Raw genomic sequence first — 72089 nt, 5'->3', positions numbered from 1 at the left:
GCCAAGAGTGAGCCTCATACATTGTGCATCCGAGCTGGGGGAATTAATGTCTCCACGGAGGAGGAGAATCGGGGAGGTGAATCTGAGGTTTCCTCTCCCGCGGGAAGAAGAGGACCGCTTCCGAAGACTTGGAAACGGGGGCGCCTAAACAAGGGAAGAAAACTTCACCAAAGGGCCCTGCCCCGAAGGGCATTCTTACCGCATAGTGCCCGCTAATGGGCCAGCCCTCCACCGAGTTGTAAGTTTAATAAACAAGAAGCTTATTGCTTTTTTCCTCTGAGAGTAATAACCGGGACTATCGTGGAATTAACATGGCAGATGTCCTTAGTGTCAGGACTTAGTCGCGAGGCCAACGCATCTATGTGGTAGCTTGAGAGGGGTTGATTGGGACGAGAGACGCAACACAAGACAAGGGTTTAGACAGCTTCGGTCCCCGGGAAACATCATCCGGTAATAACCCTACATGCTGTTTGAGGCTAGATCTCATTATGCTCATGAGGGAGTCGCCGTAAACCGGCTCTCCTCTAGTTGTGTCTAGCCCTAGAGATTGTTTTCTGTTGCCTTCTCCCCCTTTGGGGAGCCCTGCCCCTCCTTATATGAGTTAGAGGGGCGGGTTACATGTGGAGTCCTATTAGGATTAGGACTAGTCTACCTTCTAATACAAACCGGATACAAGTCCGGGTCTTAACTCCTTGTAGGATAATATTCCTTGTGCTTTCCTCATAAACCGGCCTGCCATTAGCATAAACCAGCCTTCTGGGCCTTGGGCCTTGTCATCCGTCTATCCCGCCCACCGGGTTACCAGTGAGTCATAATGTTCAGGTAGGTTGCTTCTAAACCGTCTGGCCATGGCGGGTCACCAATGAATCGCTGAGTGTAAACCGTCTCAAGTAAACCGCCAACTCCGGCCGGGTCATATCTCCGGCCGGTTCATACCGCGGGGTATATCCCCGACATTAGCCCCCAGTTTAATTTGGATTCATCCATGTTAAACTGATCATGTAAAACAAACACAAGAACAAACTTGGCGGCTTGTGCTCCGAGTTAAAGGTTCTTATAAACCGGCGCTTCATCATCCTTAAATCCTTGTCATTTCTTCCTTTTAGAAAATCTAGGTCAGTAGACCAGCTTCATAATCAATTTGCTTGTAGAAGAAACATTGTAAATAAAGAATCCATTTGACTCGGCCTTCAATACTCTGACTTGTACAAAAATATTGGTCTTGGAATATTCAACTGATACTCAGTCGGTTTGAAGATGTAGAACTTGCTGATCTATGATTTCCAAAATCGCCAGGTTACAAAAACCGATAATTCCGAGTTATGATTGTTTCCAACGCCGGTTCATGATTGTTGCCAACGCCGGGTCATAATGATTGGTGATACCGGGTCAACCAAGTTTGCTCAAAACTTGGTATTCGGAAGATATTTCTCCCTTATATCCATATTACATGTAGCCCCCAAGTCTTGAACAGAACAAAGTGATGATTTGAGACTTGTTTCCATATAATTACTGCCACTTTGAAGAAATCCATGTTGTTCATCTCAGTCACTAGCAAAAACTGAATACTTCATATATGTAGCCCCCAAGTGCCAGGTTGTCATGCTTGCAGCAACCTGGGACTTGAAATTGCCTTATGCTCATAAAAAACTTCAACCAGTGTAGCCCCCAAGGGCCAGGTCATTATGCAATAATGAGCAGGGACTTTTGTAAATATAATCATGTAAACTTTGAGCAGCAACGGTGTAGCCCCCAAGGGCCGGCTCAGTAAGATAATATTGAGTTGGGACTTGATATATACTTCAATGAAAATAGCATCATATGATGTAACCTCCATCATGGGGCTTGAATCCACGTCCACAAGGTTAAGAGCCTTGTGCTTTACTAACTGAGCAGTGGACCCTTCAATATAATGGATAAAAAACTTTGTACCTTGAATTGTTGACAGGAGCAATTGGTAGCCCCCAAGGGCCGGCTCATTATAATGTGATGAGTCGGGTCTTCAATAAGATGAGCAAAAAAATGACTTTGCATTAGCCCCCAAGTGCCATGGTGCATGCTGGCAGTAACATGGGACTTGCATATTTGTTGTAATCTCAATTTGAACAATGTAGCCCCCAAGTGTCGGGTCGTAAGCCTGCAGCGACTCGGGACTATTCCCTCCATTGTAGAATAAATCATATCCATTGATGAAATAATAGCCATTGCGCTAAAAGCGACTTTGAAAACATGAATCATAATATTGGTTATTGATAACCATAATAAAATCCAGCCATGTTGGCTATTTGAATAATATACCCAATGATTTATAAGCGCATATTTCCAATGGCGCAATCCAAATATATACTGGCGACTTATAGTCCAAAGCCAGGCCGGGTCAATAAACACCAGATTATAAGTGATTATGTACTGATAACGTGTAGTTGAAAGTCGAGCCGGGTTAATGAACACCGGGTTAATTTGATGACTGATAGTCATGCCGGGTCAATAGACGCCGGTTCAACATAAAATTCATCAAAAGAGAAAAAATCTTGACAAAGGCAAATAAAATCGTGTAGTCGAGGCTTTTCAAGGGCCGCCAGGCCCAAATTCGAGGCTTTTCATGGGCTGCCGGGCCGCTGAGTTAAACCATTTGACAAAGCCTTTGAAGATGGACCTCCAACTAACCAATCGTCGTTTTAACTTTGACAAGTTCAGGGTCTGTATAAGATTGACTTGTCAAACGTTCGGCGGGTCATGCCAGGATTACCTGGATAGGAGTGGCTTACTTAATGAAGGCAGGTTAACCCGGGGTTTAAGGTGAATACACCAGGCTTCCAAGTCGTGCTTGATAGCATATTACAAGGGTCCTTTCAAACTCTTTGTTGTAGTGCACAAAGAGCCCCCAAGTAACTTTGTGAGCTGTGCTCAATGGGTGCCTATGTTTGAGCTGTGCGTAGCAACAAAACTCTCTTTGGCCCCTTGGGTGTGAAGCTCCCAAGCTTTGTTGTGGCGTGATAGCCGCATCAAGAGGGAGTAATCCTATGTTCTCTTTGGTGAATACGCCTATGTTTGAACAGGAAACCCCCAAGTGATTATATGAAGGTGAGCCCATAAGGCAGGATACCCATGTTTGAACCGCGCGTCAGGGCAGCAGGTCCTCTTTGGCAACCTTTAACTTTTTGCAAGAGATAAATCCTTCTTGAACCGGGATTTTAAACAAGATATTGAGAGCGTCAGAGCTTTATGCGAGACATCTTTCCCTTGAACCGGACCTTAATCCGAAATCTTTATTTTCAGCCGGAATTTTTCTGACGGCCTTTAAACTCGAACTTGCGAGAAGTTAATTCTTTTGGAACCGGACATTCTTAAACTGGATTTTAGAGCGTCATAGCTTTGTGGGAGAACAGATTTCCCTTGAACCGGATTTTAAACCGGAATCCTTTCTGATGACCCGGAACTTCTTCCTTAAACCGGGATTTTGTAACTGTCATATCCTTTCTGAGGAAAAAAATTTCTGACGGCCTTTAAACTTTCATCAATATAACAGTAGCCTCCGGGACCAGGTTATCTTTCCCTCCATTGTCCTGGGGTTCTTAAATTTGTTGAAACTCGCAAGATTTGTTGAGTCATGCCATCGTAGCCCCCGAGTCTCAAGGTGACTCAAGGAGTTGGCTTGAGATTTTCCATATTTGACCCCGATATAAACCGGCATAAGTTGTACATCATTGGTGTTGATAGCATGATTTGAATCCACTGAAGGTTGAGGTGACTGCGTCGGGTTATAAATGATCTCGTATGAGCCTTGTCAGCAACTCGACCAATGGTTCCTTCCAACTGGCTATTTGAAATTAACCAAACTGTAGTGGCAGTGACTTGCGTGCCTGCCCATTGATCCATCTAGTGCAGACAGCAGTTGATGATAATTTGCCTCCAATTTGAAAGAAAATCGGGCTACCCAAGTTGTGACTTGCTTTATACTCAATAAACACCTCATGCAGACAGGTGTGGCCCGGTGAGTTGATGTAGACTAGGCCACGAGAGGCGGACGGAAAAGATGACCTCCACATCAGAAGTGGCTCAAACAGATGAACCGGCCACGGTGTTGTAAACCGGCGCGGACGGGCGATTTAACCACGTCGTTTTGATGCAGTGAACAATTGTCCTGCATCAACAATGTTGCAGACCAAGACAAAGATAAACTGCTCTTTGACAAAAAATAATATGTACCAATAAAATATATTTTAGATGGATATCACCTGATGTGCCAGGCCGGAAATTAATCCGCCATGAAATTGATGATCGCTAGGTGAAGTTGAAGTCGCTCACGGGTGAACCGGCCACTGTGTGGTAAACCGGTGCGGACGGGTGAGTCGGCCGCGGCATTTGTAAGCCAGCACGAACGCGCGAACCGGCCGCAAGGGCGGACGGGCGAGTTGTCCGTGGCGTTGTATGGCAGTGCGGATGGGCGAGTCGGCCGGCGCGTTGATGTAAACCGGACCGCGATATGCGTGTCCATGAAGCTGGGCGGCACAGCCGGACGTGCCTCCGCGGTATAATACCACCCATTTTTCTTTGAATAGCCGTCCTGGTTTTTATTTGGCGAACGCGGATGTTGGTACTGCGTAATGCTGGACATACTCAGATCAAAAGATAGCCGGACAGGTGCATGTCTGATGTAGCACTAAGCACCCATATGGGTCTTCATTTGTCTTTTCCTCAAAGTGTTGAGAAAATTCCTTTGAAGTAAACACCATCAACACGTGCCAGGTCAACCTGTTGGAGCTCATCCTCATTGTGAAATTTTGTCTGCACCTATGTTTCTTTTAACAGCACAGGATTGATCTGCCTGTCCTCCCACCAAGCAGGTGCAACAAGGCGGAGGTGGCGGCTCACGGCAAGCACAGGTCAGCGAGCCACGGCGGCGGCAGAGTTGAGGCCGCTCGGGGCATTCAGTGCCCCGGAGCAGAGGCGGTCGGCAGCGACTCAGCATGTGGCAGCTGAGGCGGCCTGCGACAGCGAGACCCGGCAGGGCCGTCGCCACGTGACGAAGCCAACTCAACCCAGCAAGTAGGCGACTCAGCAGGGCCGAAGCGGTGCATTTGACAATTTATGACTGACATGGTTTGATGTCCACGGGCTAGATTCCATTGTCTGACTTTGCTAATCCCTGTCTTTTTTCTTTTGACCACTTGCGTACTAGCCATCACATCTAGTACCAAGATGGAATTTTTGACCACGTAAGATCTTTCAGTCTTCGTGGTAGTATATACTCTGTGCAGCAGCCTTGAGGTTGATGTAGCAGCCCCCAAGCTGTAACCTGTTGAACAGACCGGGTCGTGGACTTTTTGCCCTTTAGCGCCACGGTGGTTTTCCAGATTTGACTCGGTCTTCAGGCCAGAAAAAAGTAGTGGCAATGATAACTCGGTGATTTGAGGCGTACCCTGCTGCCATGATTTATCCTTGGGAGTAACAACCATCAAGATCACTCGTACTGGGTCAGTACGTCTAGATTTAAAGGCCACAGAGGAAGATAGACCTCCGAATTAGCTTTAGATACAGACACGGAGCCTTCAAACCTGTCGGATTCGGCGGGACTTCGGCAACTTGTATCTCGTATCGACTGCTTCCAGATACGAGACTTCGACTTGCAGCAGCAGCGAAAATTAACCCGGCCTCGACGGATCATCTGATCGTGTGTGCTAGCACCATAGAGGCAACCCTTATTTCTCTTGATCTTAAATCTTGTATATGCCGCTTTGACTGTTCGTTGGATGTCTTCTGCGCCGGCTTTTTTTCATCTAACATACTGCGAACTTCTCGATTCCTGAGATAGATCCCTCCAAGAACTCAACACCACCATGCGCGAGCCCCACGGTGGGCACCAACTATCATGGAATTAACACGGTAGATGTCCTTAGTGTCAGGACTTAGTCGCGAGGCCAACGCATCTATGTGGTAGCTTGAGAGGGGTTGATTGGGACGAGAGACGCAACACAAGACAAGGGTTTAGATAGCTTTGGGCCCCGAAAAATATCATCCGGTAATAACCCTACATGCTGTTTGAGGCTAGATCTCATTATGCTCATGAGGGAGTCGCCGTAAACCGGCTCTCCTCTAGTTGATCATCTGGTGTTCATCGTAACCCGGCATGACTTAGTACACACCATCATTACATGGTGAGAGTTATAAAAACTTAAGATTTGGGTCTTCACCCTTGCTACCATAAGAGTTGGTAAACCAACTAAGTGATTTCATATCATAGGTATGAGTTATTTCATATTTATTCAGCCTTGGTTATTAGCCAGGTATTGTCTTGGGCATTGTGACCCGTCCAGCGGTAAACCGCCCGGACAATTTTATGTATGCAGACATCAGGATCGCATGAAATTATCAAAGTATAATCAAGCACAGCAAATATCATGGCGGATCAACAAAGTCATGCATCAGTACCACGGATCAAAGTATTTTAACTAGCCTATTACAAGGCGCTTTGAGGCCCAAAATAATGATTTACATAACAAAGTTTGTGACAATAACCAGATTGCCGGATCAAGATTCATCGCCGGCTTGACGTGATGTTGATGGATCTTCCGGCGTCGGTTCGGCCTGCTCCTCTCCACCTAGTGGCTGGAAGTCAACGGTGGTCCAGTCAATCCGGGTTAAAGCTTGAAAGACAGCCTCTTCACTTATAAGATTCGATGGTTCAATGTTAGGAGCATAAGTGTGCTTACGAATTGGCGGAATAAGATTATGCACTTCCTTCACAGCAGTGTCAACTTGATGGTTGTTGGCATCATAGAAGGACCGATGCGCAGTCAAATTCACCTCATCGGCCAACTGACTTGCTACCGGACGCATCTCCTTGGTCAGGGCCTTGAGGGCTTCATTATCAAATGTCGATCCATTTTCTTGCTCATCCAGATAACCCTTGGTGATATCAGCTGGATCCAGGTCAGCTATCCATGATTTGGCACGTGTCAGCGCTAGCAAAGCTCCCGCTCTGGCAGCCGATCGCTTCACCTCCTCTATCTGAGCAGGAGTCATTGAGAGCCTGGCCAAGGTATCCTTGATCAAGGTGGGTGCCGGTTTGTTGTACGAAGCTGCAGAGATGACTCGTTGTGCACCAGTGTACAATTGCTCAATCAATGTGTATGTTGCCTTCAACTTCATCCGCATGTCTGCGCCTAGATGAGCAATGCGATTACCTGAAACGGTTTTGAAACTTAAGTGTTAAACCGGCAGAGTTGAAGATACTTCAGAGCAGGATATTGTAAAGTACTTACCAAAAACTGCAGCTGTCATGGCGTTCACTTGATGTTTCAGACCAGTCAGGTCTTCTTCAACCGGTTTAAGAGCTGCTTCGGCGTCTTCAGCCCACTTCAACAAAGCAGCCTTTTCGGTTTCCCAGTTGGTGCGTTCAGTTTTGAAGCCATCCTTCAATTGTTCTATGGCAGTCAATGCGCCCTTTAGCTCCTCTTTGGCTTTAGAGGTTTCTTCCTGCTGGGACTTGATGTTTTCTTGAAGATCGGCGATTTGAGATTCTTTGGTATTTATATCAGCCTACAAAGTCAGATGATAAAGCGGTTAGTATATCTTAAAAAGTCCCAAATGCATAACAAGTTCTACACTTGGCACTTGGGGGCTAATGCAGATTGCTTCTTAAACCGGATATTTTAAAGTCCCAAGGTTCAATACAAGTATTAAACTTGGCACTTGGGGGCTAATGCCTAATTGATCAGTTACAACCATGCTGAAGGCAGTTGATAAAGACAAAGTGTTAAACAGAAAGTCCCGGTTCATCTTGATAAGGTAAACCGGACCTTGGGGGATACTCAGTTGAAGTGTTCTTAATATCAGAAGACCCGGTTTGTCTACAAGAGATAAACCGGCCCTTGGGGGCTACTATGGAGTTGATATATGTTGCAAGCAAATTTAAAGTGTTTTGAAGATTACCTCATAGCGCTCCTTCATTAAGTTCACCAAACCAACCTCATAATCCTGGCTTGTGAAGAGGCGGTTTAAGAATCTGGAATGAAGCTCCTCGGCGTTAAGGTTAACGAAGCTGGACAAATCTGTCTTCTCTTTCCCCTTTCCCATAGCTGCAAATTCCTCCTTGGCAGTGTGCTTTGACAAAATAACTGGGTTGCCAAGGGCAGGGAAACCATGACCAGTGATAACAACATCATCATCGCCACCTTTTGAGGTGGTTGGCGGGTTGACAGTATCCCTAGTCGGGCTTGACACGTCGTCGCCCTTGGCTGGGCTTGGAGGATCAGCATGCGGACTGGACGGATTGACTTCTGGCGCTTCAACATATGTATCCTGACTTTGAGGTACAGGGTCATCAATGGCAATATCAGCTTCTTTGTCAGCGCCTTCTGAAATTCTGTCGGGTTCAACTTCTTCAGTTGGGACAGTGGTCTTTGCTTTCTTGCTCAGACGAGCTTTGGCCCTATGATATTAAAACAAGAGGTCAGTTGGTAAACCGGTGCAAGAAGACAAAGTTAAAAACTGTATCCTTACCCAGGGACGGTCTTAAGGGGAGGCATCAGAGTGGTGGATGAACCGCCAGATGAAGAATTGGAAGACACCTGGTAATTCGAGTCAGACGGATTAAGAGGGTCACGGAAGCAACCCTTCAAGGGATAAAGACTTTCGGGGGAGCAAGAAACCTCTGGACGACGCTTCCGGTTTGGTGTATTTGGTAAACCGATGGAAGTGACCTGTTGGCCGCCGGGTTGTGCGACGACCTTCAGTTTGTTGTGTCTTCAAAGAAAATCGTGGATCCAAATGAGCAAGAGGGTGAGAGTGTTTTACTTTCCGAACGGCACGGCAAAATCTTTGAACCGACACAAGTTCTGAATTGGAAGAAAGGATGATTACCTCAACATGGTCTGCACGACTGGCTTCCGCATCATCCTGGTAATAATCATTGTCAATAAGATGTACGAAGAATGAGCCAAGGGAGTCAAGTTCTACCTTGTTTTCTGATTCATTGACATCCTCAGGCGGAACAGAAGACTCACCAGTTTTCTTCTTGCCCGCCTTCTTTATGACTTTGCTTTTCGAGCGTTGAGTCCTCATCGGTTTGTCTGAAGGTTTTCTCTTCCAGAAAGAGTTGTTGGCCTGTAAAAAAACAAAGGAGTATCAAAATAAAGTTAAAGCGGAAACAGGTCAATAAAGGTGGGAAAGGATAAAATTCTTACTGCTGGCGGTTTGTTGGAAGTACAAAAAGGAGCAAATCCGGTCTTGCTGCATTGAGCGATCGGTTCATCCAACATTTTCTTCACGGCTTCAGTAACTTCCTCATCAGTCTTTTCTCTCATTGGACCGCAGAGGGTCTTTTACGTCTCCGGTATATTCATACATCAAACCGGAGCGGTGGCTTAAGGGAAGGATACCCCATGAAACCCAGCATCGAACAAGGTCAATGCCGGTTAAACCGTTCGCTAGGAGGGCCTGGAGCTTAATGATTTGTGGTGCATAAACTTGCCGCTCTTTAGCGGTGAGCCGTGGAGGAAGTGGATGATTATTGCTAAGCCGCTGAGTACGGTAACCCGACAGAGGGCTTTCATCAGCAGGTGCAGTATTCAGACAGTAAAACCAGGTTTGATTCCAGTCCTTTGGATGGCTGTGGTGTTTTGCATGAGGGAAGTCAACTTCTTTCATTTTCTGAATTGATACGCCGCCAAGTTCAGTGTTGGGGCCGTGAGAGAATTCGGTCCGGCGGTTTAAATGGAAAAAGTCTCTGAAAAGCTCCACAGTTGGCTCCTCTTGAAGATAAACTTCGCAGAACACTTGAAAGTTGCATATGTTGGACATAGAGTTTGGTCCAATATCCCGAGGATGGAGTTGAAAGATAGCGAGCACATCCCAGAAAAACTTTGAACCGGGCGGGCTAAAACCCCGGTCTAGATGCTGCATGAACACAATCACTTCCCCGACTTGAAGTGCTGGAGGACACTCAGGGCCAGGAACTTGCCAATGGAGGACATCTTTCTTGGCCAAAGCGCCAGTCAATACATATCCATTGAGTTGCATTTCGGTGATCCGGGAAGGAACCCAGTTCCATGCGGTGAATTGCTTGGTCATATTGGAAAGGAAACTGAAAAAAGCACGAAGGCCGGTTTACGATTTGAAGTTCATGTATACCAACCAGAGTTAAACCGGGTAATTATGCATGTTAAACCGGCTATTACTGCTCAAGTTAAATGGCAGTTTAAGTGAGGGCTAATGGTACCAGGCGGATTATGATTTTCTACAAGTTAAACCGCCTATCAGGGAAGCAACAGAGATGAAATTCACTAAGTGTTGCAGAAAACAAGTTTCACACAATGATGAAATTATTTTGGATCTACCATGCTTCAGTAAAGAAAATTTTCTACGACCTATAAAGGCGTTAAGCAGAACAGAGAAGTTCGTGCATTCTACTGAGGATTCTTTACAAAGAAGGAAGATCTACTAGTGCCGAAAATGGATGCTGAGCAACTACCGCACAAGATCTATGCTACTGTTGGATCAAAGAAACCACGGCAGAAGCAAATGCGAAGAACTGAGATGAACGAGGCACTGTACAGATGAACTCGCTAACCCTAGCATGGATCTAAAGATGCGGAAAAGGAAAACTTACAGCAGTGGATCTGTTGCGGAGGGGCGCCGCTGTTCTCTGGAGCTTTTCAGGTTGATGCAACGGCCTGGTCGGTGCAGAGACGAAGACGACGGTGCGCTCTGCGGCGGCGGCGGAGCTCGAGCGGTAAGGGTTCGCGAGAGGAAGAAGAAGAGGCAAGGGGAGAGAATGGAAAGACCCGTCGGTTTTTTTATAAGGAGAAAGGGATAAGTGGTAGGCGCAAAAATCAAGGAGCCTGAAGCGACAAAGGAGGGCGCGCTTGTCGCCTCGATCTCCGGGATACCATTAATGAAGGGAATATTTTTAATCTTTTTATACAGAGATGACATCATGATGATCCGTTGCTATGTCCAGAGGATGATGTCACGGCGGTTTAACAAAGTTTACAAGAGAAGACATCATGGCGGTTTACGAGAAATGTAAGGAGATGTTCACATAATTTCTTGAAGTACTGAAGATTGACATGAACAGGTTCAAATCAATCTGGGGCCTAATGTTGGGGATATAACTGCTGAGTGTAAACTGCCCAGGAGGGGCCGGTTCACCCTCAACTATATTGAAGCCCACGAAGACCCAGAAGATGGCGCTTTACTAATGAAGCTTAGAGGCCCGGAGCCCAAAGGCGGATTAGGGCCCATAGTGGTAAACTGCCATGGTTATGTAACTTGTATTGTAAGTTAGGAAAGGAGAGACCGAGCCGGACACTTGTATGAGCCGGCCTCGGGACTCTGTAAACCGGCCGGGCGTCAACCCGTGTATATAAGGGGACGACCCGGCGGCGGTTCAGGGACAAGAAACAACAACTCGAGAGCCAGGCATTGCGTGTTTGCTCCCTGGTTATCGAGACCCCAATAATCCCATCACAACTAGACGTAAGCTTTTACCTTCATCGAAGGGGCCGAACTAGTACAAAAATCCATGTGTCCTTTGTCCGGTTTAACCCCTTTAAGCTAACCCGTCGCGATGGCTCCATGACTAAGTCCTTTCATGAGGACATCTGACGTGATATTTCCATGACAGGGACCTATTTTTTGCAGTCCGGCTAGCAGTTCATCTCAACAGGGTTCGTCCTCGGGGGATCTTCTTCCGGAGATGATGGAGAGTGCAACCCGACCTACCTCTCCTCCCCGTGGGGCAGGTGACCCTGAGGTACCGTCATGGAGGAGTCTAGATCCAATGGGACCGGAAGCTAACACTTCGTCCTCCCCGAGCCGAGCGCGTTCGGCTCCTATGGCGGACAATGAAAAGGGCCCGGGAGAGTCCGGTGTCTGACCGAACATACTGACGGGCCTCCTGGAGTCAGCTGCTCTCTCGGAGGATCACCATACACTAATGGGTACGGTGTTGGAGAAAATTTCCTCCGCCACAAGCGGGTTAAATGAAGCTTTTAGGAGCTTGCTCAAAGGCTTTGAGGTAAGCCACGAAATACGTAGTTTTTGGTTGCACCATACGCGATACATGCGCTCTGTATAGATAGTAGCCCCTGAGACTGTGGATGCTAGCCCATGGCGGCAAACGGAGGATCATACTCCCAGGTAATCATCGCACATGTATTGATGTGCAGGTTGCTGAGGGTCCGGCGATAGACTAGACCACTGAATGCGCCGAATTGAGGTGGCAGATTGACGTGGTGGAGGCCGACGTCACGCTTGTAAACAAGCGATTTGAGGAGTCGCAGAGTATGCGCTCTTATATCCACATTTGCTTTAGGAAATTGTAAGAAGGTTGTAATATTAATATGATGTGATGTGGCTGCAGGCAGAGCTGCTGTCGTTGAGGCCCTGAGGGCGAAGCTTGCCCTAGCCAAGGAACAAGCCCGGGTTAGCAATGCGGCTGCGCTAAAGGCAACTGAAGACTTGAAAGCCGAATAGGTCGCTCATCTTCGAAGCGAAGAAAAGGTAGCCGAGATGGCTGTGGAGCTGAGGGACGCTGCCGGCCGATATGATCTTCTCGAGAAGGGGAATCAGGCAAAGGCGGCTGACCTGAAGAAGGCGCTGGATTCGGCTAAGGAGATGCACTCTGAAATTAGAGACGCACGGGAGGAACTTCGACAAGCCGGAGAAATCGCGACTGGAAATCCTTATTTGTTGCGGAAAGTTTTTAGATCCAAAGTATGCTCCGTTGGATAAGCTATGGAGCGCTGCAGATGAGTATGCGGACGTGGCAAAGAGTGCGGCTGATGCGACCAAGTTATTCAAGGATCATAAAGATAACGAAATGGAGAGGCTATTCTGGTCGCAATTTAGCACTCCAACACGCTCATTGCCATTGAGTGAGAAGATGGCCGCTATAGCCGAGCTCCATAGGCTGTCCGGCTTTGCAATGAGGTCTGTAATAGACCATCTATGGCTGAGGGGACCGAAGACGGATAACTACTTTGGTTTGGTGCAACAGTTGTTTGGCGCCAAATCGGAAATCGATGCCGTGAAGAGGTCGGCGTGCATAGAGGGTGCGCGGATGGGTGTGAAGACATATTGGGCGGATATGGAGGCCACCAGCATTGCAACCCGGGGTCCGGCGGGAAGCCAAGACCCAGCCGAGCACTATTTTGAGCAGGTCGTAGAAGGTGCCCGTAGAATAGAGGCTCAATGCTCGAAGAATGTCATGTTTGAGTGACAAGTCTATTAATTGTAAACGATTATGTGTTTTGATTATAGCGGCTATTTTTTATACTTTTGCTTGAAAGTATTATAATGTTTCCTGTGTGGCTGTTTATGTATGCATACAATGTGAAAGTTACCAGTCGTTGGCTTCAGCCCCCACACATATAATGCGGGGGTATTCGAGAAAATATGCGTGAACACATTGATCCAACGTCTTGGTCCATTAAGGAGGTGATCGCACGTCGAACCAGGCAACCGGACTATATAGCTGTAAGACTTTCACTTAGCCATAGGAGTTTGAAAGGTGGGGCTACTATGTAGCCCCTGGTACTTCCACGTGCATCCGGATACGGTGCGCGTACTTGACCGGGAAACCGGTCCTTCGTTAATGCGGAGGAATCCTATAGATTCCGATGAGTCCTCGAGTGGTTGACCAGTCTCTCGCTGTACCACGACAGTCAGTTTTTGGCTTTCTCTACTGAGTTGCTCATCCGGAATAACCAGGGCACAATCACAGTAGTTCTCCTTTGGCCGCCTTAGCCGATAGAATGGAATGTAAGGCAGCAAACCCAGGAGCCGGGCTAACCCAACATTTGACCAAAGACATGATTCAGAGCTGATGCATATAAGGCCAAACTCGCGACGCCGAACACTCCCGAAGGTATTCAGACTTTATAACATATACTATGCTGAATAACGCCCTTGACCCTGTAATTCCAGGTGCGTGCATTGATCTGTTGTGGCCAAAAGCCTATAATGCCAGTGTCCCTTATGGGTGTATGAAATGCCCATGGGATGTCAAGCAACAAAAGACAATAAAGAAGGTTTACACATGGGCTTAATCTAAAAAGAAACCTTTGAGCGAGGCCCTGCTGCACGTCTGCGCCTTTGTCTCTGTTGTGCCGTATCTTGGAAGGGTGTCGCACGAATAATGTCTGTAAAAACGAAAACTCATGAAGAAAATAGTAAGCGTGCGAAAAGTTAGTTATTCTCGAATGATGTTCGAGATACGAGATATTTTCCTATTAAAGAGGCAAGCCGAATTGTGGGCTTTGTTATGTGTTGACAACCCCTAGTACCATTTATGGGGATATATGTATAGCACCCGGCCGGGGTTTATTCGGGCTTTTGTTGATGGTGGTGCACCGGACTCGTCTAGCCATGTCCGTGGTCTGAACTACCAATCATGCGTTCTAGTGGGAGAGACCGCCTAGAGTCCGGCAGCGGGAGCTGCCGCATACTGCTTTGTGTTTCCGCTAACCGTTATGACACCACGTGGACCGGGCATCTTAAGTTTAAGGCAGGCGTAGTTCGGTATTGCGTTAAAGCAAGCTAAGGCCGTTCTTTCGAGTAATGCATGATAATCGCTGCTGAAGGGAGCGATGTTGAAGAGTAGTTCCTCACTTCTGAAGTTGTCGGGAGAACCGAATGTCACTTCTAATACGAGGGAGCCCCAGCAGTGAGCCACAGTGCCTGGAACCACTCCATTGAAGGTGGCGCTATTTTGGCTTATTATGGATGGGTCTATCCCCATCTTGCGGATGGTGTCTTGATATATCAGATTAAGACCACTGCCGCCGTCCATTAGGACGCGAGTGTGATGGTATCCATCAATTATTGGGTCGAGCACCAGGGCAACCGATCCTCCATGCCGGATACTGGCCAGGTAGTCCCTGTGATCAAAAGTGATCGGGCAGGCCGCCCAGGGATTGAATTTGGGGGCGATGAACTCTGCATGAGTTGCGTGTACCATGTTTACCGTTTTGACTTCTGGTGGGAATTTTTTCTGGCCCCCAGTGTTTGGCTGGCAAGGCTCATCCTCGTCTTCGCTTGGTGTTTCCCTTCCCTTTGTTCGGTGTTTAACTTGCCGGCCTGCTTGAAGACCCAACATTCTCTGTGGGTATGATTTGCAAGTTTGTCGGAAGTGCCATGGATTTGGCACAATCTGTCCAGGACTTTATTCAGGCCGGATGGTCCCTCTTTACTACCCTTAAATGGCTTCTTTCCTTGACCAGGTCGAGAGCCCCTGAATCCAGCGTTAACCGCCGTGTTGTCTGGACTATCGTTATTCTGACGTTTGTGCTTAGTGCGCCGTGGCTTCCCGTTGTCATCTCGAATTTCGGATGTGCCCGGGTCACTGGTGCCTCTACGGGCCAACCAGTTGTCTTCGCCCGCAAAAAATCGGGTCATAAGGCTTGTTAAGGCTGCCATCGTCCTTGGCTTTTCTTGGCCGAGGTGTCTGGCAAGCCACTCATCTCGGATACTGTGTTTGAAGGCCGCTAAGGCTTCGGCATCCGGACAGTCGACAATTTGATTCTTTTTAGTGAGGAATCGGTTCCAGAGCTTGCGGGCTAACTCTCCGGGCTGCTATATTATGTGACTTAAATCGTCTGCATCCGGAGGTCGGACATAGGTTCTTTGAAAGTTGGCCCTGAAAGCATCCTCAAGTTCCTCCCAACTTCCAATTGAGTTTTCGGGGAGGCCTTTCAGCCAGTGACGAGCTGGTCCCTTTAACTTGAGGGGAAGGTATTTTATGGCGTGGAGGTCATCCCCACGAGCCATGTGTATGTGAAGGATAAAATCTTCAATCCAGACCCCAGGGTCCATCGTTCCGTCGTATGGCTCTATATTCACGGGTTTGAATCCCTGTGGAAATTCATGATCCAGCACCTCATCGGTGAAGCATAGGGGGTGCATAGCCCCTCTGTATCCGGCCATGTCGCAGCATGCTGTCGGCTGTTGTTGCTCCCGGTGTTAATTTCGGAATGGTATTCGATCAGTATGATCATTGTGGTGACCATAATCCCGCGTCGGAGCACGTCCTCTGGACCCGTAGATGGATCTGGCCGCCCTGGCCTTTTTGTCCAGGAGCTCTCGTAAATCATGTGTGGTATCAGTGACTGCTCTATCGCAACCATGAGGTGGTTGGTCCGGCCGAGTGGCCGTATTGTTCTTTGGCGGAATGGGCGCTACGGCTTCGTCATCGAATTCGGGTAGCAGTTTGCGCTTTGGGTAGCTCTTTGTGTGGCGATCGTCGCCACATTTTCCTTCGGTGTCCAGCACCTTATTCCATCTTCGGTTGAGCGTATCCTGCGCGGTTTTAAGCCTTTGCTTCTGCTTCTTCAGGCTCCTCTCCATGGCCAGGAGCTTTCTGCGGAGGTTATCTTGTTCCAAACGCTTTTCTAGGATGATGAATGCATTGTCAACCGGACTGTCCTCCTCTTTGGAGGTAGTGTGATGAGTTCGGCCCTCTGGATCGCTGTGATCGGGCATGTGCTCCGGGCTGTGTCCGGCGTGACCTGGCTTATCCTGCTCCATTGCTGGGTCCCTATGGTCGCTGTTGCCTTCGGAGTCAACCGGAGTGTCATCCTGTTTTGTGTTGTTATCGCTATTTTTACTATGACTGGACTTAGAGCGGCGCCTCCGCAATCGTTTTTGCTTTTGTCCGAGGGGTTTATCCTCCGTTATGTCCTTTTTGTCACCATTGTCTTCTTTAGGCGTGTCCACCATATAGACGTCATATGATGAAGTGGTTGTCCAGCGCCCCGTGGGCGGCGGTTCCAGATCGTCCCCTGCATCAACGTCCATACCGTCGATGTTGTCGGAGTCGAAGTCAAGCATGTCTGTTAGGTCATCGACAATGGCTACAAAGTGGGTGGTGGGTGGGTCACGATTTTCTTTGCCATCCGTGTCCCACACAGGCCGGGTATAGTCCGGCCAAGAGTCTCCTGATAAAGAGAGAGATTTTAACGAATTTAGCACATCGCCAAAGGGGGAGTGCTAAAAGATATCCGCGGCGGTGAATTCCATTATTGGAGCCCAATCGGACTCGATGGGCATGGATGCGTGCGGTCCGGGACCTACGACCGAAAACAAGTCTGGGGGTCCGGAGACACAGGTTTCCTCAAAAGCGGAGTCTGTGTTCGGCCCTAACGCCGATGAGTGTGCGGCCCCCGGGGCGGACTCCATCCACCCGTCCTTGGGAGGCACAAATTGCTCCGATCGAAGTCCGGAGTCGTACCGGGCGCGATATTCTGAATATTGCCCGACGGCAGATCTAAGTCATGCGCGTGGCGATCGTTCAGCGCTCCTGACATGGGCTCGAATCCGTCGAAGATCAAGTCTCCACGGATGTCGGAAATATAGTTTAGGTTCCCGAACCTAACCTGACGGCCAGGGGCGTAGCTGTCGATCTGCTCTAGATGTCCAAACGAGTTGGCTCACAGTGCGAAGCCGCCGAACACAAAAATCTGTCTGGGGAGAAAAGTCTCACCATGAACGGATTTGTTGAAGGTTGGAGAAGCCATCGAGCCTTACAGCGACGACACAGAGGAACTCTCAATGAAAGCACCAATGTCGGTGTCAAAACTGGCGGATCTCGGGTAGGGGGTCCCGACCCGAACTGTGCGTCTAAGGCTAATGGTAACAGGAGGCTGGGGACACGATGTTTACCCAGGTTCGGGCCCTCTCGATGGAAGTAATACCCTACTTCCTACTTGATTGATCTTGATGATATGAGTATTACAAGAGTTGATCTACCACGAGATCAGAGAGGCTAAACCCTAGAAGCTAGCCTATGGTATGATTGTTGTTGTGTCCTACAGACTAAACCCTCCTGTTTATATAGACACCGGAGGGGGCTAGGGTTACACAGAGTCGGTTACAGAGAAGGAGATCTACATCCGAATCGCCAAGCTTGCCTTCCACGCCAAGGAGAGTCCCATCCGGACACGGGACGAAGTCTTCAATCTTGTATCTTCATAGTCCAATAGTCCGGCCAAAGCATATAATCCGGTTGTCCGGATACCCCCTTATCCAGGACTCCCTCAGACCTTCCCGTGGGTCCTAGCTGTCAGGTGGAGGAATCATTATTTTGTGCGTAATAAGGAGGCATTTCCTTGCGTGCGGCCGTGGACCCAGCTGTCAGCCTCTCCATGTACAGTCCACTTCTGATGGATGTCATTCATTGACCACATTGACCAGGCCGCGCCGAGAGCACCAGGGCGGTGGACGACGGCAAGGCCTAGGAAGGGAACGACACGGAGCCAGGGAATACTCGGCAGTTGTTTCCCACGCGGAGGAGTACGAGGGTTTATTGGTTCGTCTACCGTCCCTGGAGAATAACAACAGGTGCTGGTGAGTAGAGGGATGGCTAGGCCAGTGATGGGAGTACGGTGGGGCCGTGAGGCCTGCGCGGCAGCATAGCCGGCCACGGGAGGAGGGAGCAGACAGTCCTGCCGGCGCTTGTTTGAGCGGCTGGAGTATGAAGAGCAAAGATTGAAGAAGCACGACAGCCGTTGGATGGACATCCAACAGTCACTGCTCTCGTGTGTTGACTAAGTTGACACGGCGTTGCGTGTGCGTCAACCTTTTTTTATGAAAGCATACGCGTCAACCTGTAGTAGGCACACAAGTCAGCCTCAAATCTATGGAAAACATCATAGAATCCATCTGCCATTATTTCTAATAATGTACAACCCATTTGCTAATTCTTAAGAATTTTTTTGGAGCCCATCTTCTTTTTGTTAGCATTACACCCCATATTGTGGCCACGGTTAAAAAGTATACAAAATTTTGCATATTTCGCTATGGTTAACTGTTTTTTATCCAGAAATATCGATTCACATTCAAACTATTTTGAAAAATAATTTATATAAATATAAAATCCAAATAATTGTCCACGCATAAAAATCAATGGAATTTAAAATCTTGTAATAAAAAAAGTTGAAACTAATTCCCGGTTTGATGTGTTTTAAAAATGTACAGCCCATTTTTGGGCAAACCGAATGAAACTCTCCTCATCTTGAAATATTTGCAGCCCAGCAGGGCCGATAAAGCAAGTAGGCCTTGTTTGGATATTTCTTTTGAAAAATAGAACTAGGCTAGCCATTTTCAGCAAGAAAAAAAACACAACTGGGCTCATGATGTGGTAAACATAAATAAAACCCTGGCTAGACGGGCCACAGCCCCCGCACAGCCCCGTTCTTACCCTAATCCGTCGCTAAAACTAGTATAAATAACAACTGCTTGTTCCTAAAAAAATGATGCGACCTGCTGGGTCCCTGGTGTCAGCCGCTCGTAGTGTTATTCTCTCGTTTATTGACTACGTTGACAATGGCATGAGCCTAGATGTCCAACCATTAGGAGGAACCATATTTTTGGGCTAGTAATATAGAGGCACTTGCTTGCGTACTGCCATGATGCTGGTGGGTCCCTACTGTCATCCTCTCCACGTATAGTCATCTCCTTGTTCCTCTCGGTTGTTGACGACGTTGACAACGCAAGAGGGCGGCGCACCGCACACGGTGAGTGAACCAAGGCCGCAAGGCGGAGGATGACGACGAGGCCTCAGACGAAACAAACAGGAGCCGTGGAAGATGTGTCGGTCCAGTCACAGGCAGAGGGGAGTACGAGGGTTGACTGGTTCGGCTGCGTGTTGGGGCTGACGTCACCGGAGAATAACAGGACGTGTGGGGGAATAGAGGGAGGGACTGGCCAACGTTGGAGGGTACATACGGTAGGGTGGCGGAGGTGCTGCTAGCCATGGGATGCGGGAGTAGGCAGAGCCAACGGGGTGGTTTGGTTTGGCCGGCTGGAGGAAGAAGAAGACAAGAGATAGAAGATACACGACAGATGTTGGATGTCAATCCAACGGCTAGTAGGCAGAATTGTTTGTTAACTGGCTAGTAAGTCGACATAACCTTGGATAGGCTATTTCCTCGCGGGTCCCAAATGTCAGAATCCAAATTTGTCATGGTCATGCAGCCTTTCCTATGAAAATTTACAACCCATTTAATGTGCTAGTTCGAAATAAGTTTGTGGGTGCTGGTGGGGGCTAATCACTTGGCTTCTGTAATGCACAGTGAGCTCAAGCAGCCGGCGAGAGTGATGTTATTTCCCTTGGTTGGGATTTGGTACAATATTTCACTCTAAATTAAACGAATGGCAAGTCATTTGCCTTGTTTCAAAGAAAATATGACAGTCACAGCCAAGTTGAAAAGGGCAGGAACATCTAACTCCATCTTACAAACTATACAAAAGCACGAGGGTTAATTGTTCATCAGGTTTACAAAAAAACCCAGGTTGAAAAGGGCAACAACATCTAAGTCCAGCACTGTTTTCGACAGTCACAGTCAAATGGATCGGTCAGGTCCATAGAATGAACATCCTGGGTCGTAAAATTTACTGGATTATGACCACAATATGTTGTAAATAGAAGCCCGGCATGTTCAGAAGCTCTTTTGCCCACCTGAAACTCCTTATTTTTCTCTTCGACATACCCATCCGTCAAAACCATGCTCCTGACAAACTTAAGCCTGATGGACAATAGTAACCTCGCATTCAGCAGGAAGAATGTGACAAATCTAGTGTTTGCACGGTTGGCTACATATCGTTCTAGCGTTATTGTCTTCAATCGAATCTCATGAGAACTGAGAAAATCCCGATGCTTACGAATCCACCGATTGGTTATATCTTTCTTACCCCGTCCTATTGCCTAAATAGACATGAAGATTGAAAACAGTTAAGGTCTAAAAGAAGAGTGTCGAAAGAGCAACAGTTGAACGGTTAATTCTAATACACTATATGCAGGCTTCCAATGTGCGTGAAATTATCACGTTTATATACAACTTCTCCAGACATGCAAAGCATTGCAGCAAGCCAATAATCTTGTTCAGATCAAAACTATTCATTTGGATATATAAGATCTTGACAGAATCCAGCACCATTGATAGGCCATCCATGGAGAAACTCTTCATTGAGCATAGAACATAATATCAGTACAAAATGTGTACTCCAAGATGATATATAACTTATGCATAGAAATTTAAAATGCAGCTTATGGTTACAAGTGTAGATGATAATATAAAGTACCTGAAGAACTGTGGAGCCAAACACCATATTGAAATGAGCACATAGATCATGTATTACACCCAAGGTCTCCAGTTTAGGCGCATAGAGGACGGTTATTTGCAACGGTGAATAACTAGAATCAAGGATCAACCTTTGAAGTGAAGGGGCATCTTGGATGATGAGCTGCCTACCATCAAAAGAAATTCCAATTCTTACAAGGTTAGGCGACTTTATTTGGAGACAACTGATTCTAACTGTGAAAACAAGCACCAAGCACTCCAAGGCAGGGCAACTGGAGTGGGTGATGCTGTGTAATGAGGCCTCCGATATACGAACCCACACAAGTGAAAGTTTCTTGAGAAATGGGAGTCGAAGGTTTAGTACTAGATTGTCTGGTAGGTAGCACAGCGCAAAGGTGGCGGTGTGGAGAGAGGAGGAAAACCGCAAGATGGACATCGGTGCTGAGGGCACAAGTTCATGGGGTTCGGTATGTGGTATGTGATTTCTAGGGGAATAGTAGAACTCAAGCAGGTGTAGTTCTGTGAATTCAGGGGATTTCAACCAGGCGTCCACCGTGCAGGGCATGGTATGCTTGCTCAGGTAGCATGATGGGATGTAGAGGCTTTGAACGGAGCCATGGTGGGAGGAGATGATGGCTCTGGTATTTCAAAATCATTGAAGAGAGATAGCTGACGACAGTCAAGATTAAGGGGCACGACGCACCATAGAGGGCGCCACCGAATTGAGAGGACTTGGGTGCGGCAGCAATCCTTGGTGGGGAGAAGCGAGATGATCTCCCCAAGGACGGCGTCCGGGAGATCGCTGATGCGGTCCACCCGAGATTCTACGGGTTCCTAGGATCCGGTGGGGGCGGGGTCGCCGCTTCTCCCCGTGCTGCCAGGTGCAGAATCTATAACAGGCGTCGCCGCTGGCGGGAGCCTCATCTTCTTGGCGCAGGGGTCAGCCGACTCCATTTTCCTCGAGGGCATCGCGTCGTGCTCATGGATTTGAGCAAAGTAACGAATGACGAGCCTAGTTGTAGTGAAAGTGAAGAAGAAGGGGAGCTGGGGTTTTTCTGTAGTAGTGAGGAAGAAGGGGAGCTGGGGTTTTCTGTAGGAGTGAGGTGAGGAATTTGGGGGTACGAGTGGAGCAAGCTGACGTGAGGTGGGTGGGAGCGAGGAGGAAGCAGAGCACCCAGGTTTTCTTGGGGGGCGGTGTGCTGGGTGTGGGTAGCGCCTCTCATTCAGTAAATATAAGGCTTTTGAATTGATTTTACTATTTACTAGTGTGGATGGGCTGTTTTGTTTTGGGCTCAGAGAAACAATTACTACTAGTACAGTGGAGACACTCTACAGCTACCCAGAAAAACAATTACTACTAGTACAGTGGAGAAACTCTACCACTTCTGGCTCCTCCTAGGTCATTGAAACGTCTCCCTCTACAGAATGCCGTTATACTTTTGTTCACCGACATGCGGGCCATGCAATGCGCGGGCCCAAATTCCATCCACCAAATTAGAAGGTAGTATGCAGGCAGAGAGTCACCCCGGTCGTAGCACGGCAGTAATGAGCCGTCGTATCACAAAACCCCACCTCCCCGCACTCTAAGTTTGACGAACGAAGCAACCATCATTTCACTCTTTGTTGAATCCCCTTCTCCCTCACCGTCTTCAAGAAAGGCAACACTCGCATCTGCCACTGTTCTTCTCTCCCAACGAAGGGAAGGTAAGCGGATCCGTGATGTTGGTATATTTTCGTTCAGAGAAAAAAAAGAACTTTTGCAAAGCAGTAACAGATCCTCACTCTCTTTTTTGTTTCATTGTCATTGCGATTGTGTTTTCCTTTCAGTGGTCTCCTAGTATTCATCAGTTTCATGATGGACCAAAGAAAACCAGGCAAAGATCTGCCGATATTGGAGCAGACGCGGGATGCTGATATCCACGAGACAGAGAGCTCCAAGAAGATGGAGACAACCACCAAGCCGACCCCAAATACGCTCACGACCACTACTGAGATGGTCAACGCCCCGTTTGAGGTTACAGCCCCCGTGGCACTGTAGGAGCAGTTTTCCCCCTTCGAGGATGTGTCCCCCCCCCCCCCGCTGAGCTGCCCAAGGTGATTTTCTTCTTTGCCGATCTCGATTGTGGTTTTTATCTAAGTATGTGGTGATTAATAATGTAAAATTTTATTAGCTTCCCATGCTATACATAGTGGTTTAAATAACTTGTGTTTCTTATACTGAAAAGTAATTTAGAATTTGTTTTTGTTTCAGTTAGAGCCCTGATACAGACAAGGATTGTGTGGTTGTACATGTCACTCGCTATGAGGCGGATGACCTGAATATACGCACTGCGAAAACAGAGTTCTTAGGCTGTTGGATCCTGGAAGCCATTTGCGGTTTTACCAATGAAGAGTTGTATTCCAGCCTCACTGTTGTCAGGCATGTTGTCCAGGGTGTGCTAAAGCACAAGAAGTTCAAAGCTACTCCTTTGTTTGTGAGGCATACTGTTCTTGTCAAGCTTACGCAGGAAGATGACATGGCATGCCTCCACAAACAAGTTTATCAGTGGCAAGGCCACAAGGTTGTCTTCATGAAGGTTCACAGGATTGAGCTACTGCGGGACGTCCTCGATGATGTTCATGGCAATGTCCGTCTTGTGTCCAGCCCAAATTAGATCGAGGCATGAAATAGTTGCCCCAGATAGTGTTTAATAGTAGTTTGGATTGTGTCTAATTATCCGAACCTTGCATGTTATCAACCCCTCTGGGGCTAGTACTCTGTTTGAATCCGTCTATGGGAACTGCTACTACTTTTGTGTGCCCGTGAATCATGTGAGAACCATCGTAATTGTTGCCGGAACAGATGCGTCCGCACTAGTTTTTTCATGAATATGGCATGGTAAGACATAAGTTGTCACGGTTTATCATACGAGCAGTGTGTGTTTTGATGAAATAGAGCACTCGTTCGAGAACTGTGCGCCGACGTATACATAAGTACTTGTAAACACTGTTGGTGCTACCCCACTTGTAAGCAGTTGTGCAAAACACGGCACATTGGCTCAGCTCGCTTCAACACTAGGCTATCGACCAGCTAACAATCAACAATCTGTTGTCTGACATATAAGCAACTATGTATCTTGTTATAGTGGTGCATGCAGTTAAATGAGGCCACAATGTAAATTCCAAACATTCACACGCTAGTCCAGCGCTCATGTGGAACACTCACATTAAACTCGTCTTCATAAAAAAACTTGAAAAGCATAAGTTAAGAAATTTTATACATCTCAATGATTCATAGAACATAACAAACATATACTAGTTCACAGCAAAAGACAAAGTTGTGAGAAGGTTTACAAATCAGCAAAAAACAAGCAAGGCTTCTCTGAGCAAACGGCCTCCCGGCAGGCTTAAATTTCCTGGAGTTCACTCTGGTTTTTTCTTGTTGCCACCATCCAGGGTTAGGTTCTCTCATTCCAGAATAACCAATTATAATTGTGGTCTCAGCTGGAATGCTGAACTGAACCATGCAGTGTACTGACCAGGTGAAATTCTTGTGCATTCCACTAAATTTAAGCACCGCTATTTGCAGAAATAAGCAGACCAAAATGCCTCTTGTCCGTGCACCTGTCCAAAAAACCATCGTGCAGCCGTGCCAGCTAGTCCTCGGTCCATGGATGAACTGGTAGAAAGTGCATTCCGGACTAGGATGCAGTTGTTTTCGCTCGTCCCTGCATGCAATCAGGAAGTAAAACGTACGAATCAGCTTCTTTTAGATTGCGTTGGTCATTCTACCTTAGTTACTACCAATGTAGGAATAACTTGAAGACTGGTGATTAGATGACGGCAACGAGGGATAGCCATCTCATTTTGTGTAGTTCTACTAAAACTGAGGTGTGTTCTTTTGATTGTGCAGATAGAAACAATACGGAGACAGACATCCGGAAACGATATGGAGATAGACATCCCTGTTTGCGCAAATACGAAATACGATTATTTAAACGGTGACAGATATTTGTAGTGGCGTATGATTAACAGCAGCATCTATTGTGTTATAATTGGCACTAGATTGACAATATGAAGAGTCCTTAAGTCAACCTGGCAATCGGGTCGGGTTTGGTCGCGTGGACCTTTACCAGACCCATGCCCGATCATACTATCGGGTCATTCCAACGCCCAAGTGTGTGTGGGGGGGTGCGTGTGTGTGTGCGTGTGTGTGTGTTTGTGTGTGTGTGTGAGAGAGAGAGAGAGATGGAGTCTTAGTGTGTGGGGGGTGCGTGTGTGTGTGTGTGTGCGTGTGTGTGTGTGTGTGTGTGTGTCCCGGGGTCCTCTGTGGCGGATGTAATTTAAGTGTGCATGGCTTCATCATAGAAAGGTGATGTGTATGGCAGAGGCCACCAACGATGGGGTGCGAGAGAGAAAATGCCCGTAGGAGGGAAGAGAAGGTGCGTGCGCGTGAGAGGAGTCGACATCGAGAGAACGTGTTTGTTCGAGAGACACCACGGAAGACTGCTATATATCGATGGTGCATGTAGGCGGGAATTAAACAAAGGGATGGTCTTATTGGTTTCGAGGATATAGGGGAAGAGTGAGAGGCGCGCGGGGCGGGGGGAGGGGGGTAGCTAGAAGGAGATTGTTAAGTGTGAGTGTGTGTTTTGCCCATCCAGGCGGAAGTTATGTGCACAAAAGAGGAGAACGATTCGATGTGGCGTTAGGATTGAGGGTAATTAACTACGTATGGACACATAGAGACCTTGAACATGCATGTGTGAGAGGTATACATGTATACGTGGGATGTGTGTGTGTGCGCGCGCGCATGATCGAGATAAAAGAAAGAAGACATAAGTCCTAAGATCAACACATGGGAGAGACGGATCGGTATGACAATATGCATGCATGTGAGAATGCAGGGAAGAAGGCCCGACAATTGAGCGTGTGTTTTTGTCTTTAAGAGATAGTGGCGTGGGCTGGAGCATGCATCTATGGCGAGCAGAGGGGGTGAGGCGCAACGATTGTGCAAAAGAGATCAACCTATAAATGCATATGTATGGATAGACATATATAGTGTGGGTGATAGGAAGCAAGACTCCGTGCGAGAAAGAAATGTTGACGGAGAAACTACAGATAGATACATAGATGGAGATGCTAGCTAGAGAGACATCCGTTAGTTTGGGTGTCGGAGATGACCGTCGGGTGGTTCAAAGGGTGAAGTTATATATGTGTGTGAGAGGGCACTTGACTGCATGCATGTAGAGAGAAACATATGTAGTGTGCGTGATAGGAATCAAGAGTGAGGGCGAGAAAGAAGGTTGATGGAGAAACAGATAAATAGAAAGGTAAAGATGCTAGCTAGTGTGCGCTAGAGATAGGAGTCGAGTGGATCAGAAGGCTGGGTTATGTGTGTGGGTGTGAGAGAGATAGAGAGAGGGTGCATGTGAGTCACATACAAACAAATATCAGAGAGAAATGAGATCCAGAGAGACGGAGTTTTGTGTCTGCGAGAGAGAAAGATATTTCACAATGAGAGTGATAGCTAGAGAGACATATGAGGGAACGCAAGATATCTCTAGGGAGAGAGGGTGTGTTTGAGCGACATACAAGAGAACAATGGAGAAATATGAGACCCTGGGAGACAAAGTTTGTGTTTGTGTGTGAGAAAGATATATTGAAGAGGAAGAGTCATAGGTTCTCATATCTAAGGAGCGAAAGACATCTCTGTATGAGGGGTGTGTGAGTGGCACACATGGGAATAGTTGAGAGAAATGAGACCCGGGGAGACAAAGTTTTGTGTTTGTGTGAGAGAAAGAGATTCCACATGGAGAATCATAGCTAGAGACACATAGCAGGGAGCGAGATATACTTAGAGAGAGATAGAGTGATGAAGGTCGATGGAGAGAGTACCGCCAGTGTGTTACGAAGATAAAAGATCATTGTCGACATACAGGTAGCACGAGAGATGCCTGAGAGACGATGAACACGTATAGGTCCAGAGAGATAGTCCTATATAAGCATGAGTGATAGCTATATGAGACGAATATCTGGATTAAAGGGGATTCAAATATTTAAACTAGAGATCACGACATATATCATAACGCAAATTGGTGTATCAAACATGCATATTCATTTGAATTTGGGCACACGTGTAATGTTATATAGTTTATCAATATTGGTGATTCATAGATTCTTCAATTACAAACAATGCATGGTTTATATGCAATTAGTGTCTGAACGGGATTAAACTATATGTTGCGTGTGTGAAACACATTATACATGTTTGAGAAGTTAAAAAACCCGCATGAAACACACATTAATTGGAGACAGTTAGCGAGGAATGCATACATTGGATTTCAACATAAAGTGGTTTCAAATATTTGAAAATACAAATTGATGGATACAACCTTATGAATCTGAGATCATGCCATTTGTAAACCATATTTATGTATAAATGGTGTTGTGCTTTTGAAAGTATATATAAAAAATGATGTATATAGAATGTAATTCCAATTGAAAACTTCAACCAGTTTGTCATCAATGAAGACAATATCTTAATCCTTTACAATTTCACATACTTTTATCCCCATTGAAAACTTCAACCAGTTTGTCATCAATCACCAAAAAGGGGGAGATTGTAAGTGCATCTAGTGCCACCCGTAGTTGGTTTTGGAGTATTGACGACAAACCTGGTTGAGGGACTAATGTGTTTGTGAGAATTGCAGGATAACACAGGTAGTAGTCCCTCATTGATTCGGTTTACCTACCGAGATGACCCCTAAAAATGTGTGAAGCCATTGAAGACAATGGTGGTCTGTGAAGCTATTCATGCTGAAGACTATGACATGAGAAGACATCGCATGAAGACTATGGAGCGCGAAGACTTAGTCGTTTCCTTTTCTTCTTTGTTGAGTCATAGGAACCACCGCACTGTTAAGTGGGGTCCAAGTGAACAAAGTCAGAGTGACTGAAGTGATGCTCAACCAAATCCTATGTCTTCGAGCGAAGACAATGAGAGCAAATCTTATCCAGTACTTGTAGCCCAAGTCAAGCTGTCGCGTGTGTTTGAAATCCGACCGTTGGAACACGTGTCAGTTCCTTTGTGACCCGGGGTCATTTCGGACAAATCAGGTCGGGTTGCCCAGTGGCTATAATTAGCCCACCCCCTACACCATAAATTGGTGGCTGCTGAGATTTAGTGCCCGGCTTTTGTCGTTTGAGAGCAACCCGCCTCCGAAGCTTTTGAGAGAGAATCCTTGCAAGGACAAAGCCCAAACCACCCAGAGCCCAAAGAGTGTTTGGCATCACTATAGTCTTTCTATCCGCGGGATCTGAATACTTGTTACACTTGAGGACTGTGAATCCTCCAGCCGGTTAGGCGTCACGTTCTGAGCATACAAGAGTCATTTTGGATTGCCGGTGAACAAAGTCTGTGAAGGTCTGGAAGTCTACCTTGAAGACTTACCTGAGTGATTGGGCGGGGACTAGGTGTCCTTATCTCAAGGGGAATAAGGTGAAGACGCGGTCTTCTGAGTTGAATCTCAGCCTCCCTAACCAGACGTACAGTTGTCACAGCAACTGGAACTGGTCGAACAAATCTCTGTCTCCTCCAAGCGACTAGTTCTATCTCTCACTTCTCTTTAGTTACAGTTTGTCTTCGTGAAGTCATTGCTTGTTTGCATTATCTGTTTGACTTTACTGCATGACTACTTGATCTGATTGGCTTCATACTATCTTCCATCTTGATCCTTACTACCTAGCTGTTGATAGTCTTCGTGCTTTCACTTCATTGAATACTTGACTATGGCTTGTCTAGTGTAGTCTACCTTCCGTTGCATATGAATAGTGTCATTCCTATTGTTTGTCTTCGAAACTCCCATGTTTTGAAGACTTTCATAAAAATCGCCTATTCACCCCCCCCCCCTCTAGTCGATAACTAGCCCTTTCAGTTCATCAGCTATTTGTGAGCCCTTTTGTAGGCACTCTTCAGCTATTTTCCTGTTCCCTAAGATGGTGATCACCATTCGGCCCTGGCATCTTAAGCTTAAGATACACGTAACATGTCTGGCCATGAAACGCGTGTAGGCGGGCCTACCCAGGATGGCATGATGGGCACTATGGAAGTCCACCACCTCGATGGGCAACATCTCCTTCCTAATTTTTCCTCACCACCGAACAAGACGTCCAGGGCTATCTGTCCGAGTGACTTTGCTTTCTTCCTGGGGATTACCCCGTGGAACTGCATGTTGTTCTTGCTCTGTCGATACATCGGAATGTCCATCGCCTTCAGAGTCTCGGCATAAATGATGTTCAGTCTGGTCCCACCCTCCATGAGGACCTTGCATGGTCGGACTCCACTGGCAGCTGGATCAACCACCAGTGCCTGCCGCCCAGGGGTCGATATATGAGTTGGGTGATCCGACTGGTCAAAAGTGACGGGCGCTTGGGCCCATTCGAGATACTTTGTGACAGTCGACACAACCATGTTAACCTCTCAGTTTATGACCTTCAGCCTACTCTTGCTCTCGATCTGCAAATATCATCAAGACTTTCTCCATGTTGGGGTAGCCAGAAGCATGCTACTTCCCTTCGTCATCGTTGTCCTCATGTTTACCCTCTGTGGGTTCTTCCCGCATTTCCTGCTTGAGTAGTCGGCACTCCCTATTGGTGTTCTTCGGCAAGATCAGGTTGCCATCTTCATATCTTTTGGTGTGAATCTCGCAAGGTTGATCAAGAATATCGCCCTTCGATTTGCTTTTCTTCTTGGTGGCCCACTCTTTCTTCTGCTTCGGCTAACCTTTGCCCTTGCTTTGCCCGGCTAGGGCTGCAGCTTCAACATTGTTGGCCAAGTCATGCTTTAGCTTCTGCTTTCAATTGGAGTTATTGCTTGACTGATGGGCCTCTCAGCTCGCCCCTTACCGCTTCTTAGGCGGTCTTCCTCTTCGCCATTGGCATACCGACTGGCTATTTCCATTGCTCGGCTCAGATTTGGGATGTTGGTTCGGCCAAACGTCAAACAAGCTCTCGGTATTTGATTCCCGCCTTGAAGGCGTAAATGGTCTGGTGCTCAATGACATTCTCCACGGTATTATGCAAAGTGGTCCATCGCTGGATGTACTCTCAGAGAGTCTCATTGTTTTTCTACACGCAGTGCTGCAGTTTTGACAATCCACCCAGCCACTTGTTTGTGCCCTCAAATGTTTTCGCAAAGACTCGGGCCAGGTCGTCCCGGATAATAAATGCTACCAGACGGAAGCTGGTTGAGCCAGGCTCTCGTTGACCCCTCGAGCATTAGAGGTAGATGTTTCATGGCCACATTATTGTTGCTACCACTGATCTGGACAGTGATGTCTGCTATAACTATGTCGGTATATCCCCAAAGAGGAAGGGATGATGCAGCACAGCGATGGTAGGTATTTCCCTCGGTGATGAGACCAAGGTTATCGAACCAGTAGGAGAACCACACAACACAATGTAAACATCTCCTGCACATAAATAACAAATACTCGCAACCTGACGTGTTAAAGGGGTTGTCAATCCCTTTCGGGTAACGGCGCCAGAAATTGACATGTGGACGGGAGAAAGTTGTAATAGATTGGATAAATAGATCGCAAATAAAATAAAGTGCAGCAAAGCATTTTTGTATTTTTATTTTAATAGATCTGGAAATAAAAGCAAATAAAAATAGACCGTGAAGGAAAATATATTAAAGAAGATACCCGACGGTCGTAGGTTTCACTAGTGGCTTCTCTCGAGAAAAATAGCAAACAGTGGGAAAACAAATTACTGTTGGGCAATTGATAGAACTTCAAATACTCATGAAGATATCCAAGCAATGATCATTATATAGGCATCACATCCAAGATTAGTAGACCGGCTCCTGCCTGCATCTACTACTATTACTCCACACATCGACTGCTATCTAGCATGTATCTAGTGTATTAAGTTCATGGAAAAATGGAGTAATGCAATAAGAACGATGACATGATGTAGACAAGATCTATTTATGTAGAAATAGACCCCATCTTATTATCCTTAATAGCAACGGTACATACGTGTCGGTTCCCCTTCTGTCACTGGGATCAAGCACCGTAAGATCGAACCCATCACAAAGCACCTCTTCCCCTTGCAAGATAAATAGATCAAGTTGGCCAAACAAAACCCAAATATCGGAGAAGAAATACGAGGCTATAAGCAATCATGCATATAAGAGATCAAAGAAGACTCAAATAACTTTCATAGATAAAAACATAGATCTGATCATAAACTCAAATTTCATCGGATCCCAACAAACACACCGCAAAAAGAGTTACATCATATGGATCTCCAAGAGACCATTGTATTGAGAATCAAACGAGAGAGAGAGAGAAAGCCATCTAGCTACTAACTACGGACCCGTAGGTCTACAATGAAGTACTCACGCATCATCGGAGAGGCACCAATGAGGATGATGAACCCCTCTGTGATGGTGTCTAGATTGGATCTGGTGGTTTTGGAACTTGCGGCGGCTGGAATTGATTTTCGTCCACTCCCCTAGGGTTTCTGGAATATTGGGGTATTTATAGAGCAAAGAGGCGGTGCGGGAGGCCACCGAGGTGGGCACAACCCACATGGGCGCACCTGGGCCCCCAAGCGTGCCCTGGTGGGTTGTGCTCCCCTCGGAGCACCCCTCTGGTACTTCTCTGGCCCAACAGGGGTGTCTTCTGGTCCAGAAAAAATCCACAAAAAGTTTTGCTGCATTTGGACTCCGTTTGGTATTGATTTCCTGTGATGCTCCATTTGGTATTGATTTCCTGTGATGTAAAAAACAAGCAGAAAATAGCAACTGGCACTGGGCACTATATCAATAGGTTAGTACCAAAACATTATATAAAATGATTGTAAAACATCCAAGAATGATAATATAACAACATAGAACAATAAAAAATTATAGATACATTAGAGACGTATCAGACAACCACTCAGTAATCCTCCAACCAGGTCTTCGGCTTCGACTTGCCAGTGAACTTGCCAATCCCCGTCGCCAACCTGAAGTTGGTCGGAATATCAGTAGCACGGATATACCTGCTGAAGCACTCATGCCCTAAAGGTGTGGATCCACTTGGGACATCCGTGTCAAGGCCGTCTCTCTAGGCTCGGCCCTTATCGACCAAGCTCTGAGCGAGAATATACCTCACGCTGAATTGTGGGTCCCGGAGACCTACCCGGGGGTGTGGAGGACTCGTTCTTCGATCATCTTCGTACAGTCTCCTATCGTCATAGGGTTGGCGCCAGTATACGACGTCCCATGGAGAGGGGGGGTCTGAGTGCGATGATAATCGTCGCGCCACCAGGGAGGTGTTGATCTGGTCACATCTCTGGTCTTTGTACTGATCTCTGAGAGGGGGCGATGGCTTACGCCTTCCTAATGCAAGCGGACTGTGAGCTGACTGGACCGTCTCAGCGCGGACTGATGCGCTATGGATGTGATCCTAAGACTATGACACAGTCGCGTTCTATGATGGAGTCGTCTTCTAGAGGGCTCGGATCTGACGAATCCCTTCCCCAGCCGTGAAGCTGGAGGGCTGGATGGAATCGACGATTCTGGTCACCATCGCCAAGTTTTGCAGCGATGTGTTGAGCACTCGGTAGTTTCGGGGCTGATCACCCGGAAACAACCGCCGCCGATTCCGACTGGAGCTTGGCTGTTGACGAGCACGATCATTCAATTCTTTCTGCAGCCGCTCGAGGCGGTCATCCTCGGCCAGAGTGGCCAAAGCATTGACTCTATGGCCAGGGCCTCAAGAGTCGTCCCCATGATGGGGGTGCATAGCGCCTCCTTGTTCCTCTACCAAAGTTCCTCCCCCTGCTCCCGAGTGAGGGGTTGGGGAACGTATCGCACATGGCCAGTAGAGTGGTCAGCACCGAGGTCATCGTTGGTGTGCCCGTGCGAAGCACCCTCGAGACCATCGCGAGTGCCCGCGTATCCCGGAGGACAGTGCTGCTCTGTGCCGACCATCAAGACTTCCGACGTGGACTCATGCTCTTGCACTCAGACCCATCTGTGGAATCCTCGTGGAGGCAGGCAAAAAGATTGAGGGCGGGCTCGTCGGGCTCGAGCACCGCCACCTGCACAATCGCGGCCTAGAGGGGCACATCGTGCTTGATCCAGCGATGGAGCCGCAATCGCCCGAAGCGCTCGTGATGATGGTCAGCGGGGAGAAGGGATGCCGCTCGGTACGGAACCGACGGCTGTCGGAGAAGGACTCTGCAGAATGATGCGCCGAAGTGTGTCGCACCTCGGACGGGCAGTGACTCCACGTCCAGCGGGGCTTCCTGGAGCCACGCCGAATCGTTGGCAACGAAGCTAAGGGCTCCGAATCGGATCTCGTGGCCGAGGATCATGGTGATGATAAAAATTCCACATGCGCTGGATATTGCTAGACGTGCAGCCCCATGGTCGGCGCTAACTGTCCGGTACGCTTCAAGAAACTCTTGAAGGCGGTTCGCGTTTGTATGAGGTCTGATGAGGTTGCAAATATCTTCATAGTCCATGGGGACTGACATATCCCTCTCGTCCTCTATGGTCATGTTTTGTAGGATCACACAACAATTCATGATATTTTCCAATACATCCTTGCTCCAGAAATAAGTAGGCCCGGGGACAATTGCAAACCTTGCTTACAGCACTCCAAGTGCCCTCTCAATGTATGTCCTCTGAGCTTTCTTGCGCCTTCACAAAATGGTTATGTTTCCTGCTCTCAGGCTCGGAAGTTGTCTTCACAAATGTTAACCATGATCGATATATGTCATCTGCTCGAAATTAACCTTACTCATACCGATGGACATTCACGGTGAAGTTGCAAGGTGGAGAAGTATCATCAGCTTGCCTTGCAAACAAATGAGATCTCTTTAAAACGTTGATGTCATTGTGAGATTCGGTCGACCTAAAATAGCAATGTCAGATCCACAGATCTTTGGAGGCAACAACTTCCAAAATTATGATTGGATCTTTGGAATGACCCGTGAATATTGTTCCAAGATGCAAGGCAATTCTTTCACTTCAAGTGCATGCAATCAACAATTCCTAACATCTGGGGACAGCTTTCTGCTTCATGCATCGCTAGAAGCATGGCCGTGTCCTCAGCATTGGGTGCTCACAACGGTCCATAAACACGCACAACAGTTTCAATTAACACTTTGATGCACTTGATGATTGTGTCTCGGCCATTCGAAGGGTGTCATCCCATGAATCCACAAGAGAGCCCTATGCAAGCGGCTGAAATGATGCGGGGTCCTTCTGAAAAGAGGAAAACCCCAAAGGCACGACATTTCTTTGTTGTTGAAGAAAGGTTCACTGGCGTGCATGTCGTCGGCAATTCGACGGAACGGCTGTTTAGTCATGCAAAAACATCACTAGAACACGCTCGACGGGAAAGTACACCACATGCCTCACCCAACCTCCAAATATGAAGGCTCGCCTGCTCGATTTGAAGGCGCTCCAAAAATTACGGTGATCGAGGTTGGAATGACGACTGTGCTAGGGTGTCATTTTGGACTAAAATCTGACGGGGTTATTACGGTGATCGAGAATACGGTGGTGTATATAGTTGCTCTAAGCAAACATAAAGTAGTGGCGAGGAGCTCTTAGATTTAGATTCAAAGATTAGCCGAAACTGCTCTGTGGACGACAGTAGCCGGCCGAACTCCGCAAGATGGAGTATTTTGCTCAACATGGACGGTTTGATGTGCTGCATCGTCCGACAATCGTCCAGAATCTGTCGTGTGTGTAGCAGACGATGTTTCACTTTTGCTCAATTGTGAGACAAACACTGGAAGAATTACTGTAAGGACAAGCATTGGCTGTTCTTCTTGCAGGCTTAAGATTCTGACACAAGATCAAAACAGAGCACGGATACACGATTTAAGATTTTAAGAACCGTGCTAGCTCAGCTGATGTTTCGCTGTTTTTTCCCTAAATCTCATTCTCAAACCCCAAGCTCTCCACGCATACATGTACATGACAAACTACAGATTTCCAGTTTAATTACCACGGTGACACACACACACACACACACACGGAGAGTTCACTCTAAACCACTAAACTTAACTCTACCGATCATCTCATCTCTCATCTTCTTTACAAGTCTCTGAACCCCAAGAACCCAAAACACAAGGAGACAGTACCGTCTGAACTCTTCTTCTAAGCCTTCCCCGCCATTCCGGCTGCTGCCCTGTCGTTGCTCTTCCTGGTGACCCGGATGTAGAGGAAGATGACGGCCATGACGGCCGCGGCGAACCCGGCGAGGATCACCTCGGCGCCGGCGATGGACCGGTCGTGCCTCCCGCCGGCGGGCCGCGCCACGCCATCCGGCCCCTCCCCTGGCAACGGCGTCGGCGCGTCCGCGGTAGCGCCCAGCAGCGGCCTGGCCATCGCCATCGCAACCACATCACCGAGAAGCACCAGAAGCAGCACCAGCGTCGGCTGGGACAAGAAGGCGCACCTCGCCATTGCAGCAACTAGCAGCTCACTAACTCTGTGTTAGGCTCTCCGGAGTTATGCGAGCTGGAGATGTGAGGAGCGGAGCAGAGCATAGCAGACGAGGGTTAGTGGAGAGTGGGTGCGGGTGAGTGAATATATAGGCCGTGAGCCGAGCTGGAGGCTGGGAGTGAGCTGGATGCTGACCATGGTTGGCGCACATGAGATTGGAGAGAGGAGGAGGTTGGGATCGGGGGAGATTGTCTCCGGGGAGGGACGGGTGCTGCTGTGTTGTGGAAGGACGACGTCTTTGGCCTTAACTTCGAGTAGTTGGCTCTGTACTAGGCTGGTTGCTTACGATTAGGCCAACTCCACTGTGCGACCCCAAACGGACGTCCGGTTTAGCCGGATTTTGTCCGTTTGGGACGGCAATGGGGTGGCCCATGTCCGCGTTTGTTCGATGGGTCGTGGGAGCGCCCAACGCGCGGCCGCACCTCAAAACCTGTTCGGGGTGGACGTGAATAAAAAAATTTAAAAACTAAATGAAATGACTAAAAAAAGTAAATAAACTTAGTTAAAAAAACATAAAACATATATATAGGGGTTACGGCCACAAAACGGCCCAATTTGTCAGTCCACTTAACGGTCCAGTTCGTAATTAACATAAATCAAAAAAGAAAAACGCCTCCCGCGCGCTCCTGCTCCTGCCGCGCCCGTTGATGCCGTGGCCGACGCCGCTCACTGACCGCCGGTGTCATCGTCGTCGCTGACCAGGTCGACGTAGGCCGGCGGCGTCCAGAGATGGGCCGGCGGTGCGTGGTAGATGGGGGCTGGTTGGACGGCGGGACGTGCCTGCACCACCTCCTCCCGCGGCGACGCCTCCCGCTCCGGTGACCGCGGCGGCGTGGGGCGCCAGTTCACGCCCACGGCGTCGGCCATCTCTTCTGCCGTGCACGACCAGCCCCACCCCTGGCCAACCAGGCCCCGGTGGAACGCGGCCACCGGCGGCTCCTCCACCTCCTCCTCCTCCTTCGCCACCATCTCGAGCTCGGGGATGGCGACCTCGCCGGCGGCAGAGCAGGCCAGCATCTCCTCGAGGCCCTCCCACTGGTGCCCGTTGTGCGTGCGCATGGAGTCCTCCATGACGCGCGCAACGAGACGGGCCTCCTCCTCCTCCGTCATGCGAGGTGGTGGTGGTGGCGATGGATATGGCGAAGGCGACGGCGTGGGCGTGACGCCGCGCACCCGCCTACGCCCGCGCTCTTGGGGAGCAGGCGCTGTGCGCTCCTGTCGTGGCCGCCGCGTCCCCGTCGAGGTGCCGGCGAAGAACGACGCGTGCCTGGTGTCGTGCTCGTCACGAAACCAGGTGTCCCAGAGGCCGGAGTCAGGGGCGTACCTGGGGTCGTAGAAGAGGTCGTCGGGGAGGAAGCGGCGGCGGCGCTCGATCTCCACGTCGCGCGCACGGCCGCTCATGGGGACCGGCGGGATGGGGACCCGGTCGGCGGAGAGATGCCAGTTATTGGGGAGATGGACGTCGCTCCAGGGGAGCGGCGTCCTCGTCTCCCAATAACGGCGGCACACCTCCGCGCGGATGTAACGCCGGTCGCGCTCGCCGGCGGACGTGGGCGCGATGGAGAAGGCGGGCGGCGCGGGGGCCCGGCGTGGTGGCGATGGCGACGCGGGCTCCTCTATCTTCACCGAGCCGCGGCGGCGCCCCGACGAGGAACCTGCCTCGCTGTCGTGCTTGCCTTTCCGGCCGTAGTTCCAGAAGCCCATGGTTGAGGGCGGCCTGCCGGCGACTTTCTTGGCTAGGGTTTGGGAGCAGGGGTTGCCGAGTTTCGAGGAGGCCGCGGGGTGGCGTGGGGCAGTGTGGACGACGACCCGTCCACGCTTCCCACTTAAAGAAGGACGGCGATCGTTCGACGTGCGGATGACAGGTGGGGCCGCCCGCTCGTGCGCATTGATGTTGGCCGGTGGGAGATAGATGGCCGCCTGCCACGCGGCCCCGACGCGGACGAGGCGCGCGTCCGTTTGGTGTCCGCCGCGACCCAAACCCGACGCAAGTTTGCGCTCGAAATGGGTCGGCCCGGACACAAAACAGACAGGATGGGTCCGGCTGTCGCGCGCTGGGCCGCCTCATTTGTCCCTTTTGCCCCAAACGGACAGGGCCGGACAGGATGGGGTCGCGCGGTGGAGTTGGCCTTACGAAGCGATGCTATTGATGCTACGAGTACGACATTGTTCCATTCGTTAGGCCAACTCCACCGCGCGACCCCAAACGGACGTCCACTTTGTTCGAATTATGTTCGTTTGGGTAGGGCAATGGGGTCGTGTCCGGGCAGTTTCCTGGATGCGGTGGCCGTGCGCCCAGCGTCCGGACGCATCCCGGCCGCATCTTGTCCGCGTGCACATTTCTTTGCAAGTCCTTTAACTTTTTTTCATCATTCATTTTGGTACATGACAATACATTATCACATTTTGACTAGTAATGCAAGGCCAAAGAAAACAAGAACCACAAGAATACATTTGAGAAGATACCCAACTTTCATAACTACTCCCTTGAGTTGGTCAGTGCCTTCTCGATGCACTCATTGTTTATCTGTGGAGGAGGCTCGATGTTGCACCCTCCTTTCTTCTTCAAGCCAGAAGTCGATGTTGCTTCCTCACATGTAGTATTGTGCCTAGCCTCTAATCTAGCAACAAGTGCACTTATCTAATCCGAGAGCACAAGCCGAAGCTAAAAAGACCACGTACCCCATCATTTAAGCACTTGATGAACACCCATCCGGGATGCTCCGATGTTGTAGACACGCGACGCACGACCATCCTTGGGCAGTGGTCGCACTTGATGAGGGGCAACGATGCGCCGACGAGCTTTTGGGCAAGCACCGAGCCCGGCCGGCCGCCATTCGCGTATCTGCCGGCGGACCATCGACGATGCAGATCCGAGCGGCTAGAGGATGAGCCATTGCCTGCATGTGGCCTTGCGGCCCTGCCAGGGCCTTCCGGCGAGGTTCCCGGCCAGTCCATGGCGCGGCCCGGCCTCCCACAGTCGGGCGAGCTCAAGACCGACAGGATCCGCCCCAAATCCGGTCGGCGGGTGCGAAAACAAGGCGACCGTGGTTGGGTAGCTCGGCGGCGACGAGGGGAAGGGGCTGGGCGAGCGCGCGTCCGTGTTGCGCGGCCGCAATGGCGGGGGCGATGGCGGCGGGCGTCGAGGAGAGGAGTGTGGAGGAGTGGAGAAGAATGAAGAAGAATGGAGTGAGATGTGGCCGGAGGGAGGGAGGGGGCGGATAAAAAAAAGGCCCGTCCTGTGCCACCGACGGGCGGGCCAGGGGAGGACACGCGCAGATAGCCGGCGCGTCCGCGTGGTGTCCGCTTCACCTCAAAAGCAGCGCAAACTTGGGCCGCCGATGGGTCGAAAGCGGACACAAAACGGACAAATGTCTGTTTGCTCCCGCGCGTTGGACCGTTCAGTTTGTTCGTTTTACCCCAAACGGACGGGACCGGACAGGATAGGATCGCGCGATGGAGTTGGCCTTATGGTATCCTCAGCTCCCGTTTCAAACAAGATTCCTTCTTCTTTCCCACTCGCTTTCTACCTAGCATATGATCTTCTTATCCCGCGTTTTACTCTCATTCAGGTGAGTGTAAGAGTATTGTTGCTACCATACTACTCTCTCTGTCCGGAAATACTTGTCGTAGAAATGGATGTAAATGGATGTATCTATAACTAAAATATATCTAGATACATCCATTCCTCGGACAAGTATTTTTGAACGGAGGGAGTACTTTTCGTGCACTTTGCTATTCCTTGCATCCCTCTGAAATCCATGTGTTTGAGCGTGCACATACATTTGGGAGCCGTGCAGCTCCGCTGTTTCCAGTTGGGCCGGCAGTCAGCAGCTGGTCTAACATTGACCCTTGCCGAAAGCGCGCCGCGACCATCTCCTCTCCTTGTTTGGTGGAGCGAGGAGAGGACGGACTGCTTGCTGTCTCACGGCCACGCCCAGCTGGATGCCAGCCGGATAGCTAGTAGTACTACTCCTAGTAGCTAGGCTACACGAGTAGTATCACTATTCCCAGCCAGAATACGCGTTTGGTGCCGGGGTGCGGGGCGCCTGCTCTACCTACAGTATCTACTCGTACGTAGTACGTGCAAACATTACTCCCCTTTGCTCGGCTTCATTTACCTCCACCTTTTCTAGCCAGAGAGCACGTACGTACACGCGCGAGTGTGCGCTCTCCTGTCGCTCATGGTTGTGCTTCGATTTTAGAGTCATCGAGCCGAACCCGACTTGCGGGATTTAATTTTCTCGAGTTAAATACACCGAAGGTGCCTAAACTTGTCCTGCACGATCAGTTTGGTGCATAAAATTGCAAAATACATAAAATTGGTGCCCGAACTTATCTAGTCGTGCAAATACGGTACCTCCTTTCGTATTCAAACATACGCCCTGCCCACGTGAAGTGCCAGCATGGCAGTGGCCCACATGTAAGTGGATACGTGCAGGGAGGAATTATTTTGCAGGAACATCCCTTGTATTTTATTTAAAAAAATTATGTAGAAAAGCCCTCAAACACAGTGTATGCTAGAGATAAATAACATGAAAAGAAATCTCCATGACGGTGTTTAGAACCTGCACCTCCTGGTTACCAAACGTCACCATCTGCCCATGTGGGCAAACTATCCGGTAATTTCTCTGATGGTGACGTTAGAAAATTATGGCACGTGAAATAGCTAGAAAATTATGTAGATCAATTCCACGTGTTCCTTTGCAATTTCTCTGATGCGTAATCCATTGTTTTTTTTTCTGAATTCCACTTTTATGGCACGCAAATTTCCCATGTAAAAAATACAATAATTATCGATACGCAGTTATTGTGTATATTTATTTATTTATTTATTATCTTTTCATTGTGTACTTTGAAGAGGTAAAGTTAACTTTAAAAAAATTCTGTGGATTTAGATTTTTCAACAAATATTTAAGATTATTGTGTAAATTTATATATCTTCACTCCGGACCATAAGGATACATGATTATGGTGTATCTTCATTGTATTTCTGAAGTACAAAATTATCAAAAGAATTGACAGCATTGTATTTTTTGAAATTATTCAACATATATGAAAATTACTGTACAATAATATTAAATCCTAGAAATGTATCAAAACATGTCAACCGTGTTTGTAGAATTGTAAGGACAATTTTACACAACAATGTTTTAATACTCGATGAACATATTCCAAAACATGTTGAACCTGACGAATTTAGAAAACACATTATAAATTTTGAATACATGTGAAACATTTTCCAAAAACATGAAATGCACTAGGGCTTTCTTTTAAGTTTATGGCAGTTGTAACTTTTTCTTGCATTTCTTCTTTCAAAAGGTAAAAACAATATCAAAGACAAAAAAATTAAAAACAAACTTGAAAAATAAAAATAAAACTTGTGTGGGCCCAAACGAGTACCATATATAAAAGAATAGCTTGGCGAGGTACATAGCAGCCAAAGCGGATTTTCAGAGCACGGTGGCCACTGGGCATGTTTTTTTAAGGTTAAAAACTGTCACTTAAAAGTTCAACATTTTTTCACGCCAGAGACGTATGCATGTGCTCTGACCGTCAAATTTTGTGCGAAATTATGTTACATTGTGCCCTGCAATAAAGACAAAATTCCAGCCAAATAACAAGAAAAAAATTTCATGGACTCCCTCCGTTCCAAAATAGATGACCCAATTTTGTATTAAAGTTAGTACAAACAAAGTTGAGTCATCTATTTTGAAACGGAGGAAGTATGTATCTTTTAGTATCTCTCACATACAAATGCGAATTTTGATGAAAATTCGCACAATATATTACACTTCTATGAGTGCACGTATAAAAGATTTTGGATTTTTTTTAGTTGTAAAAATCCAATTTGACTTAAGAGTAACAGGCACAATATGCCCGTGCTCCAAAGTTACCTTTTGCACAGCAACACCATATATATAGTTCGACCTCGTGAAATTTCATTGTGCATATTTTGGCGTGGTGGATGCGTATAATGCAATCTGCGACCGTGAGATCTCAGCATGGATTCTAAATCAAGCAATTTATTTTTATTGTTGGCTTTCATAAATGATTAAATAAAATATGAGGTGATTCCTCACGCGTAGGCTACCCAGCTCCTCCCCTGCTCTCAGCCACTTACATGCGGGTCACCGCCATGCTGTCACGCCATGCCGGCATAGCATACGCCTGGATACGGAAGGAGGCACCGTATTTGCATATCCAGACAAGTTCGAGCACTAGTTTTATGTATTTTACAACTTTAGGCATCAAACTGACCGCGCCGAACAAGTTGAGGTACCCCTGGTATATTTAACTCAATTTTCTCTCTACAGCATCCACTTTAACCCCAGCGCACGGAATAAAGTTGGACCCATCACTTAGCATGGATCGCCGACCGGCAAAGCATGCACTGTCTCGAATCAAGGGAAAGGGTCCGTACCAAGGATCTAGATCCGCATCCAGCGTCATGTCAAACGGAAAGAGCACACGTGTTAGGGCCCCTGCGAGACGCCTTTACTCGCACAAAGCTGTTTCACCCCGCTAATGTTTCTGTATTGCTAAGAGCAAGTACTCCTACCACAAATCCACAGTAGTAGATTTATAGTCTGCTTACATGGTAATTTTGCTTATACGTGGAAGAGCGGCATAAAAAAGTAAAGGAAGTGGTCTCTTATGCAACAATCTAACTCTATGCATGCTCCTAAACAGACAATAAATATGAAGAAAAAGATAAAGAGAATGTGAGAAAAAACACTACTACTCTTATAGCCCCTAAACCTTATAGCTAAAAGTGGTGACTTTTTTTTGCGGGAAAAAAAAATGGTGACTTATGGTGACTTTAGATGACATGACAACATCATAGCCATGCTCTAAGTGGTGTTTTTGTTACCCTGCCTTTTTTGTAGCCTGCATGACTAAGCTACCTTAGATCCCAAGTCTTGATCTGGTCCAAATCTAAAGCGAATGGAGAATCTCCCTAAAGAAACCACGCAGGCGGTCAGGCCGGTCTTGGTCGACAGCAGGTTAACGCAAATGCGATCCACCGAGCAGCCGGAGAATCCACCGTCAACCTGCCATGTAGCATAGGCACAGGACGATGTGTTAGCCGGTCTAGGAACATGGCAAAGACAGGGGCGCAGCTCCAGCAAAAGAGATGCTCTAATCCTCTCCTCACCTGAACCAACCATCTTATTCGCTTCGGTGCAGGGAGTTAGTGATTGGGATTAGCGTTTGGTGTCTATGCTTCTTAGTTTATGATGAGGTATCAGATGATGGATTTGCGTATCTGCCTGCCAGTGCGAGCAAAAAAATATTATTTGAGATGATGGTCCGCATGCAAACGATTTGTCTGCAGCTGAGCTCAGTTTTTGAAGCCATCGCGTTTGAACAGATACACGCAGGCCAGCACTTATGAAACAAGGAGACGACATATGGCCCAAAAGAAAAAAGATGATTGCTAAGACTACATAATGCTAGACCAAACACAGCAGGTGAAGCAAATACTGGAACAAGGCATCACACTGTCGGACACAAGCAGACAGATGCATGTGCAGCAAGAAACAAAGCTGAACCTTCGCAAATCAACAACCAAACATCAACGGAGAGATATGCTTCCGCTGAACAAGATATGCTTCCAACCAAAAATCAACAACCAAACAAAGCTGAACCTTCCAAGGCTAAATGCTGTAAACCTATTATTGGCTCATCTTATTCTTGGGACATCCCCTCTATTACTCATCTAGGTGGCACAAGCCCACTCATGTAGTAGTATACAACAAAAGGGGGCTCACATAGAGAAATGATACCCAAAACCAGAAAGAGCATATCAGCACACGAAAACTATGATGGTTACAGTGCGACTCAAAAGTGTTCAAACGCTGATTTGGACCAACTCCCTCAGGTCAAATCTCATGAATGTCTTGTGGTATCGACAGTGCACCGTAATCATCTGCCATTACCTGCAAACAAAGGAAAAGTTCAACAATTTTGTATTATTGACGAGGGCACAATACAGACATGCAAACAGTTGTACATAATATGGATGGTAATAATCCTCTTACCTTGTATTGCCGACCATGAAAGATGTATTCGACGAGCAGTAGCTTCGGGTCTCCGGGGCAAGGATCATAGAAGCCCATTATTCCAGACTTCTTTATCCCCTCGTGAAGCTGAAGGCGGCAGAAAGAGGACATTCAGTCGGATAACCAGATACATGTGCCAAATGGTTTAACCTACTTAATCTCAAAGAAGAGTGCAATGCATCACAGCCAGTCTGGAGATGTAAAATATAATGAAATGTAACCTAGCACTGGAGCAAAAGTAACATGCACTAGATCTTTAGCCATATTTATTATGTAATTTTCCCTCTCTTTTTTATGTAAGGCACACGTGCAATTAAAGATTTAAGTTGACCAACAATTAGACCAATAAAGCGTGGGCTGTGCGATACAAAACTGATGCCGTTGGATTCACATTGTGAGTCGTGACACATAAACCCACATTTTATTGGCCCAATTGCTGGCTAAACTGAACCATGAAACGTGCAGGGGCCTTGAAAGGAGAGAATATGATATATTCATGATCTCATTCATTAATAGTAATGGGGACTGAAGCTGACTTGTTCTGACAACCGCATTGAACGCGGGTATCTGAGAGATGATTAGTTGCATATATAATATGGGGACCAATTTTGGTTTCCTTAAATTCATGCACACTATTTAGGAGGAAAAACTTATAAATATAAAATGGATACATGCAAGCTATTCCTCGATTGTTCTATACCTTCAATATCAGAGCATGTTTATGCAAATAAGCGACCTAGTACAGTAGACGACTAAACAAGTTTGCTTAAAACTTATTTATTCTTAAATTTCCACCCTCAACAGATGGCTCGAGATGATCAATCTTGAAGTGAGAAGAGAAGGATTGACTCTTCCCCAATAAATAAACTATCAACCTCCAAAAAAGTTTAATTAATTTAATTACTGCTCTAACAGACCCAGGAGAACTTAATCAAACCCTCTTCCTGGAGCATCTACAGTCCAAAGAGGAATTGCTAGCCTAACATGTCTTGCTGAAACGAGAAACCGAAGGTAGTAAAAAAAGAACAGAGATTTACTTTGCAAAAGATAAATTTCGAATGCATGGATTGTTTTAAGAAATATATGATAGTTTTATGACAGCCTTCATTTGCAAGTTGCAATCCACAAGTACCATACTGCTATTATTGGCCTTCTAACAGAAACACAACTCACGGTTCTTCATCTTGTCAAGTGCTAGGTTTATAGTTCACATAAATAACTTAACTTATAAACAATATGACTGAAACATACCTTGAGCTGACCTGCCTCGGTCACGAGGAAGTTGAGTGGGATTGTCACATCTAATACTTGTGAAGCCACGTTATCATCTATCTCACTCAATTGACTACTCTCTTTGACCTTTTTATGATTGCCATACAGAGCTTTTGTGATTACCAGACCATCACTCTCCTGCTGTTTATTCTTCTTGCGATTAGAGACAGGTTCCAGCAATCTTTGTGACTTCTTAGCTGCTTGTCTAGCTTCTGTTAGCTATACAGAGAACGATGTCTTCAGTAAGTATACATGACACAGGAAAATACGCCTTCAATCACTAGATGAGTTAATATCATAAAAAATATATGAAATTTCGACAAGAAAAACACTGCCACCAATGCAGTCGAGGGGTATAAGCTAAATGCCGCAAGTAGCAGAAACTGAGAAACAACAATCCGATTTATTATCTAAATACTCCCTCCGTCCCAAAATAAGTGTCTCAACTTTGTACTAGCTCTAGTACAAATTTGTACTAAACTCAAGACATTTATTTTGAGACGGAGGGAGTACATACTACATACTAATAAATTATGTTAAGGAGAAGTAAATAACTAGTCACAAGTATGCATCTTGCCAAATGGGCTAACCCAAGTTATCTGTGCCATATAGAGCCTTCACAAACTGAATTAACAACCAAATATAGATGACTATTTCCTTAAACAAAAATATGTGATGACTCAAACACAAAAGTTAACCAATTTGCCTTTTATGTGATGAAGTACATAAGCTGGTACATAAGCAAGAACACAAACACTGATTCTACCTGTGTAGACAAGCTATCCATTTTTTCAAGTGTCTTCTGCTTTTCTCGCCTTAGATAATAAGGCTTCACAACATATGTCTGTCAAACAATAAGACACCACAGCTTGGCTTTAGTAACCACATTACGGATGCAGCAAAGGTAACAAAAGTGAGCTGCCTTATCTACATGCAACTATCAGTTCACACATTTCTGCCAGGGTAAGAATGCAAGTAGGTCAGGAATATTAGAACCTGAAGTAGAAAATATAGAGTTGAAGGAATAGCAAATGCGCCGGTGACGAATAACGCATTGAAGTCAGTTGAAAGCAAGACCTGCACAGTTACTGAAGAATTCAGTGAAATCCAACAAGTTTACGATCTACCCCACTGTGTTACAGTACATGGATCCATAGCTGCAAGTAAATGAGACTGCCTTATACTCGCTCCGTTCCTAAATATAAGCCTTTTTAGAGATTTCAGTACAAATTACATGCGGATGTATATAGACGCATTTTAGAGTGTAGATTCACTCATTTGCTTCGTATGTAGTCCATATTGGAATATCTAAAAAGGCTTATATTTAGGAACGGAGGGAATAGTTCTGTAAAATTTATGCTACATGTACATCTATACTATCAGATAAAAAACAGGCAGGATTCAGAGGTGTAATAGCTCAACTTACTGGGATAACTAACTTTTGCCCAGCACGATTCAACTCAAATTTCCAAGTGACACCCTGCATCTCAGAGCAAATAATGAATATTAAGATAACTGGCTGTGTAATAACATGCAACACGAATCGTACACAAACTAGTGAAACTGTTCCATGAGATGAAAAGTAGCTAAGATTACATGATCATGAATGCATGGTTGCTGCATGTTATCAAATACTCCCTCTATCAAAATATAAGACGCTTTTTGGTCTAGATTTAGAGCAAAATACGTATTATATTTTGATAAGGAGGGAGTAGTATCAACTGCAATTTCCTAGTTACAATTCATATTCTGGTTTTTGTATTGGACAAACAATGAACATGCAAGAGTCGTTTGCTTCATTACCCATTACTGCTTGAATCAGTAGTTAATACTATTTTGTGCTCCCTTCGTCCCATAATATAAGAGCATTTTTGACACTGCACTAGTGTCAAACGCTCTTATATTATGGGATGGAGGGAGTATTTTCTATTATTATTTCACTCAAGGGGATAAATAAATAAAGTTTTGGCAATAATGAAGAGGCAAAAGGAGAAATAAAGAAGCAAACTGAGAACACATCCAACACAGGAGACCTTAGAAGCAAGCATATTCACCTGGATTCCTATATTATAGAGCATCCTTACAGTACTGAACTCTGATATCCGTCTTCCTCCTCCAATTTCAAAATCAAGGGCCGTGCTGCAAATAAGCAGTTCAAGAGAGAAGAGAGAGAAGTTACAAACTCGTATACCGGTTTATCAAAAAAATGCAAAGCGGTGAGGTTTACATGGCCAGATAGAAGTAAGATCACAGCGGTATATACCTTCCAACTCTACCAGCAATACGACCATGGGACTTTGAGGAGAAACGATGGGTGTAATGAGCAGACGCCCCAAATGAATTAGTACCAAACTGGGGAGAAAAGGAAGTATATAGTTAATACAGGGCAAGTATCCAACTGTTGCCTAATGCAAGCGGTGAAATGGTGAAATGAAAAATACACAATTAGTTCATGAACCCAGTACAGTCAGACCAATTCAAATTAAATCCACATATGCAAATCATATTGTCCTTCAACCACAGGTCAGACATATTAAAGCTGAATCAAACAGACAATATTGCATGTTCAGTGGTCCACAATTTTACCACAAAGGCAGGTGCATCACAATATATAATGAGGATATGTTGACTCAAATAATATATAATGGGGAGCTGTGCAAAAGAAAAGGAACGCAGTAGATTATTCGGAACAGAACAATATGACACTATTCAGAACTAGAAATAAATGTTGCGGAAACTTGGAATGTCAACTATATGTTTCCAAAAAAATCCTTCTTGAAAAAATTCTGTCAATTATTCGCTTATAGATAACCAAATCGGTTTTCTAAATAAGATTTACAGCTAAGTTGGTTTTGTAAATGAGAACTACCTTTATTTCTCCTGCAGCAGACCTTTTTTCATCCTTCTTTTGCCATCCGACAGATATATTTGATTCAGTACCAAGGACAAGTTGTATCTGGAGGATGGGGAAAAAATGAAGTAGCATACAAGCAAAAAATCAGCATCAGCTTATCCAAACAACAGACATAAAACTTAAACAACATGAACAGTCAACCCCGTGGTATCAGTAACAAACTATCCTATACCCCGCACGTTGCCGCAGAGATGTCATGCAATATATTTCAATAAAAGCTAAAGTACAAATGATTTGTTGGGTTTGATTATTGTATAGTTGCAAAGTATTTAATAAATATAAATAGCATTATAGAATGGAAACTATCATGCATGTTGAGGTGGCCTTTTTCCTATGCATGGTTGCATATTGAGGTGGGCCTTTTTCCATGCGTGTTGCATGTGATGAGGTGGCATGCTTGCATGTTGGGAGAAATAGGTTAGTGGGAGTTAGCTATCTAGATAGAGAAGATAACCACAAGCATATACTCCCTCCGTCCCAAAATAAGTGTCTCAATTTTGAACTAGCTCTAGTACAAAGTTGTACTAAACTTGAGACAATTATTTTGGGACGGAGGGAGTACTATATAAAGATAAAACGAATAACTATGCCAAGATGCCTCACTGGAGAGTAACCAGAGGACGAAATAATGGCAAAATTTAGATTTGCATGGAACTTGAAATTTCTATAAACGTAATCTCTGTCAATATTGTAATTTATCCACCAAGGTACAATTGACACCTGATTTCTGGGCATGGACTGGAAACGGGGTTGCATAAGCCACAAGTTCTAGGTTATGAACAGTCAACACCACGTACTGGACATGGATCAACTTTTGGATAGTATAATATTCATTTATTTACTGTCGGACATTAGCTGTATATGGTCTAAAAGTTTGCGTAAACCTAATCGGCTAGAGGAATTTTGCACTGCAAGTCCAAAACTAGAAAATATATTGAAATTAAAGAGATAATGGTTTGCATATAATCATATACAAACTCCAAACCGTTTCTTCAGCATCTCTGGTTGACATTATAGATCGTGCACATGTTGCAATCATGTTTTTCGAATAGCTAGGTTCTCGTATTGTTATTGTCGTCCGAAGTGAACTTACTTGCTTATGTTAGTCACATATTACGAATAAAGTGTTTAGGACACATGAAAAGAGCACTAAATACAAGGGGACATACATTGCCAACAGTGTCTTCAGATAATTGGCGAGTCCAGCCATTTGACAGATTAACAGATCCGTCTCTCAATGAGAGAGCAATTCCAGAAGTTGCTGTTGAATTTGGTGAAATCTGACTGAAGCAGGAAACACCAAAGAATTAGGATGTGAAATAGGGAAGGAAAACACAGAAAAGGCAAATTCTCACCGAAATGTCTGTACTCCAATAAGGGAACGTAGTCCAGCTGTTGCCATAAAGTCTATCGAAGACACAGAAGACAGCTGATGGCGCAGCACAGCAGTTGCTGCACCAGATCCAGTCGTACCATTGACGACCAAATTTCCACCAACAGTGACAGTGTTTTGCTTGGATACTGGCAGCTCAATTTCACTAGACATTCCCATTCTAGCAATTTTGAAATAAAAAAAGTGAATTATTAATGCTGAAGAATATGAGAAATACAGAAGTTAATATGACATCTAAGTATTGATGGACAATATCTACGTCAAGAGGTTACTGTGTTTATTAGATTTTTAACTCTAAAACAAGATGTCTAAGAACTCAGAATTGGATGAAAAGTAAATAAAACGGAAAGGTAATAATGATGATCAATGACGAATGAATGTAAGTTTTCTGCAAGTAAAGGTCTATCATTCTGTATAATCCCTTTTCAGATATACAAAGGCCAGGACTTCTGTCTGCTAAAGGTATATATACAGTTAAAGTATGTTCCATCACCAACAAACATGTCAAAGAATGTGAAACAGCACAAAATGATTATATCAACAAAATAAAAATTAACAGATGAAGCCTATGATTACCAAGTTACTGAAGTTAAAGAATTTACAAGATGGCAATAACCAAGAACTAAACAGAAAATGGCTTCTAAATTATGATAGGAACCTCGCACCGCATATATGAGAACAGAGGGCATATCATAGTAAAATGGAAAATACTCTGTACCCTCCCATGATGCCGTCACCATCTAAATATTGTGGCACTGAGATATTAGCTAGGATTGATCCAGTGGATCGAGCATGAACGAAAAGTTTCTCTTCCTCCTTACGCCGTCGCAGCTCTTCCAACTGTCGTTTGATTTCTTCGGGTTTATTTAACTTGGGACCAAGTTCCAGACCAGAATTTAAACCTTCCATGCCATAAATATCATAGATCTGTCTTTTGTTCTCATCCGATAGTATCTCATATGCATCACGTATCCGTTGGAAGTTTTCAGTTGCTACATCCTTCATCTATACAAGCAGAGAAGACAACAAAAGAAGATGCTAGTCAGGTCAGAAGAATTCAGGAACGCAAACTGTCGCAGATGAGTTATTCAGCAAAATGCAGATAGCAAAAGTGCAAGCCTAACTACCGTCGTCAGAAATTTTAATCTTAACAAATTTAATATAAAGTTGCATTACAAAAAGAACATGTAACAGCATGTCCCTTCTCTAATTTCCATTTGTCAAAGAACATTTTCTTTTGCCAAACTGATATTTACAGGATAAGTTTTGGGTCTGATCAAAATATAATTAGCAGGATGCTCATGCTTGTGTTTCTACGGAATGAGGTAACACCATGACAGGTTGTCACCTCTCCAACATCCAATCAAAATACGCAAGACAGGTTGTTACCACATAACGAACGAAGATCTGTCCTGTTCCAGACTGACCAGCACGAAATGTAGGTTTTATTCACCCAGGCATGCGCAGTTGACTCAGCATTACCCAGCCTCTTCTTATGACATTATAATTTTCCTAATAATCTCCTCGGATGCAATATGATTGATACATGATGAAGGAATAAACCCATACCACGGGAATTAGCATATAGCCACAGACATTGACCAACCCTTCCCTTTGATCTCTGTCTCTCGGTGAAGAAGGAGAAATCACTACACCCTCAGTCCCATAATATAAGAACGTTTTTCAAACAGCTTAAAAACGTTCTTATATTATGAGACGTGGGAGTACAAACTATAGCACAGCAACAGCAATGTCTGTCCGAACCAACCAATGCGTAATTCAAGCACACGACAGCTCTGGATCAAACCAGTGGAAACCAACTGCCTAACGACCTAAAATCAAGACAATCAAATTCCTACACAATTTTTGCCCCACCACATCGTACCGCAAGCTACCGCAATGTCACCACCAACAAAAGCTCTGAGTCTAGCAACCCTAAGCCACCGCTGGACAGTAGCCAATTGGTTCCCACCAATCGAATCTCAGCGGCAGCACGGAGAGAGAGGGGGCGGGAGGGTAACCTGGGCGTCCTGGTACTTGTCGGGGTGGTAGATTTGCGCGAACTGGCGGTATGCCCTGCGGATTTCCTCGTCGGAGGATTCCGGCGAGAGGTGCAGCAGCGCGTAGAGCTCCCTCCCGTCCTCCGGCTCCGGCTCCGGCGCCATCACGCCGTGCGGCTGCTTCTGCTTGCCCGGCACGGTGGTGGGGGTTGAATGGGGGTGGTTATTCGGACGCGAGGGTTTATGGTGATTTTCCTTCTTCTTCTTGGTGGATTTGCTCGGGATTAATAAAGAGTTCTTCGATTTCTACTTCCGCCTCAAGACATCCATCACAGGATGAAGGAACTATACATCCGTTTTCTTTCCTTTCCTGAAGAAATATACGGTTCCGTTTTCTCGCCTGGGTGACGTAAAGAAGAGAGAGCATCGTCGCCGTAAGAAACAGGTACCGTCCCTGACGAGTGACGAAGTTCGGAAACCTAACCTCATCTCGTATGGGCCCCTATGACGAGATGTAGGGAACTCCTCGCGTCAGCCCAGCTTGCGGGAGGCCACAGCCTCGGACTTTTTATGTTTTTTTATTCATATTTTTTGATTTTTTATTTTGCTTTCTTTATTATTTCCAAATTCCAAATGTTCTAAGTAAATATATTTTAAAAACACTTTACAAAAAAAATGTTTAGCAAGTATTTGAAAAAGTTAAATGTGTATAGAGAAAATGTTTCTCATGTAATACAAAAAAAATACAATGTGTACGAAAAAATGTGATCATGTATTTAAAAAAGGTTAATAAAACATTTTTTAAAATGTATATAAAAATGTTAATCAAAATATTTTAAAAAAATTAATGTGTATAGAAAAAAATTGACCATGTATTCAAAAAGTGTTTATCTTGCATTTAGAAAAAATGTCAATCAAGCATTTGAAAAATATTAAATGTGTACAGAAAATATTGATCATGTATTAAAAAAATGTTAATATTGTATTTAATTTTAAGTCAAGCTTTTGGAAATGTTAAAATTCGCATAGAAAAAATGTTGACGATGTATTAAAAAAAGTTAATCGGGCATTTGAAAAATGTTAAAAATGTGTACAGAAAAAATGTTACCTGTGTATTAAAGAAATGTTAACCAGTAGTTAAACGTGTACTAGAAAAATGTTTTCGACGTTTACAAAAAATGTAGAATGAAAACCAATAAAAATAAAGAAAAACAGAAAAAACAATGAAAACCGGAAAAGAAACAAAGAAACAAAAAATAAAAAGAAAGCAAATAACCGTGTAAAAATGAAAAGGCTGATGAAGAAACAAAGAAAAATAGAGAACTGAATAAAACAAGTAAACAAAAACCAAAGAAGAGAAAAGGGAAGAAAAAGAAAAGAATGAAAAAGGGGAATAAAACCGGACCAAGCAAGTGCAGGAGCGGCTAATAGCGAGAGAGCGATCGATCTGAGCGAGCGAGGGAGGAGAAGAAAATGGGTCGGCCTGATTCGTACGCAATAGCGAAATCCCTTCACGCAAGAGCAGTTATTCCATATACGACCTGCGAGGGACCCACAAGCTCATACGGTGTGCGCGTGGCCCACTCGTATATTTTTTGGCCTCTTCCCGATGCTTCCAGCACGGATACATCGAACTGCCATATAAATGGTTTTTAACCCCTTTCTGCGGCGGCATTTTAAACCGTCGCAAGGCGAGTGTGGGTATAGGGGGGTCATTCCCACATGATCCAAAAATCGTTGGGGATAAGGAGCCATGATGCATACAGTTGTCCCTATAAAACCGTTTCTGATATCTCGGATATCTCAAACGCTCCATCCTTGCTACTCGTTTGTGCTTGCATTGCCATCACAATCGGTATTTTGTGGTGCTACGTTTATGATGTGCAACTCATCACAAACAGTTCACGATTATAGAACATGTACGATGAGCATACAATCACACATATATACTTTTCCTCGATTGTATGTGATTTGATGTAAGAGTGCATACTGTTGTCCCTATAAAACTATATGCGAACTTTGAATATATCCCACATGATTCATCTGTCGTACCCGCGTCGGATGAAGACCTATCACACACGTTCTTCTATGAGCAAACATTTGCTATGCACACGACATCATAAGCAGTCCATAATTGCCAAGCATGTGTGATAAGGTGACGTTCGCAAACATTTAATAAGAAGGAACTGTGTGTGATGTTGTTGTTAATCTCACACGTTTTTCTTGGTTGATCGTGTGTGCAGTAGAGATTGATCGCACACGTAGTGGATCTGAGAAACGTGTCTGATCTCCACGTTTATCAAAGACATTTTGCTTTCACAAATCGTGTGTAGTGTAATCCCAAATTTAATCCCTACATTTGAAAATCATAGATTTTGAATTTGAAAGTAGACAATCACTTATTTCATATCGAACCGTGTTTATTGCAAATATAGGTTCAAAGACGAATGCATAATTCGATGCACAGGTACATATACTAAAAAACTACAGAAGTACCAAGTAAAAAAGATGAACCACGGTTGTACTAAAGACTGTAAAGAGATAGGCGAAAGACATTCTGGTTGCTGGAGAAGGTGAAGCAGAATGCCCATATTGTGCCCTCCTCCATGTGTAATGCGTGCACAACTCTAGGCCAACCCCTTGTGATGGTTACCCGTCCATCCTTCATTGTCTTCATTAGGACTTCTCGATGCTCATTGTAGTCTGGATGAAATACCTTAACCTTCATTGTGTGTCCACCAATCATGTACTTTGTGATGTAATCTTGAGTAAACTGCTTTGGGAAGCAGTGCAAACGAAAAAAATTCAGACATCATTGTCTAACAACTCATTATGGGCAGTAAAAAGAGAAGGATGCACAGTTTGTAGTTACCATCCTACAGCTCACTGTTGTGTTGGATAGAGCGTAAACAAATAATTTGTTTGCCACTATTCGTATCTTTTTGCTAATAATCCTTATCGGTTTCCTCACTTGATGCTTGTTCATGAATATCTCATTACCCCATACGCAAAAAGGGTCGATGCGTGGATCTTTGCCAAGGGCATATGTACATACAAGCAACAAGTCAATATTAGAAGCTAAAAAGTGTCCAGGCCTGAATCTATATGCACTACATTATGGAACGACGGGGGGAGTACAAGCCGATGGATGAAACTAACCTCGGCGGAAAATGCTGGCCACTTCCGTTGTTCTCCTACATAAATAGTGGATAGGCATGACAAGTAGAGCAACCTTAACATCAACCAAATATAGCCAAGGTAAACAACAACATCTCCAAATGATAGATTGAATGTGTTGGTTTCAGCATGCTATTAAAGCGGATACAAAATGGAAGGGAATGTTACAAACAGGCTTAACAGCCACCAAATATTGCAATTCAAACTAGTATTGTTGAAATGAATAGAACGTAGCTCATGCTTAAACATCACACTGGATAAATGTGTAAAACTGAAAAATAAAGGGCATGTGTTAACTACACTAGGCATAACTGGAACCAAATATAGTCGTTCAAACTCGTATTGATGAAATCGAGCTCCATAGTTTTGAGTTGCATGTAATGAACATCACATTGTGAATGACCGAAATAAACAAGGCATAAATGATCAGTATAACGACCAAATATAGCTATTGAAATCTGGACAGAGTCTCACTACAACCAACCTAACAAGCAAATACAGCTAAACAGGGCATATGCTTGAAAATTGGACAAATTCTCAGTGCAACCAACGTAACAAGCAAATAGAGATAAACAAGGCATCTGCTTGAAAACTGGACAAATGCTCACTGCAACTAACCTTACGACCAAATACAGATAAACAAGGCATCTGCTTGATAACTGGCCAAATGCTCACTGCAACCAATCTAACAACCAAATACAGATAAACAAGGCATCTGCTTGATAACTGGACAAATGCTCACTGCAACCAACCTTACAACCAAATACAAACAAACAAGGCATATGTTGATAACTGGACAAATGCTCACTGCAACCAACCTAACAACCAAATACAAATAAACAAGGCATCTGCTTGATAACTGTACAAATGCTCACTGCAACCAACCTAACAACCAAATACAGATAAACAAGGCATCTACTCACTATAAACAACCAAATATAGCCATTCGTGAAACTGAAGTGGACAATTCATACTTAAACATCACATAGCCCTATTGAACATTACATTTTTGCATAACTGAAATAATTAAACACGGCATAGTTAAAACACCACATGACAAAAGCTACGATAACAAAGGGTACGGGTTGACTAGCTAGAAAAGGTAAGATTTGCTGATAGGATGTTGCCTCACCTGTCATGGACGGGATCCTTCCACTTGGAAGAGCACAAACCCATGGTGCACTCTCTGACGTCGCAGATGGGCTGCTTCACCTTGGAAGAATCTTTGTGGGTGCCCTCCTCGTGGTCGTGGTCGATGAGATCTGACTTGGCAATTGAGGATCCCATGCCACCGCCGTAGAACGTGTCCTTCAGAAATAACAAAATGGGCTCGATGGCATACAAGGATCGCAAATCCTTGACCGCGTGGCAAAGGAGATCGGCAGGGCCTTTAAAAGAGTTCGACGGCGGTTGAACTAGAGGGGTTGGGGATGGATCACTTAACCTATGACATGGCCCGCGTGAAGCCGTCGCTGTCGACGAGCTTGATGTCGTAGCTAGCTTTCCCAAGATACAGTAATACACTAGCCCGCTGGCGTGAAGCCTTTGACATGGCAAAGTAGTTAACGTCCTCGTTGGTTTCTGCGGAGAGGTGTTGCTTCGGGATCGACAGGTCGGGACAAACGGCGGCCACCTCGCCAATGTCCGCCGGAGAGGCCATGATAAACCTCTTTTTGGATGAACACTCGTTGGGCTCCCCGGGATACGTGGTCGGGCTTAGGCTGTGCTTTGGAGTAAGGGATGTGGATCTGGCGGGGAGGGACACCACAGGGCTCATCTAAAAACTCAGGGGGCGACGATATGGGAATCGATGGGTAACGTGAACTTTATTATCTAAGCTAGGTCGCACGGGCAGACCGTCAGGGGTTGGCGGCGGCAGTGAGCTAGGGTTCGAGGGGGAGTGGGCGGGGTGGTGTTTGAGGGTACGTCGCGACTGGTGAAATTTTAGTAATGGTGGGTGGAGAGGTGTTACGTCTCCAACGTATCTATAATTTTTGATTGTTCCATGCTATTATATTATCTGTTTTGGATGTTTAATGGGCTTTAATATGATCTTTTATATTATCTTTGGGACTAACTTATTAAACGGAGGCCCAGTGCTAGTTTCTTTTTTTCCTATTTTAGAGTTTTGCAGAAAAGGAATACCAAACGGAGTCCAAACAGAATGAAACCTTCGCGATGATCTTTCTTGGACCGAAAGCAAACCAGAAGACTTGGAGTTGAAATCAGAAACACCACGAGGCGTCCACGAGGCAGGAGGGCACGCCCAGGGGGTAGGCGCGCCCCCACCCTCGTAGCTCCACCGACGTACTTCTTTCGCCTATATATACTCTTATACCCTAGAAACATTAGGGGGAGCCACGAAACCACTTTTCCACCGCCGCAACCTTCTGTACCCGTGAGATCCCATCTTGGGGCCTTTTCCGGCAATCTACGGGATGGAGAAACCATCACGGAGGGCTTCTACATCAACACCATTGCCTCTCCGATGAAGCATAAGTAGTTTACCACAGACCTTCGGGTCCATAGTTATTAGATAGATGGCTTCTTCTCTCTCTTTGATTCTCAATACAAAGTTGAAAGGATCGATATAGTTGACTAGAGGGGGGGTGAGTAGGCAACTAACAATTTTTAGCTTTTCTTTACCAAATTAAACTTTGCATCAAAGTAGGTTGTCTAAATATGCAACTAGGTGAGCAACCTATATGGTGCAACAACAACAAGTACACAAGCAAGCAAGGGATACAACACAAAAGGCTTCCACAAGTAAAGGCACGAGATAACCAAGAGTGGAGACGGTGAAGACGAGGATGTGTTACCGAAGTTCCTTCCTTTTAAAGGGAAGTACATCTCTGTTAGAGCGGTGTGGAGGCACAATGCTCCCAAAGAAGCCACTAGGGCCACCGTATTCTCCTCACGCCCTCACACAATGCGAGATGTCGTGATTCCACTATTGGTGCCCTTGAAGGCGACGACCAAACCTTTACAAACAAGGTTGGGGCAATCTCCACAACTTAATTGGAGGCTCCCAACGACACCATGAAGCTTCACCACAATGGACTATGGCTCCGCGGTGACCCCAACCGTCTAGGGTGCTCAAACACCCAAGAGTAACAAGATCCGCTAGGGATTAGTGGGGGGAATCAAATTTCTCTTGGTGGAAGTGTAGATCTGGGCCTTCTCAACCACTCCCGAGCAAATCAACAAGTTTGATTGGATAAGGAGAGAGATCGGGCGAAAATGGAGCTTGGAGCAACAATGGAGCTTTTGGGGGAAGAGGTATGTCAACTTTGGGGAAGAAGACCCCCTTATATAGTGGAGGGAACAATCCAAGCGTTACCCCCAAAGCTGCCCCGCAGAGAGCGGTACTACCGCTGGGGTGGGCGGTACTACCACTACGGCCAGCGGTACTACCGTTCCACCTCGCGGTACTGCCACGCAGAAGAGGGGGAGCGAGGAGCGAAGGGAGGACCTGGACCCAGAGCGGTACTACCGCGGTGGTAAGGGCGGTACTACCGCTTAGGAGCGGTACTACCGCCTCTATAGCCGCAACTAGTGCCGCAAAACTCGACACGAAAAACGAGCCCTCGAGTCGAGGCGGTAGGAGCACGGAGCCACAACAGTACTACGGCGGAGGGCTCCAAGTGGTACTACCGCTGAGGAGCGGTGTAACGCCCGGATAATTAGGCTACAGTAAAACTCTCTTGATGATGCCATGTCATCTATGTTACTGTTGCTAATTAAGTGGTAGTTCAAAAACATAGCAAATTAAAAAAAATGAATTAGCGACAAACACCCAAAGTTTTCAAAAGTCAACACAAAAATGTTCGGGGGTTGCCAAATATTGCATCGGTAATTATGGTGAAGTAAACACATTTTTATAAAATGCCTAAATACTTTTAAATGAATTTAAACAGAAAAGAAATAATAAAGAAAATACAAAAGGGAAAAAGAAGAAACCCCCCCTTCCCCCCTGGGCCGAAAGGCCCAGCTAGCCACAGCCCCTGCCTCCTGGCCCATCCGGCCGAACCGGCCCGCCTCCCCCTGCCGCCTCCTTTCTCTGTTCCCCCGACCCGGGTCGGAACAGGGGCGCGTCCCCGCCGCACCCTCTCGCCGGCGATGATGGGGGGATAAGATCACCAGCACCCCCCCCCGCCTCCTCGATCCCGCCTCCCACTCGCCCCCACGCTCGCCCTCGGCCCCCGCGCCTCTCCCTCTCCCCTCCAGATCCATCTCCCCCTCGTTCCCCACTGCAACCGAGCGCTGCCATGGCCTCGCCGCCGTGAATCGCGCGGCCACAGTCACCGCCTCGCCGCGCTTGCGTGTCCGTCGACGCCTCCATAGTCTTCCTCGTCCACCGGAGGCCTCAGCTGGAGCGGGGGAGCCCCGAATCACCGGATCCCCTTCGTCCACATCTCCGGCTGCCGCGTTCTTCACCAACTCCGGCGACATCCCTCTGCGCTTCCGTTCACTCGAGGGCCTCCGTGTGCCGCGACGTAAGACTCCGCACCCTCCTCCTTCCTCTGGTTCCTCCTCATGCACCGTAGATGGCTCGCGGTGCTGCCGTCGCCATTGCCGCATACGGCCTCGTCCGCGAGCTCATTGCGCTCACCACGTCCATCTCCGAGCCAAGCCGTGGCCTCCGTCGAGTTGCCGGAGGTCCGTAGAGCCCGCTAGCGCCGTTTGTCAACTAGAACGCAGCCCGTAGCATGGTTTTTGGAGATGCCTGTATTCCGGCGCCGCCCGCGGTCGTCGTTGAGCTCCACTCCGGCCACCCCTGCACCTGGGATCACCCTAGATCGACGCGGGACGATTTACTCATTCGAACGCCACCGAAAACGCGCGGACTGGTGCACTGTGCTGGAAATCCGTGCAACTCCGGCGAACTTCCGCCGCGGAAATGGCCGCCGGCGTGATTCCGGCGACGTCACCGACGTGGCACCCACGTGGCACCGCCTGTGCCACTGACTGGTGGGCCCAAGGCCCCTTGTTGACCAGTTGACTGAGTCAACTTGCTGACTGGGCTGGTCCCAGCAGCTGACCAGTGGCCCCCCCATCTTTAAGCTAATTAAATTGGTTAATCTAATTAATCTGGGCTAATTAGTCACTGACTAATGGGGCCCACACTTAGTTAATTCTAAATTAGTTTAAAACAAATCCTATTTCACCTCTTTCTCAATGACAGGTGGGTCCCACTGGACCCACAGTCATTTTTGACTCTAGTCAACCGCACTGTTGACTGCTGACAAGTTGGTATCAGAGCCGACTGCCTGTAGGAATCCCCCTTCCACACTCCTTGGCCAAAGTCGAGTCTAGTCATTGCAAAACTTTTACTAACATGGCTGTGTGCCTTACGGGCCCACGTCGCCATCGGGTGGTACTAGGATCTTTTACTCCTCGACCTTTACTCTGGGACTCTGATCTCTCTTCTACTTGGGTTAAACAAATTTACTAACTCTGACATTAGGATCCCGTTACCATGTTCACCCCAAAGTTGGATAAGCCATAGTTATTCTGAAGGATAGCATTTCAAATAGTGCCCATATTGTCATTTGACTCCATTGAAACATATTTGTTTTCAGATGGAACCCACGAGGCAGGTCGTGCGCCACACTGCGGCCATTGGTGCCCCAGGATCACCTGCTATGCTAGCTGAGATGATGACCTATCTGGGTTATCGCTGGCACCCTGAGTATACCGTCTACGAGGAGTACCAGGACTTTAACCAGGAGCAGTACCGTGCCATCGTCCACCTCTACTCTCGGGAGTATGAGTCCACTACCGTGCTGCACACCGCTCATGGTGTTGGAGTGACCATCGAGATGGCAGTCCACGATGTTGCTCATGCTGCTCTAACACGTCTTCGTGGAGAGTATCAGGCGTTGGACACTTCCCCTTTCAGACACATTCCTATCGCATCTGACGTTGGCGCGGAGGGATACTACACTGCCGCCTACTCCACCGTCACCCGAGAGCCCTTCCACCATCAGCGCCTGGTTCTGCATGCTGATGGGCTGGACCGAGCTAACAGAGCTCTTCGCCACGAGTTGTACACCACTCGTCAGCACCTTTATAGGGCTCTGACGCTGCTGCACCCCTTTGTTCGGTCTGGACAGCTGCCGTGTTCTGCGATCTACCCAGCCAGGACCGTGATGCCCCATGGTGTCGGATGGCCAGAGGTGGGAGGTTACTCTCCCGCACTTGGTCCTCTTCTGCCACCTGAGCGTCGGGTTCTACACCAGAGTATCCGCGGCCCCCAGGCCACTGACGTGGAGGACTATCCGTTGCCTCACTACCAGCTGTCAGGCTACAGCTACCTTCACAGTACCTCCTGGGACTGATGTAGTCTTGCTCATTAGTATTAGATGCATTCGCGAGCCTGCATGCCGCCTATGATGACTTAGTCTATGTACTGAACTCTGTGCACTGAACTCTATGTACTGAACTCTATGTCCGACCCATTTTGTAAGTTATGCCGACTAGCTATGTGGTATCTGTCGTGCTCTTTTCATTATGCATGTTTCATCATGAATGATTCTTGTCTATGCAAATTTCTCAATACTGAACTACCCCTGTTATATATTAGCAGGATGGTTAGACCAGCTGGTCATGGTCGTGGCGGCAATGCCCCACCACCGCCTGAGTACATGGCTGGTATGGTCCAACAACTCGAGATGAATCGCCAGTTCATGGAGAATGTGATGGCTCAGTTCCCTCGTCCCAATATGAACGAGCAACCAGCCCAAGTGACTCTGCAGGATTTCATGCGCCTCAACCCAACCGTGTACCGCAGCTCAACTCAGCCGCTGGATGCTGATGACTGGCTCCGTGACATCACCTATGAGATGGAGTCTGCTGAAGTAGCCCCTGCCCGCTATGTCACCTTTGCTTCCTTCTTTCTGAAGGGACCCGCAGCTCAATGGTGGGACAGCCACAGGCGTACTCTGCCAGTTGGGACAATCATCACCTGGCCAGACTTTCAAGCTGCCTTCCGTGCCCGTTTCATTCCTCAGGGGATCATGGACAGGAAGAAGCGTGAGTTCCGCAACCTCACCCAGGGCAACAAAACTGTGGAAGCTTATCAGCGGGAATTTCTAGACTTATCCCGCTATGCCGAAGAAGACATTGCAACTGATGCACGTAGACAGGAGAAGTTCCGTGACGGCCTTCAAGCTGACATCAAGCTCGCACTTCTGGTGCATGATTTTGCCGATTTCGCCACCTTGGTGAATAAGGCCATCAATGTCGAGACTGGTCTGCAGGAACACCAAAGCTCTCAAAGGCGCAACCGTGACACGGGCTCATCTTCGGGCCCGCCCTCGCAGAAGCGTAAGATATGGATCCCGAACAGCATGTACCGTCCAAATGCACCTGCCCCAAGGCAGTCTTATGCTGCACCTCGTCTGCCTACTGCTCCAACTAGGCAGCCAAGGCTTCCAGCTCCACCACCTGGAGCACCTGTTCCCACTCCCAATAATGGTCTGTGCTACAAGTGTGGTCAACCAGGTCACCTTGCCAGGAACTGCTATCAGAATCAGAAACAGAATCAACTGGCCCTTCCAGCAGCTGGTCGTGGGAGCAACCCGCCCCGCAACAACCATGCCAAGTCTTATGGTCGTGTTCATGCCAACCACGTTGATTTGAACGAAGCCCAAGACCAGCCTGCTACTGTGATGGGTACACTCCTCGTAAATTCAGTACCAGCATCCGTTTTATTTGATACAGGTGCATCGCATTCATTCATGTCAGAAGATTTTGCATACAAGCACGATGTTAGATGTGGGCAGATGAACACTTCGGTAGTGGTAAAAACCCCCGCGGGACAATGTCAGACCTCCATGGTTGGCATCGACGTCCCTGTGGAAATCGAAGGGTTGGAATTTCGCGCCTCGCCCATTATCCTGAAGTCATCTAACATTGACCTCATTCTGGGAATGGATTGGTTAAAGGAGCATACTGCTTCTATCATTTGCGCCACTAAGACCGTCCATCTGCTACACCCTTCTGATGAAATAATTAGCTACGATGCTCATCTGGTTCAGAATGCCGAGGCCAGGCTTTATGCCTTAAACGCATTGAACGCTGCACCACTCAAGGGCATTGAAAACATTCCCGTCGTGCGTGAATTCCTAGACGTCTTTCCTGAAGAACTCCCAGGGATTCCCCCTGCTAGAGCTGTCGAATTCGTCATCGACTTGAAACCAGGCACCACTCCTATAGCCAAGCGACCCTACAAGATGCCGCCGCATGAACTCCTTGAGCTTAAGGAGGAAATCGATAAGTCTCTTCGCGGTGGTTTCATTCGCCCAAGTTGCTCTCCTTGGGGAGCACCTTCTCTCTTTGTCAAGAAGAAAGATGGGACAAACCGATTAGTCCAAGACTACCGTCCTATAAACCAAGCTACCATTCAGAATAAGTATCCTCTTCCTCGGATCAATGATCTGTATGATCAACTGGCTGGTTCGTCAGTGTTCTCCAAACTCGACTTGAGGTTGGGTTACCACCAGATCCGTGTTCGTGAAGAGGATATCCCAAAGACTGCCTTTGTGACTCGATATGGTTCATACGAGTACACCGTCATGTCTTTCGGCTTAACCAATGCTCCAGCCACCTTCTCTCGCCTGATGAACTATATATTCATGGATTACCTCGACAAGTTCGTCGTGGTTTATCTGGATGACATTCTGGTATTTTCCAAGAACGAAGAGGAACATGCTGAACATCTTCGTCTTGTGCTGGAAAAGCTACGAGAGCATCAACTATACGCCAAGTTCTCCAAATGTGAATTCTGGCTTCCCGAAGTAACCTATCTCGGGCATGTCATCTCTAAGGATGGTATTGCCGTCAACCCTGAACGAGTCCAGGCTATTCTTGATTGGACTCCTCCGAAGAACGTTAAGCAAGTCAGAAGTTTTCTCGGTCTCGCCAGCTATTGCCGTCGATTCGTCGAGAACTTCTCCAAGATTGCCAGGCCCCTGACTAACCTATTGCATAAGGGCGTCAAGTTCCACTGGACAGAAAAATGTCAGGAATGCTTCCAGGCACTCAAAGACAAGTTGACTTCTACCCCAGTACTAGCTCCACCTGATACTAAGAAGGATTTCGTCATTTACTGCGACGCTTCCCGTCAAGGATTAGGCTGTGTCCTAATGCAGGAGCGCAAAGTGATTGCCTATGCCTCTCGACAATTGCGCCCTCACGAAGAGAACTACCCAGTTCACGACCTCGAGCTTGCTGCTGTTATCCATTCACTGAAACAGTGGCGACATTACCTTCTCGGTAATCGTTGCAAGATCTTCATCGACCACCAAAGTCTGAAGTATCTGTTTACTCAGCCAGACCCGAACCTCCGTCAGCAGAGATGGATGGAGATTGTTACAGACTTTGACTTGGGTATTTCCTATACACCAGGCAAGGCTAATGTAATGGCTGATGCCTTGAGCCGCAAGTCTTACTACAACCACCTCCAGGTTCACAAAGTTCAGCCCTCACTTGTTGAGGAATTCAGGAAGCTGAACCTCCATATTGTTCCTCCTGGTGCTCTCACTCCCCCTCCTCCTGAGAGCCGCAAGATGAATCTCTGTGTTGTTTCCCAGGGTTCCCTCTATACCCTGGCTGTCGAACCCGATCTCGTGAGCTCCATCAAGACATTACAGGGATATGACTCTAAAGTCCACAAGATTAAGCGCGACCTCAAAGAAGGAAAACCATCATTCTTCACTATTGCTGATGATGGCGCCTTGTACTTCAAAGGCCGCCTAGTGGTGCCGTGTAAGAAGGAAAACCTGAATATGACTCAGGAGGTTATGAAAGATGTTGGAAATATGCCCTAGAGGCAATAATAAAAGTATTATTATATTTCCTTGTTCATGATAATTGTCTTTTATTCATGCTATAACTGTATTATCTGGAAATCGTAATACACGTGTGAATACATAGACCACAATATGTCCCTAGTGAGCCTCTAGTTGACTAGCTCGTTGTGATCAACAGATAGTCATGGTTTCCTGGCTATGGACATTGGATGTCGTTGATAACGGGATCACATCATTAGGAGAATGATGTGATGGACAAGACCCAATCCTAAGCCTAGCACAAAGATCGTGTAGTTCGTTTGCTAGAGCTTTGCCAATGTCAAGTATCTCTTCCTTTGACCATGAGAGCGTGTAACTCCTGGATACCGTAGGAGTGCTTTGGGTGTATCAAACGTCACAACGTAACTGGGTGACTATAAAGGTGCACTACAGGTATCTCCGAAAGTATCTATTGTTTTATGCGGATCGAGACTGGGATTTGTCACTCCGTGTAAACGGAGAGGTATCTCTGGGCCCACTCGGTAGGACATCATCATATGCGCAATGTGACCAAGGAGTTGATCACGGGATGATGTGTTACGGAACGAGTAAAGTGACTTGCCGGTAACGAGATTGAACAAGGTATTGGATACCGACGATCGAATCTCGGGCAAGTAACATACCGCTAGACAAAGGGAATTGTATACGGGATCGACTAAGTCCTTGACATCGTGGTTCATCCGATGAGATCATCGTGGAACATGTGGGAGCCAACATGGGTATCCAGATCCCGCTGTTGGTTATTGACCGGAGAACGTCTCGGTCATGTCTACATGTCTCCCGAACCCGTAGGGTCTACACACTTAAGGTTCGATGACGCTAGGGTTATAAAGGAAGTTTGTATGTGGTTACCGAATGTTGTTCGGAGTCCCGGATGAGATCCCGGACGTCACGAGGAGTTCCGGAATGGTCCGGAGGTAAAGATTTATATATGGGAAGTCCTATTTTGGCCACCGGAAAATGTTCAGGTTTTTTCGGTATTGTACCGGGAAGGTTCTAGAAGGTTCCGGAGTGGGGCCCACCTGCATGGGGGGACCCACATGAACGTGGGTAGTGGGGGCAAGGCCCCACACCCCTGGTCAAGGCGCAACAAGATCCCCCCTTAGAAGGAATAAGATCATATCCCGAAGGGATAAGATCAAGATCCCTAAAAAGGGGGGATAACAATCGGTGGGGAAGGAAATGATGGGATTTCTTTCCTCCCACCTTGGCCAACGCCCCAATGGACTTGGAGGGCAAGAAACCAGCCCCTCCACCCCTATATATAGTGGGGAGGCGCATGGGAGCTTAAGACGAAGTTCTGGTGCAGCCCTCCCCCTCTCACAAGTACTCCTCCTCTCCCGCGGTGCTTGGCGAAGCCCTGCAGGATTGCCACGCTCCTCCACCACCACCACGCCATTGTGCTGCTGCTGGATGGAGTCTTCCTCATCCTCTCCCTCTCTCCTTGCTGGATCAAGGTGTGGGAGACGTCACCGGGCTGTACGTGTGTTGAACGCGGAGGTGCCGTGCGTTCGGCACTTGATCATCGGTGATTTGAATCACGACGAGTACGACTTCATCAACCCCGTTCACTTGAACGCTTCCGCTTAGCGATCTAAAAGGGTATGTAGATGCACTCTCCTTCCCCTCGTTGCTAGTCTCTCCATAGATAGATCTTGGTGACACGTAGGAAAATTTTGAATTTCTGCTACGTTCCCCAACAGTGGCATCATGAGCTAGGTCTATTGCGTAGATTCTTTGCACGGGTAGAACACAAAATAATTGTGGGCGTTGATTTTGTTCAATATGCTTACCGTTACTACTCCAATCTTGTTTCGACGGTATTGTGGGATGAAGCGGCCCGGATCGACCTTACACGTACTCTTACGTGAGACAGGTTTCACCGATTGACATGCACTTGGTGCATAAGGTGGCTAGCGGGTGCCAGTCTCTCCCACTTTAGTCGGAAAGGATTCGATGAAAAGGGTCCTTATGAAGGGTAAATAGCAATTGGCATATCACGTTGTGGTTTTGCGTAGGTAAGAAATGTTCTTGCTAGAAACCCATAGCAGCCACGTAAAACATGCAAACAACAATTAGAGGACGTCTAACTTGTTTTTGCAGGGTATGCTTTGTGATGTGATATGGCCAACAAGAATGTGGTGAATGATATGTGATGTATGAGATTGATCATGTTCTTGTAATAGGATTCACGACTTGCATGTCGATGAGTATGACAACCGGCAGGAGCCATAGGAGTTGTCTTTATTTATTGTATGACCTGCGTGTCATTGAACAACGCCATGTAATTACTTTACTTTATTGCTAACCGGTAGCCATAGTAGTAGAAGTAATAGTTGGCGAGACAACTTCATGAAGACACGATGATGGAGATCATGGTGTCATGCCGGTGACGATGATGATCACGGAGCCCCGAAGATGGAGATCAAAAGGAGCAAAATGATATTGGCCATATCATGTCACTATTTGATTGCATGTGATGTTTATCATGTTTATGCATCTTGTTTACTTAGGACGACGGTAGTAAATAAGATGATCCCTTACAAAATTTCAAGAAGTGTTCTCCCCTAACTGTGCACCGTTGCTACAGTTCGTCGCTTCTAAGCACCACGTGATGATCGGGTGTGATGGATTCTTACGTTCACATACAACGGGTGTAAGACAGTTTTACACAGCGAAAACACTTAGGGTTAACTTGACGAGCCTAGCATGTGCAGACATGGCCTCGGAACACGGAGACCGAAAGGTCGAGCATGAGTCGTATAGCAGATACGATCAACATGAAGATGTTCACCGATGATGACTAGTCCGTCTCACGTGATGATCGGACACGGCCTAGTTGACTCGGATCATGTAATCACTTAGATGACCAGAGGGATGTCTATCTGAGTGGGAGTTCATAAGATGAACTTAATTATCTTGAACATAGTCAAAAGACCTTTTGCAAATTATGTCGTAGCTCGCGCTTTAGTTCTACTGTTTTAGACATGTTCCTAGAGAAAATATAGTTGAAAGTTGACAGTAGCGATTATGAGGACAGTAGAAAGCTTATGTCCTTAATGCACCGCTCAGTGTGCTGAACCCCAAACCTCGTCTGTGGATGTTGTGAACATCGGACATACACGTTTTGATAACTACGTGATAGTTCAGTTAAACGGTTTAGAGTTGAGGCACCAAAGACGTTTTCGAAATGTCGCGGAACATATGAGATGTTTCGAGGGCTGAAATTGGGATTTCAGGCTCGTGCCCACGTCAAGAGGTATAAGACCTCCGACGATTTTCTTAGCCTGCAAACTAACGGAGAAAAGCTCAATCGTTGAGCTTGTGCTCAGATTGTCTGAGTGCAACAATCACTTGAATCGAGTGGGAGTTGATCTTCCATATGAGATAGTGATGTTTCTCCAAAGTCATTGCCACCAAGCTGCTAGAGCTTTGTGATGAACTATAACATATCAGGGATAGATATGATGATCCTTGAGGTAGTCACGATGTTTGACACCGCGAAAGTAGAAATCAAGAAGGAGCATCAATTGTTGATGGTTGGTGAAACCACTAGTTTCAAGAAGGGCAAGGGCTAGAAGGGATACTTCATGAAACGGCAAATCAGCTGCTGCTCTAGTGAAGAAACCCAAGGTTGAACGCAAACCCGAGACTAAGTGCTTCAGTAATAAGGGGAACAACCACTGGAGCAGAATTACCCTAGATACTTGGTAGATGAGAAGGCTGGCAAGGTCGATAGAAGTATATTGGATATACATTGTGTTGATGTGTACTTTACTAGTACTCCTAGTAGCACCAGGGTATTAGATACCGGTTCGGTTGCTAAGTGTTAGTAACTCGAAATAAAAGCTATGGAATAAACGGAGACTAGCTAAAGGTGAGCTGACGATATGTGTTGGAAATGTTTCCAATGTTGATATGATCAAGCATCGCACGCTCCCTCTACCATCGAGATTGGTGTTAAAACCAGAATAATTGTTATTTGGTGTTTGCGTAGAGCATAGACATGATTGGATTATGACTATTGCAATACGGTTATTCATTTAAGGAGAATAATAGTTACTCTATTTATGTGAATAATACCTTCAGTGGTCTTGCACCTAAAAATGGTTTATTGAATCTCGATCGTGGTGATACACATTTTCATGCCAAAAGATAGTAATGATAGTACCACTTACTGGTGGCACTGCCATGTAAGTCATATTGGTTTAAAACGCATGAAGAAGCTCCATGTTGATGGATCTTTGGACTCACTCGTTTTTGAAAAGTTTGAGACATGCGAACCATGTCTATTGGTGTATACGCATGAAGAAACTCCATGCAGATGGATCGTTTGGACTCACTTGATTTTGAATCACTTGAGATATGCAAATCATACCACATGGGCAAGATGACTGAAAAGCCTCGTTTTCAGTAAGATGGAACAAGATAGCAACTTGTTGGAAGTAACACATTTTGATGTGTGCAGTCCAATGAGTGCTGAGGCATGCAGTGAATATCGTTATGTTCTTACTTCACAGATGATTCGAGTAGATGTTGAGAATATTTACTTGATGAAACACAAGTCTGAATTATTGAATGGTTCAAGTAATTTCAGAGTGAAGTAGAAGATCATTGTGACAAGAGGATAAAATGTCTATGATATGATCATAGAGATGAATATCTGAGTTACGAGTTTTGGCACACAATTAAGACATTGTGGAAATTGTTTCGCAATTAATACCGCCTGGAACACCATAGTGTGATGGTGTGTCCGAACATCATAACTGCACCCTATTGGATATGATGCATACCATGATGTCTCTTATCGAGTTACCACTATCGTTCATGGGTTAGGCATTAGAGACAACCACATTCACTTTAAATAGGGCACCACGTAATTCCGTTGAGATGACACCGTATGAATTATGGTTTAGAGAAACCTAAGTTGTCGTTTCTTAAAGGTTTGGGGCTGCGATGCTTATGTGAAAAATTTTTCAGGATTGATAAGCTCGAACCCAAAGCGGATAAAATGCATCTTCATAGGACACCCAAAACAGTTGGGTATACCTCCTAATTCAGATCCGAAAGCAATATGGATTGTTTCTTGAATCAGGTCCTTTCTCGAGAAAAGGTTTGTCTCGAAAAGTTGAGTGGGAGGATGGTGGAGACTTGATATGGTTATTGAACCATCACTTCAACCAGTGTGTATCAGGGCACAGGAAGTTGTTCCCGTGGCACCTACACCAATTGAAGTAGAAGCTTATGATAGTGATCATGAAGTTTCGGATCAAGTCACTGCCGTACCTCGTAGGGTGACAAGGATACGTACTACTTCAGAGTGGTACAGTAATCCTGTCTTGAAGGTCATGTTGCTAGACAACAATGAACCTATGAGCTATGGAGAAGTGATGGTGGGCCCAAATTCCGACAAATGGTTAGAAGCCATGAAATCCGAGATAGGATCCATGTATCAGAACAAAGCATGGACTTTGGTGGACTTGCCCAAAGATCGGCAAGCCATTGAGATAAATGGATCTTTAAGAAGAAGATGGACGTGGATGGTAATGTCACCATCTATGAAGCTCGACTTGTGGCGAAGAGTTTTTCACAAGTTCAAGGAGTTGACTGCGATGAGATTTTCTCATCCGTAGCGATGCTTAAGTCCGTCGGATTCATGTTAGCATTAGCTGCATTTATGAAATCTGGCAGATGGATGACAAAACGAGTTTCCTTACCAGTCTTCGTATGGAAAGGTTGTATGTGATACAAATCAGAAAGTTTTTGTCGATCCTAAGGATGCTAAAAGGTATGCTAGCTCCAGCGATCCTTCCATGGACTGGAGTAAGCATCTCGGAGTTGGAATGTGCGCTTTGATAAGATGATCAAAGATTTTGGGTTTATACAAAGTTTATGAGAAACTTGTATTTCCAAAGAAGTGAGTGGGAGCACTATAGAATTTCTGATGAGTATATGTTGTTGACATATTGATGATCAGAAATGATGTAGAATTTCTAGAAAGCATATAGGGTTATTTGAAAACTGTTTTTCAATGGAAAACCTGGATTAGGCTACTTGAACAATAAGCATCAAGATCTATAAGATAGATCAAAATGCTTAATAGTACTTTCAAATGAGCACGTACCTTGACATGATCTTGAAGGTGTTCAAGATGGATCAGTCAAAGAAGGAATTCTTGCCTGAGATGTAAGGTATGAAGTTAAGACTTAAAATCTCGACCACGGCAGAATAGAGAGAAAGGACGAAGGTCGTCCCCTATGCTTTTATCATAGGCTCTCTACAGTATGCTATGCTGTGTACCGCACCTGTAGTGTGCCTTGCCATGAGTCAGTCAAGGGGTACAAGAGTGATCCAAGAATGGATCACAGGACAGCGGTCAAAGTTATCCTTAGTAACTAGTGGACTAAGGAATTTTCTCGATTATGGAGGTGATAAAGAGTTCGACGTAAAGAGTTATGTCGATGCAAGCTTAACACCTATCCGGATAGCTCTGAGTAGAAATACCGGATACGTATAATGGAGCAACTTTTAGTATAGCTCCAAGTAGAACAGTTATTTGGAATAGCTCCAAATAGAGCGTGGTAGCTACATCTAGGAGATGACATAGAGATTTGTAAAGCACACACGGATCTAAAAGGTTCAGACCCGTTGACTATAACCTCTCTCACAAGCATAACATGATCAAACCCAGAACTCATCGAGTGTTAATCACATGGTAAATGTGAACTAGATTATTGACTCTAGTAAACTCTTTGGGTGTAAGTCACATGGGGATGTGACCTTGAGTGTTAATCACATATCGATGTGAACTAGATTATTGACTCTAGTGCAAGTGGGAGACTGTTGGAAATATGCCCTAGAGGCAATAATAAAAGTATTATTATATTTCCTTGTTCATGATAATTGTCTTTTATTCATGCTATAACTGTATTATCCGGAAATCGTAATACATGTGTGAATACATAGACCACAATATGTCCCTAGTGAGCCTCTAGTTGACTAGCTCGTTGTGATCAACAGATAGTCATGGTTTCCTGGCTATGGACATTGGATGTCGTTGATAACGGGATCACATCATTAGGAGAATGATGTGATGGACAAGACCCAATCCTAAGCCTAGCACAAAGATCGTGTAGTTCGTTTGCTAGAGCTTTGCCAATGTCAAGTATCTCTTCCTTTGACCATGAGAGCGTGTAACTCCTGGATACCGTAGGAGTGCTTTGGGTGTATCAAACGTCACAACGTAACTGGGTGACTATAAAGGTGCACTACAGGTATCTCCGAAAGTATCTATTGTTTTATGCGGATCGAGACTGGGATTTGTCACTCCGTGTAAACGGAGAGGTATCTCTGGGCCCACTCGGTAGGACATCATCATATGCGCAATGTGACCAAGGAGTTGATCACGGGATGATGTGTTACGGAACGAGTAAAGTGACTTGCCGGTAACGAGATTGAACAAGGTATTGGATACCGACGATCGAATCTCGGGCAAGTAACATACCGCTAGACAAAGGGAATTGTATACGGGATCGACTAAGTCCTTGACATCGTGGTTCATCCGATGAGATCATCGTGGAACATGTGGGAGCCAACATGGGTATCCAGATCCCGCTGTTGGTTATTGACCGGAGAACGTCTCGGTCATGTCTACATGTCTCCCGAACCCGTAGGGTCTACACACTTAAGGTTCGATGACGCTAGGGTTATAAAGGAAGTTTGTATGTGGTTACCGAATGTTGTTCGGAGTCCCGGATGAGATCTCGGACGTCACGAGGAGTTCCGGAATGGTCCGGAGGTAAAGATTTATATATGGGAAGTCCTATTTTGGCC

The 72089-nt window shown here is 46.3% G+C and overlaps 2 protein-coding genes across 2 annotated transcripts; both read right to left on the bottom strand.

Moving 5' to 3' along the window:
- Positions 1-34952: 34952 nt before the first annotated feature.
- Positions 34953-35783, bottom strand: LOC123091472 (uncharacterized). Its single transcript, XM_044513003.1, has one exon. The coding sequence runs from the start codon at positions 35539-35541 to the stop codon at positions 35233-35235; it is 309 nt and encodes a 102-aa protein (XP_044368938.1). The 5' UTR covers positions 35542-35783; the 3' UTR covers positions 34953-35232.
- A 7330-nt stretch (positions 35784-43113) lies between these two features.
- Positions 43114-51616, bottom strand: LOC123125295 (chaperone protein dnaJ 13). Its single transcript, XM_044545810.1, has 13 exons — positions 51247-51616; positions 49944-50230; positions 49188-49385; positions 49002-49116; positions 47788-47874; positions 47182-47270; positions 46973-47057; positions 46345-46398; positions 45915-45995; positions 45685-45762; positions 44898-45137; positions 43626-43733; positions 43114-43523 (listed from the first exon to the last, which is right to left on the bottom strand). Exons 1-13 carry the CDS (start codon positions 51388-51390, stop codon positions 43467-43469), a joined length of 1623 nt encoding a protein of 540 aa, XP_044401745.1. The 5' UTR covers positions 51391-51616; the 3' UTR covers positions 43114-43466.
- Positions 51617-72089: the final 20473 nt, after the last annotated feature.

Source organism: Triticum aestivum, chromosome 1B (genome assembly GCF_018294505.1).
Source record: "Triticum aestivum cultivar Chinese Spring chromosome 1B, IWGSC CS RefSeq v2.1, whole genome shotgun sequence".
In the NCBI taxonomy this organism is placed as follows: Eukaryota; Viridiplantae; Streptophyta; class Magnoliopsida; order Poales; family Poaceae; genus Triticum; species Triticum aestivum.
The sequence above is the reverse complement of the archived record's forward strand: the minus strand, read 5'-3'. Positions and strand labels throughout refer to the sequence as shown.

Bases quoted from the DNA above. Each gene is read 5' to 3' on its own strand.
- LOC123091472 (XM_044513003.1), bottom strand. From the start codon at position 35,541: ATGGCGAGGTGCGCCTTCTTGTCCCAGCCGACGCTGGTGCTGCTTCTG.
- LOC123125295 (XM_044545810.1), bottom strand. From the start codon at position 51,390: ATGGCGCCGGAGCCGGAGCCGGAGGACGGGAGGGAGCTCTACGCGCTG. The intron at 46,399-46,972 runs GTGAATATGCTT...TCTGAGATGCAG, and splicing joins TCTATAATATAGGAATCCAG to GGTGTCACTTGGAAATTTGA. The intron at 45,138-45,684 runs GTAGAATCAGTG...TTCTCTGTATAG, and splicing joins TGGATAGCTTGTCTACACAG to CTAACAGAAGCTAGACAAGC.